At 47.2% G+C, this 60948-nt stretch overlaps 1 protein-coding gene across 1 annotated transcript; it reads right to left on the bottom strand.

Moving 5' to 3' along the window:
* Positions 1-213: 213 nt before the first annotated feature.
* On the bottom strand, positions 214-53555 carry BCO1 (beta-carotene oxygenase 1). The gene is made up of 11 exons (XM_050773206.1): positions 53107-53555; positions 46336-46464; positions 31552-31681; positions 29368-29515; positions 26843-26990; positions 23376-23599; positions 21091-21348; positions 10744-10849; positions 6221-6315; positions 4164-4275; positions 214-1000 (listed from the first exon to the last, which is right to left on the bottom strand). The coding sequence occupies exons 1-11, from the start codon at positions 53168-53170 to the stop codon at positions 771-773; spliced, it is 1644 nt and encodes a 547-aa protein (XP_050629163.1). The 5' UTR covers positions 53171-53555; the 3' UTR covers positions 214-770.
* Between the last annotated feature and the right edge of the window lie 7393 nt (positions 53556-60948).

Genomic DNA, 60948 nt, shown 5'->3' with positions numbered 1-60948 from the left:
ATCTTGGGTTCGAGCCCCTTGGCTGTGGCTAGTCAGGTCAATGTCCAGTACCTATTAATCCCCTCCTGCAAAGAGGAGTCCCACACCAAACTGTTAGTCCCATTGCCTGTACAATGAGGCATCGTGCTAGCTGTGAACCACCAAGCTCTGCAACTATTTTATTGCCTTAGAAGACCTTCAGGGGGAGAAGCCATGAAAAAATAAAAGTCTGAGTAAAGTTTTTATTATTTTCTATTATGCCATGACTTGCATGGAATGACCACAAAGTGGCATGCCTTCCTGGTCACATAACTTAACTCATCAGGCCTGGCTAGAAAGCAAGAACTCCCAGATACACAATTTAATCCACTAGAAAGACGGGAGGGAGCAAAGGAAAGAGAAAGAGACAGAGGAAGGCACAATGATAAATAACTATCTGTCTCTTCTCTAACAGGTTAGTGGCTCATTCTAAAAATGATGATAATGTCATTGAATATAATTTCCGATTCATGGTCAAGGTCTTTATGTTAAAGGAAAGGAGCTTTCTTAGAAGAACTGGATCTAATCAATATATATTTGATCTTCAAATATTTGACTTTCAAACAAAATTTTTACGGCCAAAATAAAGTGAAAGAAATGATATTGACAAACTCTCTTGCCATGCCCTTGTGAAAGCACCCACAGAAAGAATAAGTACAAAAGGTAACCAAGGCCCTCCCCTCTATCCAAAGAAATGTATCCATGGAGTTCTGACAGCCAAGCTTCCCTCCCCTGTCCAAACCTCAACACCATCAGGTTGGAGGAGCCCCGTGGCAGTTGGAAGCCCTGTCCCGCTGTTCCTCAGAAGCGGCCTGCTTTTTTGCGTCCCCGTCCATGTCTGCGATGAATAATCCATGGAGATCCATGTGCATATCGACATCAACGGAGGCACGGGCCAATTCTGTAAAGCTTTTGGCATCCAGAATGAGCAGAAAAGGCGGCTTCTGGGGATCAGTAGAGACAATGGCTGATAGGATGACTCCTTTGGGGAAACAGAAAGAAACACTTTGTAAAAGTGCAGGCTTCAGTCGGAGGGATGAGTTTCTCAGCGTGTCTCTCCGCCCTCTTTAGACGTATGTATCTAACCAAAACAGGAGGGAAGTGAATTGGAGACACTGTAATAGAAGGGAAAGGCCTGGAAACTAGGAATCAGAAACTTTGGCTGTAGGCTGGGCGCAGTGGCTCACGCCTGTAATCCCGGCACTTTGGGAGCAGAGGTGGGCAGATCACTTCCGATCAGGAGTTCGAGACCAGCCTGGCCAACATGGTGAAACCCCGTCTCTACTAAAAATACAAAAATTAGCTGGGTGTGGTGGTGGGTGCTTGTAATCTCAGCTACTCAGGAGACTGAAGCAGGAGAATCATGAGACTGAAGCAGAAGAATCACTTGAACCTGGGAGTGGAGTTTGCAGTGAGCTGAGATCGCACCATTGCACTCCAGCCTGGGTGACGGAGTGAAACACCATCGCAAAACAAACAAACAAAGAAACCAGAAAACCTGGTTCTAGCCCTGGCTGGGCCAGTCCCTTGACCTCTCGGAGCCTCAGTCTCTTCATCAGTAGAGGTGGGATAATCTCACCTACACTCACAGGGTTGCCGAGAGTATCTCCTGCATGATGGATTTTGAAAGCACACTAAATTATTGCAGGCATTGAAGAATGGCATTTGTTTTGTTTGTTTGTTTTGCTTTTTTGAGATGGGTTCTTACTCTGTTGCCCAGACTAGAGTGCAGTGGCGTGATCATAGCTCACTGCAATCTCGATCTCTTGGGCCCAAGCTATCCTCCCACCTCAGCCCTCCAAGTAGCTGGGACTACAGGCACATGACATGACATCTGGCTTATTTTTGTATTTTTTGTCAGATGCGGTCTCCCTATATTGCCCATGCTGGTCTTGAACCCCTGGGCTCAAGCAATCTGCCCACCTTGACCTCCCAAGTGCTGGGATTACAGGCAGAAACCACTGCACCTGGCTCGAAGAATGGCATTTCAATGGTTAAACGAAATAATGCATATCAACTTCCTGCAAATACTCTCAATGCCCCCAGAGGGTCCCAGGTTGAAGAGCAGTGGAGCATCGTTGAAGTCAGATTGGCCTGGATTTACATCTTACCTCTGAATGTATGGGATGTGTGACCTTGGGCAACAAGGTCACTCTCTGAGCATCCCATTGGTAAAATGAAGATAATGATACTCCCTCCTCACAGAGAATGTAAAGGAAGTGTCCACACCGCTGAGTGGGAGAACGGCCTGAGCAGGAGGCAATGCCAGTGGTCCCCCGCCTCGGAGATGACAGTGACACAGGGTTGCTGGCCTGACGTGCCATGCCGTGATCAGTAGGAAGACAAGACCCAGGTGGAAAACCACTCCCTTGTCACCTGAGGGAAGAAGCTGGCAGGCTCAAGTGGGGCAGCCTGCCCTCCTTGCAGGTGTGGCAGCCCCATTGCCAGCGTGGCCAGGTGACATCCCCACCTATGGTTCTAGTTACCCTCCTTAGCCTCCTGAGGGCTGTGGGCAGGGCATTTCTGAAGCATTTCTGAGAATGAAAGGGGAAGGATCATTCAGTCAAGTGGAAACCTAGAAAATAGAGGTGGGCCACAAATACACATTTCCAGGGGCGCCGTGAAACATTTACGTGCTTATGCATTGTTAAAAATTTGGATCCAGGCCAGGTGCAGTGACTGACACCTGTAATCCCAGCACTTTGGGAGGCTAAGATGGGAGGATTGCTTGAGCCCAGGAGTTAGAGACCAGCCTGGGAAACACAGTGAGACCCTTTCTCTATAACAAATACAAAGAATGAGCTAGGCATGGTGGCGTGCCCCTGTAGCTCCAGCTACTTGGTAGGCTGAGGCAGGAGAATCACTTGAACCCAGGAGTTTGAGGCTGCAGTTAGCTACGATTATGCCACTACACTCCAGCCTGGGCAACAGAGCAAGACTCCATTTCTTAAAAACATTTCTTTTGGATCTAGCCACTGTAATCAATTTTAAAACCAAGATTCTGCATTCTGAGAGAGCTTAGTGTCACTGACTGGAAAGGAGATGGACTTTGTGCAGTAAAAAACTTAAACTTGTCTAAAAAGGAGACTGGCTTTTGTCCTCAGTTTCTGGGAGGTCACCTCTATACTGGTGAAATGTCCTGCTTGGTACAAGTATCTTTGTATACATGGGGGCCTTGGGCCACACCAGGCAGTCTACCCTTACAGTGGGATTTATGGTGGGGCCTTGGGCCACATGGTATGAGCTTGATCTCCAGGAGGACTGAAGACTAAATAAAGGTCAGACACACAGGCGGGCAACCATGTTTACATGACTGAGCCCCAGTATAAACACTCCATACAGAGTCGCGGGGAGCTTCCTGGCTGGCAATAATATTCTGTGAGCACTATCACACAGCATTGTCAGGAGAAGTCAGTGCTATCTGTGACTCTTCTGGGAGAGTGCAGCTGGAAGCTCCTGTGGGTCCCTGCTGGGCTCTGTCTTTTTTTTTTTTTTTTTTTTTTTTTGAGAGGGAGTCTGGCTCTGTCGCCCAGGCTGGAGTGCAGTGGCCGGATCTCAGCTCACTGCAAGCTCCGCCTCCCGGGTTTACGCCATTCTCCTGCCTCAGCCTCCTGAGTAGCTGGGACTACAGGCGCCCGCCACCTCGCCCGGCTAGTTTTTTTTTTGTATTTTTTAGTAGAGATGGGGTTTTTCACCGTGTTAGCCAGGATGGTCTTGATCTCCTGACCTCGTGATCCGCCCGTCTCGGCCTCCCAAAGTGCTGGGATTACAGGCTTGAGCCACCGCGCCCGGCCTGGGCTCTGTCTTGTGCACCTCTTCCCTTTGCTAATTTTAGTCTGTATCTTTTCACTGCTGCAAACCAGAACTGTGAGCATAAGCGCTTGCAGTGAGGTTGGTGATTCTAATGAATTATTGAAGCCGAAGGGTATCTTGGGGACCCTCAAACTTTGCAATTGGTATAAGAAGTAAAGGTAGCCTTGGGGACTCCCTAACCTTTTAGCTTTGACCCAGACAGATGTAGACTTCAAAGCACCAGTCCACCCCCTTTATGAGCTGGGGGGTCAGCTGCCCCTAGATGGTGTCTCTGTGGGAAGGGGGATCATCAGCAGCATGCAGCAACTAGGCTTGGCTTCTTAGAGTCTTACCGTCATCCTCATCCTTGGCACCTGGTGCGGGCACAAACAGGGGTTCCGCTGGCCAGCAGTCGTCCTCTCTCCATTTCAAGGATGACTTTGTGAGAATGTCATATTTTATTATCTGTACATCCAACGAGGAGAAACACAGAAATGAAGCCCATCAGATATAGACTTTTGACATAATCACCCAATGACAGCTACCTCTGGTGAGCACAGCCAAGAAAGGACAGGAGCTAACTCTCCTCCCCAAGGTTTTTTTGTTGTTGTTTTTTGGGTTTTGGTTTTTTTTGAGATAGAGTTTCACTCTTGTCACCCAGGCTGGAGTGCAATGGCGTGATCTTGTCTCACTGCAACCTCCACCTCCTGGGTTCAAGCAATTCTCCTGCCTCGGCCTCTCGAGTACCTGGGGTTACAGGCATGTACCACCACACCTGGCAAATTTTTTGTATTTTTAGTAGAGACGGGGTTTCACCATGGCCAGGTTGGTCTTGAACTCTTGACCTCAGGTGATCTGCCTGCCTCAGCCTCCCAGAATGCTGGAATTACATGCATGAGCCACCGCACCCAGCCTCCTCCCCCAGTTTTAAACATGGGTCCTCCGGCCACCATGTAGCTGATACTGCATAAGGAATTCTTTTAAAAATTAAAATATTTGGGCCGGGCGCGGTGGCTCAAGCCTGTAATCCCAGCACTTTGGGAGGCCGAGACGGGCGGATCACGAGGCCAGGAGATCGAGAGACGATCCCGGCTAACACGGTGAAACCCCGTCTCTACTAAAAAATACAAAAAAACTAGCCGGGCGAGGTGGCGGGCGCCTGTAGTCCCAGCTACTCGGGAGGCTGAGGCAGGAGAACGGCGTAAACCCGGGAGGCGGAGCTTGCAGTGAGCTGAGATCCGGCCACTGCACTCCAGCCTGGGTGACAGAGCAAGACTCCGTCTCAAAAAAAAAAAAAAAAAAAAAAAAAAAAAAAAAAATTAAAATATTTTTAAATTTATTATTATTTTTTAATATAGAGACAGGGTCTTGCTATTGTTTACCAAGCTGGTCTCGAACTCCTGGCCTCAAGCAATCCTCAGCTCCCCAAAGTGCTAGGATTATAGGTGTGAGCCATCACACCCCGTCTAAAAATTAAAATATTGACTATATCTTATATTTGGCATTGCACTGCAATATTATATGAGTTAAATAAATGAATACATTCAATGCAAACATTTAAAGTATAATACAACCCCTTTGTTGCTTTAAGAGTGCAATTCCCTGAATCTCTCTTAATCTCCCAACAGGCCTATTTCCCTCTAGGTTTGGTATTAGTGGAGAGTGGCTTGGGGTATGGAGGGGTGGAGGCTTAATTTTTGGCTGTGGACATTTCTGCTCTGTTTGCAATAAAAAAAAGATTTTCCATTTTGTTATGAAAAACGAAGATGTTTTTAAAAAGTGATCCCTGCACAGCACTTAGCACAGTAACCAGCACACAGTAAGTGTTTCACAAATGGTAGCTTAAGAAGCACAATGGGCCAGGCATCGTGGCTCATGGCTGTAATCCAGCACTTTTGGTGGCTGACGCAGGAGGATCCCTCGAACCTAGGAGTTCAAGACCAGCATGGACAACACAATGAGACCCTGTCTCTTCTGTATATTTTTTTAAATGAAAAGGAAAAAACAAATCAAAACAAAAAAAAAGAAGCAAAATAAATCCTCTAAGTTTCAGCTGCACCCTCTCTGCTGGAGAGGGTGAGTTCCTTAGGTCAGGGATTGGGCATCCCCCTGCTGACTTCCTTACCCTCAGTGCCTACCACATTGTAGCCCATAGTTGGTGCTCAATAAATAAGTATTGAATAAAGAAATCAGTGAATAAACTCCAGCCATAACCTCTTACCCAAACCTTAGCCCATTAGGTGCCACTCCCTCTCCCAGCTTTCCATCCTTACTTCAAATTTATCTTATCCTACACTTACCTCCCTCTGACCTCCTCTTTTGTAATCAATGTCTCAGAACCTTAGAATTCAGCGTTGCATATAGACGCAATCACTGTAGGAAAAGCCTGTGAACACACAGAGACCAGTACCTTGGTTGGGATTGGACTCCATTGAACTCCTGCAGCAAAGACATACCGGTATCGCTTTCCATTGTAAGCATAGTTGACCCGTGGAAGCTCTAAGCCTACAAGGAAATTAGAAGGTGGATGAAGCCCCCATCACTGGGGGCTGGGAGCATCCACCTTTCCTGTCAGACTGGGTAGCCTTTCCTCAGAATTCGTTCCCACACCAAGATCCCTGAGCTTGATTTAGAGCCTGGATTGGATCAAAGGTGGTCAAAGACAGGGGACGGAGCCTCTGATAATTACCCCAGCTCTATCAGAAAGGCCTGGAGCAACATACCACAGACCTAGGTTTTAAGTGTATAAACATCTTTAATTATCCAAGATAGAAATCAAAGAGAATTGCATGATTAAAATCAGAGGCTACTGCAATTTCTTAAAGCTCTTTTCAAAAAAGTGCTGATGTGTGTATGTGTGCATGCATGTGCATATGTGTGATGAGAAATGGGAAGCTGGCTGGGTGCAGTGGCTCATGCTTATAATCGCAGCACTTTGGGAGGCTGAGGCGGGCAGATCATTTGAGGTCAGGAGTTTGAGACCAGGCTGGCCAACATGGCAAAACCCTCCCTCTACTGAAAGTACAAAGAAAATTAGCCAGGCATGGTGATGCATGCCTGTAATTCCAGCAACTCGGGAGGCTGAGGCAGGAGAATCACGTGAACCCAGGAGGCAGAGGTTGCAGTGAGCCGAGATCGTGCCACTGCACTCCAGCCTGGGCCACAGAGTAAAACTCTGTCTAAAAAAAAAAAAAAAAAGAAAGAAATAGGAAGCTGTGCCAGGCATAGTGGCTCATACCTGTAATCCCAGCTCTTTGGGAAGCTGAGATGGGAGGATCGCTTGACGCCAGGAGTTCAAGACCAACCTGCTCAACATGGCAAGAACCCCATCTCTAAAATTAAAAACTAAAAACTAAAACAGAATGGGAAGCTGTGGAAAATGGTGCCAACGGAGAATAGTTAATTAAATCTGGTGAATTATATAATAACATTATGGAAAAATAACATTTAATAATGATTTTAATAACATGGGCAAGTGTCCATACCATAAGGTTAAGTGTAAAATGCTGACTATAGAATTACTGTATCTCCACTAGGTTACAAATGAAGAGAAAAAATTTGGAAGCATTGCTGGGGTTATAACTGCCTTATAGTTTACACTTTCTACGATAGAATCTAAGTTTCTCATTATGAGAAATTTTCATCATCTTATTTTTACATAATCAAAAATCTTATTTTTTTCTCTGTGTGTGTGTGTATATATATATATATATGGTTTTTTTTTTTGTCGTTGTTGTTTTTTGAGATGGAGTCTCGCTGTGTTGCCTGGACTAGAGTGCAGTGGCGCCATCTCAGCTCACTGCAACCGCCCTCTCCTGGGTTCAAGCAATTCTCCTGCCTCAGCCTCCTGAGTAGCTAGGACTACAGGTGCCTGCCACCACATCCGGCAAATTTTTTTTTTTTTTTTTGTATTTTTTGTATTTTTAGCAGAGACAGGGTTTCACCATGTTAGCCAGGATGGTCTCGGTCTCCTGACCTCATGATCCACCCCCTTGGCTTGCCAAAGTGCTGGGATTACAGACATGAGCCACCGCGCTTGGCCGTACATGTGTATATATGTATATATGCCTGCTGCATCAAATTGAATTTCTAAGTCTGAATACTGAAATGGATGTTCAACTCTTAGGAAATATTCCTGGTAGTTGCCACCAGCTGCTGGTGAAGATACAATGTCCAAGAGAAGAGGAAGTAGAGATACATCCACGGATAAATGCTGATTAGGTTCAGTGGGGCAGGAAGGGGAAAGAACTATTGAGGTGGGAAGGAGATGTCCAATCCCACATATGAGGAAGCGTGAAACTTCCAAGGGGACAGGCCCAGATGAAGGTGAGGCAGATGGAACACTCCCATACTTAAATAAGAAGAAGTTGTGTGCCCTTGACCTCAAAGTAGGCCTGAGATTTCCAAGATGTTCCTGGGCCCCTCTCAAACCAGCGATTCTCCTGCCTCAGCCTCCCAAATAGCTAGGACTACAGGTGTGCCCCACTACCCCCTGCTAATTTTTGTATTTTTTAAAAAGTAGAAATGGGGTTTTGCCATGTTATCCAGGCTGGTCTCAAACTCTTGACCTCAGGTGCTCCACCCGCCTCAGCTTCCCAAAGTGCTGGCATTACAGGAATGAGTAATGCCTGTAATTGCCATTGTGCCTGGCACATAGTTCCATGAAATTAAGGCTCGGCCTCCCAAAGTGCTGGGATTATAGGTGTGAGCCACCGTGCCTGGTCCTTAATAGCCATGTCCTTTGAAGAATCCTCAGGATGTGGGAAAATACTCAGGTTACATTCATTAAGTGCAAAAGGCAGCTTCAGAACATTCTAGATGATATGGAATGTATTTTGCAAAAGTACAAATACAGAGGCAATGGGCTTTGGTATAAGAGAAGGCTGGGGTCACAACCTGGCTCTGCTGCCTGCCTTTTGGCAAATTTTGCAATTGTCTGAACCTGCTTCTTAGGGCTGTTCTAATATTGCTGCCATTGGCCAGACTCTCCCTGTAGGCCAGACCCCACACTAAGGCCTTGATGTGCATGAACAAATCTAATGTCAACAATAACAGAATGACACTGCTGGGATGAAATGAGAGCAGTCTGAGAATTCGCCGGAAGGGACCCGGCCTATGTCACACAATCCACGCATGATGGGAGGACTGGATGGGTATCCCAAAGGGCTGTCACAGGTGCAGGGATTATGGGTAGTTTGTTTATTGTTACACTTTTTAGTGTGCACAATATTGCAACAATAAATAAGCATGATCTTCTCAGGAAAGAAAAAAAATGTGGTGTGGTGGGTGAGCAAGGATGGGGGTGGATGCCTTCAGACCTGGCATCACCTATTGATTCATTTCTAAAGACTCCAAGCGTATGAGTTCCCTCACAGAACTGGTTATGGGATGTATGGGATGCCTTTTACAGAAGTGGATTCTTAGGTCAAATCCAAGGGTCATCCTAAAAGAGTCCCCAAGTCGATGTGCTCTTCCAGATACCCAAACTTCCTGGCATGGGGCAGCTGATGGAACAAGGCTCTCAGTCTTTTTTTTTTAGGCAAAGTCTCTGTTGCCCAGGCTGGAGTGCAGTGGCGAAATCTCAGCTTACTGCTCTGCCTTCAGGGTTCAAGCAATTCTCCTGCCTCAGCCTCCCGAGTAGCTGGGATTATGGATTACAGGCATGCACCACCACACCGGTTAATTTTTGTATTTGCGGTAGAGATGTGGTTTCGCCAACTTGGCCAGGCTGGTCTCAAACTCCTGGCCTCAAGTGATCCGGCCACCTTGACCTCCCAAAGTGCTGGGATTACAGGCGCGAGCTACCGCACCCAGCCAATGCGCTCAGTTTAAATGCACACCGCGCCACTCTCTAGCTGAGTCTCCTTGGACAAGTCCATTCATTCTGTACTTTGACGTATTGAACACAGACCTCTGTATGCCAGCCTTTGTGTCATGTGCTGCTGATACCCTGTGAGCACAGCAACACAATCCTCACCTCATGGGTTTATATTCTGGGGCAGTGGTTCTCCATCATGGCAATGGTGCCCCCATGGGATGCTGGCAATGTCTGGAGACATGTTTGGCTGCTCCAATTCAGGATAGGGGTCCTCCGGGCTTCTAGTGGGTAGAAGCCAGGAATGTTGCTAAACATCTTACAATTCCCTGGACAGCACCCACTGCAAAGAATGACCCAGCCCCAGATGGCGACGGTGCCCAGACTGGGGAGCCCTGCTCCATGGGTGTGACTCCTGTTCTAGAGGGTCTGCGTTCTGTGTGTAGCTCCAGGTCTCTCAGGCCTAGTTTTCTCCTTCATATTATGCAGCTGATAACAGCTATTTTGCAGGATATTGTGGATGTTGAGAGGTAGAAATGGAAAGGTATTGTGCCTGTTCAATAAGCCCGTGTTCAGTAAGGGACAGCATTTGCAGAAGTCATCTGGCCCAGCAACCACCCACTGCCTTCCTATTTTTATTTTTATTTTTTTGAGACAGTGTCTTGCTCTGCTGCCCAGGCTGGAGTGCAATAGCACAATCTCAGCTTACTGCAATCTCTGCCTCCTGGGCTCAAGCGATTCTCATGCCTCAGCCTCTTGAGTAGCTGGGACTACAGGCATGTGCCACTATACCCAGCTCATTTTTGTATTTTTAGTAGAGATGGGGTTTCACCATGTTGCTCAGGCTGGTCTCGAACTCCTGGCCTCAAGTGATCTGCCTGCCTCAGCTTCCCAAAGTGCTGAGACTACAGGTATGAGCCACCATGGCTGGCCTTACCCATTGCTGAAGATAGAGGAAAGAGAAATGTCCCCAGATGCTTCTCATCGGGGCATCCCAGGAGCCTTTCCTTTTTGGCCCTTGTACGTGCACAGGAGGGAAGTATTATGTAAAGAGGCCTCTGGGGTCCCCACGAAAATCTGCCCCTTTCCTAATCTCAGGACCAGAGGATGCATTTTACCTTCATAAAGAAATTCCGGCTGGCAGTAGACTTGGCCATCTTCTTCCTTCAGGGCCGTGGCTGTTGTAGATGCCACTTTGATTAAATTTGAGCCCACTTCTGCATTCTGAAAAAATTCAGTTTTCAAAGAGTAAAACAAAAACGTGTCATCCAGAGCAAACATTTGCTTTAGTGTATATATTTTTTAAAAATGCTTGAATACATGTCATCTTGGTTTAGCCTCACATTAATCATAGGAAGCAGCTCTTTTTCTGTTGTTATTCTTAGTCTCAGTTTAAAAAATGAGGATTGGCCATTTAAGGTGACTCCTCCAAGGTCACATACCTGGAAGGTGATAGGACTCCTTTCTCTTACTCTGAGCCTGCCTTATTCTTCACAGGGAAAATTAATGTGCTTCTAAGAGTAAGTTCTCACTTTTAAAGTACTAGATGATTCACCTATATAAAGCTGCAGCAGTCATTAAAAGGATGCTTCTGAAGACTTTACAACAACACGGGAAATGCTTATCACACAACACTGAGTAAAAGCAGCATCAGGACAAATTGCATATGCAGTCTGAGCTCAACTGCATTAAAAAAGTTACATTGAGAAGAGGCAGAGAAATATACTAAATATGTGTGTGTGTGTGTCTGTGTGTGTGTGAGTACAATTTTTTTTTTTTTTTTTTTTGAGATAGAGTCTTGCTCTGTTGCCCAGACTGGAGTCTGGAGTGCAGTGGTGTGATCTCGGCTCACTGCAACCTCTGCCTCCTGGGTTCAAGTGATTCACCTGCCTCAGCCTCCCAAGTAGCTGGGATTACAGGCTCATGCCACCATGCCTGGCTAATTTTTGTATTTTTTAGTGGAGACGGGGTTTCATCATGTTGGCCAGGCTGGTCTCAAACTCCTGACCTCAAGTGATCCACCCCCATCAGCCTCCCAAAGTGCTGGGATTTCAGGCATGAGCCACCATGCCCGGCCTGAAATATACCAAATATTAAAAATACAACAGATGATGAGGATTATGGGGGACTTCAGTTCCTTTTTTGTATGCCTCTCTGTATTTTCAGTATTTTCTCCTAGGAAAAGTTACCACTGCAGAAATGAAAACAAACATGCAATAAAAATTATTCGGTGGAAAAACAACCTTCAAGGACATTTCTTGGTTTCAATTTACAATCAGATGTTGCTGTGTTCAGTATCTTGCTGTCATCAGTATAAGCGAGGAGAGGGATTTAGCATGATTAAATATTTATCGAGCATCTACTACTCCCTGTTTCCCTCATGTACTAACCATGGGACCTTGAGCAAGTCACGTGGCCTCTCTATAGTTCTGTTTCCTTATGTGTATATTAATAGCATATGCATCTTTGAGTTATTGTGCAGATTAAATGACATCATCTGTACAAATGATTCACAAGAATGCCTGCTTAACAGTAGGTGCTAGATAAATGTCAGCTGCTTCTGTTGATGACATTGTTGTTGTTATATTATTATTACTATCATTACCATACTACTACTACTATCACTTATTATTATTCTATAGCTGCCACCACTACTGGAGGTGAGTACAGGTTAGGCTCTAGAAGATACTGAGGAACGAGACAACGGAAAATTATTGTTATGGCTGACTTCTCATTTAAACTTTTCTCTACTTTCTGCATTTTCCAAGATGGCTTGTATTTTATTTTGGGACAGGGTCTTGCTCTGTCACCCAGGCTGAGTACAGTAGTGTGATTATAGCTCACTGTAGCCTTAAACTCCCAGGCTCAAGTGATCCTTCCATCTCAGCCTCCTGAGTAGCTGGAGGACTACAGGCATGCGTCACCATCCTTGGTTAATTGTTGTGTTTTTTGTAGAGACAGGGTCTCACTATGTTGCCCAACTTGGTCTGGAACTCCTGGGCTCAAGTGATCCCCCTCTCTTGATCTCCCGAAGTGCTGGGATTACAGGCATGAGCCAGTACACCTGGCTCAAAATGGCTTTTATAATTAAAACCAACCTATTTTAGGGATAGCAGCATTTGTGTTGGAGAGCATGAGAAGTTTACTGCAACTTAGCAGCTGAACCGCAAGGGTCCTCAGAAATTAGTTTAATTCAGTCTCGATTTGTAGAAGTAACTGAGGCCTAGAGAAGGAAAGGAACTGGTCCAAAGTCACAGGGAGAGAAGCAGAGCCTATGCCTGGGGCCTTTGTATTGATTCTTTGGCCCAGAAACAAGAGCATTGCTGGTAGAGGGTGAAGGCAGTGCAAAGGCCCTGAGGCTGACTCTTCCCCATCCCCGAAGGTCTAGGAAGAAACACCCCTTCCCTAACAACTCCATCGGAATCTGCAGTGTCTCCAAGGCACTGGCCCCGAGCTGTAATTATCTTCTTTATGAAACTCTTTTCCTTCTTTTAGCTTGTCTGACCCAAGAAGCCAGGGACCAGATTTTGCTCAGTGCCTGGCACCTAGTGCCCAGGAAGTAATTGCTGAATTAATGAGTGAATGCACAACTCAGTCAGCTTTTCTTTGGGCTGTCAAGGGGCAAGACATGTGTTTTGCAGGGTGACTGTAAGCATCAAATGAGAGGAAATGCAGAGACAAAGGAGCCCAGCACCTGGCCCATTGGTGGCATCTTAGAAACATTTGGTTGAGCGCAGTGGCTCATGCCTGTAATCCCAGCACTTTGGGAGGCCGAGGTGGGTGGATCACCTGAGGTCAGGAGTTCGAGACCACCCTGGCTAACATGGTGAAACCCCGTCTCTACTAAAAATATAAAAATTACCTGGGCGTGGTGGCACGTGCCTATAGTCTCAGCTACTCGGGAGACTGAGGCAGGAGAATCGCTTGAACTTGGGAGGCCGAGGTTGCAGTGAGCCGAGAACGCGTCACTGCACTCCAGCCTGGGCGACAGAGTGAGACTCTGTCTCAAACAAAACAAAACAAACCAAACAACAACAACAAAAACCAAACATTCAATGCCTCTACCTGCATGGCTCTGCAAGCTGGTGGGAGGCCCTTTCTGGTACCTTGCTAAGCATGTGACGGCAACAGGCCTCTGGGCACGTTCCAGCCTTAATTCTTAGGGAGTTGGTCTGCACAGACATCTTATAACTCCAGCCCCAAACTGGTCGGACTGGTTGAGGAATAAACCGTGAATTTTTCCATCCACAGCAATAACAAACATGACTTGGCTGCTTTCGGTGGCCAGCATGCTCGGTTTTAGGAAGACATCACTTTCCAGCCAGAATTCAGCACCATCTTGCAAGCTTGCACTGAAATCCCTACACTTAAGGGAAATCCCACGAGAAGCAGCCATCACCATCATCCCCTAGAATGCTGCCTGCCCTATGAAATTCAGCGCTGTGGTTTTCCATGCAGATTCGAGCAGACCTCTCTTCCTCAGAGCCAGCTTCTCCGTCTGTGTAAACTCGGGGGAGTGGTTCATATTTTAGAGTAGTGCTGGGTATAAGTGAGGTGGCTTCCACCTGCATCTGAGCATGATGTGAGGATTAAATTAAATAATGGTTGTGAAAAACAGGCTGATCCAGGGCCAGACACGTCGTGAGCCAGACGGGCATACATTCCAGTTGCAGCTCAAATCCCAGGAATAATTCTCCAAAGTTGGGCAAGTTACTTTCTCATCCGTAGATGTGGGGGATCATAAATAACTTAGAACGTTGTGATGCAGATTAGCAAAGCGTTTAACAGCCCCTAAATTTCGCAGGAGCCAGAAGGAACGTACAAGTGGAGGCCCACCAACCTTCTGTCTAAATACACCAAGCAAATTAAGTCAAACACCATCTCTGTCCCTGTCTTGACATACAGCCCTTCATGATGGTGTGGAGCTGGCTGTCCCAAATGGCAACCGCTAGCCATATGTAGCGATTTAAATTAAATTTAATTTAATTTTACTTTTTTTTTCTGAGACTGAGTCTCGCTCTGTCATCCAGGCTGGAGTACAGTGGCACGATCTCGGCTCACTGCAACCTCTGCCTCCCGGGTTCAAGCAATTCCCCTGTCTCAGCCTCCTGAGTAGCTGAGATTACAGGCATGCGCTACAATGCCTGGCTAATTTTTGTATTTTTAGTAGAGATAGGGTTTCATCATGTTGGCCAAGCCGGTCTTGAACTCCTGACCTTAAGTGATCCACCGCCTGGCTTAGCCTCCCAAAGTGCTGGGATTATAGGCATGAGCCACTGTGCCAAGCCTTAAATTTAATTTAAAAATAAGCTTAAGTAAAATTAAAAATTCAATTCCTTAGCTGCGCCAGCCACATTTCAAGTGTACAATAACAACTCGTGGTTAGTAGCTACTGTGCTGGATAGACAGAATGTTCCAGCAATGCACCGTGCTGGTCTGAAAGGATGACTGTGAATTGAGAACCCAGGACTCCTTAGAGTTCTGAGCTGGAATGAGGCAGTCTCTGGCCCCTGGCTCCTTCCTGCCTTATCCCAGGCTCCATCCCTCACTGCATGGGTACCCTAGCCAGCACAACCAAGGCAACAGTCAGCCTGGCCACCTCGTGGGCCTGTGGCAGTAACAGCAGACTGGCACAGTCTGCCCTTCGGAAGACGGGTATTGGAAGCAAGGCTAGGACCTTCAGGGGCTTCTGGGATCCCAGGTGTCCAGCGTACGGTTGGGGTGGGGGTGGAGGCACCCCTCTGGGTAGGCAGAATGCCTTGGCCCTGTGTACTCACCCTGTGGAGTAGGGGTCCTGCTGGAGAAAGAAAGGCTGGCCCACAGACCTCCTAAGTGCCAAACCCAGAGCAGGGGCCCCTCTTGCCAGGATCTAAGAGCAGAAAAGGCATTGAACACAGAGCCTGGCACCTAGGGAGTCCTCCATGAATGGTGGCTTCTCTTATTTGAGTGTCTGCATTTGTGCATTTGGAGATAGAAATCAAACCCACTGATCCAGTCGTCAAAGCTACCCCTTCCAGGTCCAAAGTGTTTCCTCGTGTCAATGCCCCTTAGGCGCGGGTGCACACGAACCTAGGGCCTCACACAGTACTCTTCAGGACCAGGGCAGGGCCAAGGTCCAGACGACCCGCCCTGCCCACACCCCTCCCAGCCACTCCCCGTCACTGCTGAGCCCTGCCTCAGGCACCCCCACACCTCCCTGTGTAAACAGGCCCACGGTGCCCACAGGCCTTGCCGGCCCCACCTTCCTTTGACCCCAGCTGGCCCCAAAGCAAGAGAATCTGGGATATTCAGGACCTCCTGGCCTTTTAAATAGAATTTGCTATTGCCTGTTCTATGTGGGAAGTACTTTTCACTTGGGACGGGTTCCAAAGGCTAAAGGAAGATGCTGCGCCCTTTTGGAGACCTTGCTTCCCATTTTTCATGTATTCATCATTCATTCATTCATTTCAAGTATTTAAGAGCATCCTCGGAGTGCAGCGGATGAGCTGCTGATGAGACAGAGTCCCTGTCCTCCCAGAACTTAGGCTTGAACAGGAAGAGGGAAATGAACAAGTTACTTACACTTGACATAAATGTTGACAAAGAGCTACCAGGCGCAGTTAGAGGATACGGACTCACCTGCCGGGTCATGCTGCCGAGCCCTGACCTTGGAGTTTCTCTCCCATGGCTGCATGGCAGAACCGGGGATTTCTGAGACCACACCCAGGCCTGGGCTTCCTTGGTCTGGGCCGAAGCCAAGGCCCAGACATGGGGGTCTCAGGGCTCTCCAGGGGAACCCAATGTGCAGCCAGCCAGGGGGAGCAGGAGTGTCAGCCCAGGAGGACAGAGTTGCAGACAGAGAGGACAGCAATGTCCTGCAAAGGCCTCAGGCCTAGAGGACATCTGAGTAAAGGCAGCATCTTCCTGAAGTTGCTTCTCCAATAAACCTTTGGATGGGATGGAGCCAGAGCCGCTGGATCAGAGCATGTAAGGCTCGGTCCACCTGCCTGACTTTCTGATTTCAATATGCAGGCGGAGCCACTTGAAAGTGCAATAAGAAGACATATTTAAGGGACAATAAGTAGCAATTAAAAAGCGTGGCAGGAGCTACCCATCCCGGGGCTTGCTTTCCTTTGCTAGTTTCAAAGCAGCAGATGGTTCACACCACAGCTTTTTTTTTTTTTTTTTTTTTTTTTTTTTTTTTTTTGAGATGGAGTCTCACTCTGTCGCCCTGGCTGGAGTGCAGTGGTGGGATCTCAGCTCACTGCAGCCTCCACCTCCTGGATTCAAGTGATTCTCCTGCCTCAACCTCCCGAGTAGCTAAGATTATAGGCAGGGGCCACCACGCCGGGCTAATTTTTGCATTTTTAGCAGAGACAGGGTTTCACCTTGTTGGCCAGGCTGGTGTTAAACTCCTGACCTCAGGTGATCACCTGCCCGGGCCTCCCAAAGTGTTGGGATTACAGGCATGAGCCACTGTGCCTGACCACATGATGGCTTTTAAAGATACACAAGCTAACATTCTTAGCTTGGTTCCAAGGAAGCAAAGCACTCTCGAGTGTGATAAAAGGTTATAAAATCTTGCAGGGTGTGGCAGTGGGAGGGAGCGTGTTCCTCTCTGTGTACCATCCCTGGGCTGAGGTCAGCCTTGAGACTTACTAGCTTTGTGCCTTGTTATCCCTCAGTACTTCCTGGAACCAGGAGACAGTCTGAGGGGCTGCATTGTGCTGCTTCCGGGAGCAAGCGGTGCAGGGGTCCAGGGCTCATGTGCTGATTTCATGGGACATGGCTGTTCATCCAATAGCCCTGAGTCACATGGGGGAGAAAATCAATGCCATTTTCTCTTCCAGTCATTCTGACTAGGTCAAGGAGAGTCTCAATGAGGTGCCACGATGTCTTTAATGCCTAATACTTTTAAAACTTTGCTTTTTCACAGAGAGATCAGGTCTTGGCAAGCCACAGCCCTCTGGCTGGAGCTCAAGACCTCTGCTTTATTTCCATTATTTTATTCTCATGCTTGTCTTCTCTGTGCAGCAAGCATTGCCAGCTTTCTACTGGGTAGTGATGTGTTTCTTTTCAAATGAGTTAAGTAGAGAGTGAATTGATTGAAATGAAAAAAAAATGGATTTTTAAATGTTAAGTAGAGGTGATATAAAATATGACAAAAACCATGGTAGAGATACACAAATGGCTATGGGTGGGAAAACACTGGAGAGATGGGGGAGGACCCCAGCTCTGGAGTCAGACAAACCTAGGTTCAAATGCCAGCTCCCCTGCCTGCTGGCTGGGAGGGTGGCTGAATTCCTGCACTGAGAAACTGGGTTGTAAGGGTGGGAGAAGGCTCCCTGGATACTGTAGGACCATCTGCCAGGCCTGCAGAGCCCCAAGTGTGCACCATCTAAGGCTCTTTCCTAGGAGTTAGAGCTACTGGGGAGAAGAGCAGAGTTCCTACTCCTTTGTAGTTACAAACAGGAGTTTAGGGCTGGCCATGGTGGCTCATGCCTGTAATCCCAGCACTTTGGAAGACCGAGGTGGGTGGATCACTTGAGGTCAGGAGTTCAAGACCAGCCTGGCCAACATGGTGAAACCTCATCTCTACTAAAAATACAAACAAACAAAAAATTAGCTGGGTGTGCTGGCACGTGCCTGTAATCCCAACTTCTTGGGAAACTGAGACAGGAGAATCACTTGAACCCGGGAGGCGGAGGTTGCAGTGAGCCAAGATTAAACAACTGCACTCCAGCCTGGGTGACAGAGCGAGACTCCATCTCAAAAAAGAAAAGGGGGTTTAGAGACAGAGGGGGGCAGGTTCCAGTCTTGGCTCTGCCACTCTGGGCTGTGTGACCTTGCCCACATTTCTTAACTTCTCTGAGCCTCAGTTTGTCCATCGCCAAAATGAGGCTTCTACAGGAACGTTTCCCACAGGTTGTTTTGATCATAAGTGAGGTAAGAAAAACAAAATGCTTAGCAAAGTACCTGGCACATAATGTGTATTTAGTCAATGTAAGCCATCAACATTTAATTGAATTGAATTTGGTTTCATTTAAATTAATTAAGTCGTGAAGTCAGTGAGTTCTGGAGCCAGAGACTTTGTAAGTCTCTGTAAGTCAAGCCCAGAGCCTTGGCCACATCACCCTAATTGGGGATAATGTCTGGCCTGGTGGTCATTCTTAGCACGAGAACAGAGCTTTTCAACATCAGGGAATTGTGTAAGCAAATGGTGATGAATCCCTGCCATGAACAATTAGGCAAATGTTTAGAATGATGTTTCAAAGAATATTTAATGTCATGGAGAGATGTTTAGACACATAAATAGGTAGAAAAGCAGTCTGGGCCGGGCACGGTGGCTCACGCCTGTAATCCCAGCACTTTGGGAGGCCGAGGCAGGCGGATCATGAGGTCAGGAGCATCCTGTCTAACACGGTGAATTCCCCCATCTCTACTAAAAATACAAAAAATTGGCCGGGCGCGGTGGCTCAAGCCTGTAATCCCAGCACTTTAGGAGGCCGAGACGGGCGGATCACGAGGTCAGGAGTTCGAGACCATCCTGGCTAACACGGTGAAACCCCGTCTCTACTAAAAAATACAAAAAACTAGCCGGGCGAGGTGGCGGGCGCCTGTAGTCCCGGCTACTCGGGAGGCTGAGGCAGGAGAATGGCGTAAAAACCCGGGAGGCAGAGCTTGCAGTGAGCTGAGATCCGGCCACTGCACTCCAGCCTGGGCGACACAGCGAGACTCCGTCTCAAAAAAAAAAAAAAAAAAAAACAAAAACAAACAAACAAACAAAAAAAAAATTAGCCAGGTGTGGTGGCGGGTGCCTGTAGTCCCAGCTACTCGGGAGGCTGAGGCCAGAGAATGGTGTGAACTCAGGAGGCAGAGCTTGCAGTGAGCCGAGACTGTGCCACTGCACTGCAGCCTGGGCAACAGAGTGAGACTCCATCAGAAAGAAAAGAAAAGAAAAGAAAAGAAAAGAAAAGAAAAGAAAAGAAAAGAAAAGAAAAGAAAAGAAAAGAAAAGAAAAGAAGGAGGGAGGGAGGGAGGGAGGGAGGGAGGGAGGGAGGGAGGGGGAGGGAGGGAGTCTGTAAGATAGTATGTACCTATTCAGCAATAAAAAGAAATGAAGCACTGGACGGGCGCAGTGGCTTACACCTGTAATCCCAGCACTTTGGGAGACGGAGGCAGGCAGATTGCCTGAGCTCAGGAGTTCAAGACCAGCCTGGGCAACATGGCGAAACTTTATCTCTACTAAAAATACAAAAACATAGTCAAGCATGGTGGCAGCCACCTGTAATCCCAGCTACTTGGGAGGCTGAGGCACAAGAATTGCTTGAACCTCGGTGGCAGAGGTTGCAGTGAGCCGAGATTACACCACTGCACTCCAACCTGGGTGGCAGAGTGAGACTCTGTCTCAAAACAAGCAAAAACCACAACAACAACAAAAAGAAATGAAGCATTGATACGGACTCCAACACAGATGAGCCTTGACAACACTGTGCTATGTGAAAGAAGTCAGACACAAAACACCATGTATTCTAAGACTCCATTTATATGTGATGTCTAGAAAGGGCAAGTCCGCAGAGACAGAGAGGAGATGACAGGTTGCCTGGGACGGGGAGGGGAGGACTAGGAGGTGATGGCTAAGGGGTATGGGGTGTGTTTTGGAGGTGATGAAAATGTTCTAAAATTTACTGTGGTGGTGGATGCACAACTGTGAAAATATACCAAAGGCCGTCGAACAGTTTAAATGGGCAAATTAGGCTGGGCACAGTGGCTCACGACTGTAATCTCAGCACTTTGGGAGGCCAAGGTGGGTGGATCACCTGAGGTCAGGAGTTCGAACCCAACCTGACCAACACGGTGAAACTCCATCTCTTCTAAAAATACAAAAATAGCTGGACGTGGTGGCAGGCACCTATGTAATCCCAGCTACTTGGGAGGCTGAGGCAAGAGAATTGCTTGAACCCCGAAGGTGGAGGTTGCAGTGAGCTTAGATCATGCCAGTGCACTGCAGCCTGGGCTACAGAGTGAGACCCTGTCTCAAAAAAAAAAAAAAATAATAATAATAATAATAAATAAATAAAAGGACAAATAGTATGCTGTGTCGATTACATCTCAATAAAGCTGTTAAAAATTATGTACAATATGATTAAAAGGAAGAGTCATACACACACACACACACACACACACACACACACACACACACAAAGACAGAGAGAGAGAGACTGGGAGACAAACATACATATCCACAATGATCATCTCAGGTGGTGGGTTTACAGGGATTTTTTTTCCTTTTTACTTATCTATATTTTTTAAAGTTTTTATTATGAATCGGTACTACTTTGGGAAAAATAAGGAAACCTTTTTTTTTTCTTTTTCAAGAACAGTTCGTTTTCGATTTCAATGTCAATCAAATAAGGGCCAAAGTAACTTCCCACCTGGGCCCACATCTCTCTAGAAAGAAAAGGGACCTCCTTGGAAGCCATTACCTTGTCCGCGTGGAGGGGCACGGCAAACCTCCTGAGGGTGGGGACCGAGGTGAGCCTGGAGTTCTCCTTGAAGTCCTGGTTCAGGTTGGCCAGGTAGAAGAGCTGGTAGAGGCTGTTGTCCTCGTAGGCAATAACGTCAAACACGATGCAGCCGTCCTCTTCATACGCGTTGACGTGATGGAAGACCACCATGGCGTCTGTGTAAAACTTGGTCTGCACAGGCTGCCTGGTCCTTTGGTCGATGATGTGGATATAGGTCTGAAAAAGGACACACACCAAGGGCTCAGCTCACCCTCTCTCAGCCTGGCACTGTGGCATCTGGGGACTGAACAAAACCCAGCTCCACCAGGCACTAGGCTCGGGACTGTGTCCCCATTCTGCGTTCTGTGTCTACTCCACAACACCAGACAGGCAAAAGTGCCCCCCAAAATGAGAGCTGTTTATTGTATTTCCATGAGTGTATCTTTCACATGGAGAGAAGGGACGCTTTGCTGCCAGAGTCTTTGCAGTCACTAGGAGGACAGTGTTTGGAGAGACTCTCCAGTGTGCATGTCCCCTTGTTCCATTGTGCTGACATCCCAGCTCCCTGGCTATGACCAAGTTGGGGAGAATCTGCCAGGTGCCAGGTCCCATCTAAGACTGGAGCCTTGGCAGGGTATAGTGGCTCATGCTGTAATCCCAGCACTTTGGGAGGCTGTGCGGGCAGATCACTTGAGGCCAGGAGTTCGAGACTAGCCTGGCCAACATGGCAAAACCCCATCTCTACTAAAAACACAAAAAATTAGCCAGGCATGATGGCGCATGCCTGTAATCCCAGCTACTCAGGAGGCGGAGGCAGGAGAATCGCTAGAACCCAGGAGGTGGAGGGTGCAGTGAGCCAAGAATGTGCCACTGCACTCCAGCCTAGGCGACAAGAGCAGAACTCTGTCTCAAAAAAAAAAAAAAAAAAAAAAATTGCCAGACATTGTGGCGCATGCCTATAATCCCAACTACTCAGGAGGCTGAGAGAAGAGAAAAGCTTGAACCAGGAGGCGGAGGTTGCAGTGAACTGATACCGCACCATTGCACTCCAGCCTGGGTGACAGAGTGAGACTCTACCTCAAAAAAAAAAAAAAAAAAAAAAAAAAAAAAGAAAAGAAAAGAAAAACTAAAAGTGCACGCGAAGGCAGAGAAGGTGGAGTAACACTATGCCAGTGGGTAGTGGTGGCTCCCTTCAGACATGGGGTGGACGGGAGGCAGGGTAGGGGGAAGTGAATTGGGGAGGATTTTATACATGGCTTTCTATACTTGTATATTCTTCGAATAGGTAACACTGAGAACTACTGGATATTTTACAAAAGTGAAGTGACAACAGCAAAAAAAAAAAAAAAAAAAAAGACCAGGTGCAATGGCTCACACATGTAATCCCAGCACTTTGGGAGGGGAAGGGAGGAGGATCACTTGAGCCCAGAGTTTGAGGCTAACCTGGGCAACATAGCAAGACCCCAATCTCTACAAATCAACAAAAAATTAGCCAGGCATAGAGACATGTGCCTCTGGTTCCAGCTACTTGGGGGACTGAGGTGGGAAGATTGCTTGAGCCCAGGAGGTTGAGGCTGCAGTGAGCTGTGATCGTACCACTGCACTCCAGCCTGGGTGACAGAGCAAGACTCTGTCTGAAAAACAACAACCCCCCCGAAAAAAATACCCAACAAATAAATAAATACTGGTAATACATACATACACACATGCATATATACATATATTCACACACATATGCACATACATGCACATATACATGTACACATATACATGCATACGTGCATATACAAGCATGCAATACATGCATACATACTTTGAGCACTCAGGTATACCTGAATGGAAGGAGAGGTTTCTATTGAACCGTCTGGTGGAACATACTGTCATTACAATGTCTAAACCTCTGGCAGCTACCACCCTAACGCTACAGCGGGGCGGAGGCTGGGAGGAGCCCAGTTCTCCATCAGGACTGAGGACTCACTCCTTTTGCTGCTGGGCATAGGGGGACTGCCACGGCTTCCACGTTTGCCCAAGGTGGCACCCCCTTGCCTGGACAGCCACATCAATGACTCATCACTGTGGGGGTACAAAGGCCTGGGGGTCATTCTGAAGGACCATCCAGAACTCGCTGGAAGGTGGGTAGACGCCTCTGGCAGCCTCCTCCCTTTTCCATGCCACTTCCTCCCCTTAACCTTCACCCTCCTGCAGACCGGCCTCCCTCCACGGGCAGCCAGCACCCACTGGGCTAGAGTCCAGCCAGACCTCACCTTCTCCTCCCTGTGGAAAGCCAGGCAGGAGGCCCAGCTCATTCTCCGGATGTACGCGGTTGCCATCTTGAGAATATCCAACCTGAAAGGCTGCTCAAGGAAGATGACATAGTTCTCGGTGACTCCAAAGCTGTGGTAGTAGCTTGGGGAGAGCAGGGAGCGGGACGGGATGGAGCAGAACACCTCCGTGTGCTTCCAGGGGCTCTTCTCCTGCTTCTTGCCCTCTAGCAAGACAAAAAGCAAGCCTCAGGAATTGTGCAGGATATGGCTGGCCCCCTAAGACCACACCACCATCACCTACAAACTGACTTGATTGCTGAAAAGAACCTTCACATTAAACAGCAACACGTAGACAGATAGTGAGGTTGTTGCTGCGGCTGCTGCAGAGGGCCAGGCTGAGACCTTCCACTCAGCACCCATCCCATATACAATCTGAAAACCACCGAACCAAGAGGGAGCCCTCCAGGTCAGGGGTCTTCAACTATAGCTTGGGGGCTAAATCCTGCCTCCACCTGTTTGTTTGTTTTAGATAGAGTCTCCCTCTGTTGCCCAGACTGGAGTGCAGTGGCACAATCTCAGCTCAATTCGATCTCTGCCTCCCAGGTTCAAGTGATTCTCCTGCCTCAGCCTCCCGAATAGCTGGTATTATAGGCTCACGCCACCATGCTTGGCTAATTTTTGCATTTTTAGTACAGACGGGGTTTCGCCATGTTGGCCAGGCTGGTCTGGAACTCCTGACCTCAGGTGATCTGCCTGCCTTGGGGATTAGTGCTGGGATTACATGTGTGAGCCACTGTGCCCAGCAATGATTAGGGGTTTTATATAAATGCAGATAGTCAAGCTAGGCTGTAGGATGGCCATTTTATAGATGAGAAACTTAGGCTTAGTGGAATGGGCTGTCATTATGGTCAGAGTCACAGGGTTAAGCCAAGAAAACACAGCTCCCTTCGCCTTCCTCCTCTTTTATCAGGGATTATGACTCTCATAGAGTGAAGGTAGAAAACAGAATAAAATAAAGCACTCATCCATGTGCCTCACCCTGCACCCAAACACGGAAGGTGCTCAATACATGTTCAGTTTTCTTATTCCTCTGCAAGCATGAGTCACTCACTGGTCAAAAGGCCTCCCCACCCAGGCCTGCGGCTGGCTTATAATGAGTTATCTGCAAACTTCCCCACCTCTCTTGTGGCCACCTGTGCACCCTGTAAACAGCTGGCTGGTGGGAGGGATGCTGTGGGGTTGTGGGATAGTTATTTTCTTTATAAAACAAATGGAACACAGTGCAAACTGAAACGAAAAGCACTGTGGCCTGGGAGGAGCGGGTTACGGCGAGTCCCAGTGCCACCGCCAGCATGGAGCAGGTGCTCAGAGGATCTCTGCTTGCAGGATGTCAGTGGCTCCTGGGAGCTATGTGACTGGGGTGTCTCACCTGATCCCCTGAGCCTCACAGTCCTTCTCTGTAATACAAGGTGGCAATCGCAAATGCCTAGACAATCCCCAGGTATGGCATTCTAGGATTCTGAGCTTGACCCCTATATCCCTTTACTGGCTTAATTAATGAGAGTTCTATTTAACAAGTACACTCCATGTACCTTCTGACCTCGGAGGCTCACCTCTCCAGGCAGAGCCTGGTAATTTGCTTAGGGGGCTCTACAAGACTATGGGGGATGGGGGAGCAGCAAGGATCACAGGCAGAAACTAGTTTTTCCTAAACTAGAAGGTCAGAGGAAGCACTGTTGTAGTTCTGCACTGTCTCCTGAGTCCTGTCAGCTGTCTTCACAGGCCTAAGTCTCCTGGGTGTGGTTCCCAGGAGGGTCCTGGACAAACATGGGCTAAGAACCTCCGCCTCCTCCCCCTCAGGATCATGCAATCACAGTCAGTCTGGGCTTTGCTCCAAGATCCCAGCCCCATATGGAAGAGGTCCAGAAGGCCTGGAGAATAGGACAGGGATCTGGAGTGGATCCCAGCAGGGCTGAGCTCCCTAAACAGCCCTGGAACCCTGGCTGCAGGGGCTGGGAATGAAAGTAGGTAGCATAACCTTACCATAGAAAGGTTTGTCAGGAGACTGAAAAACTGAATGGATGGATGGATGAATGAATTGATAAGTGGGTAGGTGGGTGCATGAATGGGTGGATAGTAGATAGATGGATGGATGGTGGGTGGATGGATAGATGGTGGATGGAAGGATGGTGAGTGAATAGATGGGTAGATGCAGATGGTAGATGGATGTTGGGTGGGTGGATGGATAGATGGTGGATAGATAGATGGATGGATGGTGGGTGTATAGATAGTGGGTAGATGGATGAATGATGGATGGATGGGCAGGTGGGTGGCTAAATGGATGGATGGTGGGTAAGTGGATGGGTCGATGGATGGGAGAATGGGTAGATGGATAAATGGATTCATGATGGGTGGGTGAATGGGTGGGTAAATGGATGGTGGATGGATGGTGGGTGGATGGATGGATGGGTAGATGGTGTGTGGGTGGATGGATGAATGGATGGAGGGTGAATGGGTGGGTGGATGGATGGATGATGGATTGAAGGGTGGGTGGGTGGGTATCTCGATGGATGATGGATGGAAGGGTGGGTGGGTGGGTATCTCATTGGATGGATGGATGGTGGGTAAGTAGATGGGGGGATGGATTGGAGAATGGGTAGATGGATAAATGGATTCATGATAGGTGGGCGGATGGGTGGGTATATGGATGGTGGATGGCTGGTGGGTAGATGGATGGAGGGAGGGATAGCGTATGGGTGAATGGGTAGGTGGGTGGATGGATGGATGGTGGATGGGTGGGTGGATGGATGGATGATGGACGGAAGGGTGGGTGGGTGGGTAGCTCAATGGATGGATGGATGGTGGGTAAGTAGATGGGGGGATGGATGGGAGAATGGGTAGATGGGTAAATGGATTCATGATGGGTGGGCAGATGGGTGGGTAGATGGATGGTGGGTGGATGGATGGACGGGTGGTGGATGGATGGATGGTGGGTGGCTGGCTAGGTAAGTGGTGAATGGGTGGGGTGGACAGATGGTGGATGGGTGATGGATAGGTGGATGAATGGTGGGTAGATGGGTGGATGGATAGTGAGTAGATGAATGAATGATGGATAGATGGATGGTGAGTAGATGCATGAATGGATGGATGGTAGATGAATGAATGATTAGATGGTAAGTAGGCGATGGATGAATGGATGGAAGGTAGATGGGTGGATAAACTAATAAAATAATAACCTGGAGCCTAAATAAAAGGAAATTAGAATAGTAAAGGGATTTATTTCTTCCAGGAGGAATCCCAGCAACTCCTCTTTTCTTCTAAAGGAAAGTACTGAGATCATGGTCATCTGAATAATCCATGGGAGAAAGTACCACACTGAGTCTTGTGTCATCAACGAAAAACAGAACTCTTCAGAAGGAGCCAGCCTTGGCTGTTTGTGTTTTATTCTATTCCCCAGAGTGGCCTACCTGGTACTGTGGCAGGGATCTTAAAAATCACATATTTTGTCTTCCCCTTTTCCACAATGGATGTGCCCATGTTGAGAACATTTCCAGCCTCATCATAATGGGGATGTGACGTTGCCAGATTTACCGCCACGTATTTATGATAATCGACCTGCAAGATATGACACCTCCTGTTTTTTTTTTAAGTATTTACGATAATCAATCTGCAAGATATGACATCAACTGGTTTTTCAAAGGAGAAAGGTTGAAATCCTGTGAAAACGTGACGATTCTAGCTTCAGAGAGATGAGGGATATTTTTGCACATCTGAAAACGTTACAGAATTTGCTTTTAAAGACTTTCACTCTCGTGACCTGATACGACTTCACATGGGGATTTGAGGGGCTCAGACAGTTAACAGGTTGCAGGGGAGTTAGGGAGCTGGTATGCTTCTGGGGCTATCATTGCAATCCTGCTGCTTGACCTTGCTGGAATCCTCAACATGGAAACAAGATTCCTCACTGCAGAAAGATCTGAGCAATGACCTGGGCAGAGAGGTAGCCTTCGAGCTAATCTTGGCCACAGCTCTGTCATTCTGGCTTAAATTCTGCCGTTTTGCATTGCATAGAAGCATAAATCTCTAGGCCTCTCTTAGAGGATTATTCTGGGAATGGAAAGGTTACAAAAACACTTGGTCAAAGTGAAGCTCGATGAACGAGCTGAATAATCACCCTCACTGTGCAATCCACAGCTGCAGAATGATGGAGCAGCCGCAGACCAACTGTCTGCCCTTCCTTCCCTAGAAATACACAACCTCCAGCCCAGAGTCAGATAACCCCATTCTCTTCCAGCATTTCCTCTCTGTAGCCTTGTGGAAAGTGTCATCAGTTGGACTGATGCCATCTAGCTTAAAAGCAGCTGGACATAATTTCACAGCTAAGAAAAGCCTCATCTCTTCAACAGATCGTTAAAACGTATTGCGGAGACATTGGACTTTTGAACAGCCAGTTGGAGAAAATTGAAAGTGGGTCTATTGATTTTCACCAAAATGTTGACTTGGTTCTTCCCAGGAAACGTATGTGCTTGGGCACTTATTTTTGTGCCCTCGCTTTTTGCCTAATGCCTCCCTCTTCAGGTCAATAGAAGGTAGGATTTCGCTGAGAATCGCAGGTGTTTCAACAGAGTCGTTCATTCAAATTCTCACTGAACTCCCTCAGTACCAAGAATTATGAACACAGTTATGGGTTGAATTGTGTCTTGCAAAAAGACAGATTGAAGTCCTCACCCCAGGTATCTGCGAATGTGACCTTACTTGGAAATAAGGTCTTTATAGATGTCACTAAGTTAAGATGAGGTCATACTGCAGTGGGGTAGGCCCTAATGCAATGACTTGTGTCTCTGTAAAAGGCAGAACATGGTTGGGCACGGTGGCTCACACCTGTAATCCCAGCACTTTGGGAGGCCAAGGCGGGCTGATCATGAGGTAAGGAGATCAAGACCATCCTGGCTAACATGGTGAAACCCCGTGTCTACTAAAAATCCAAAAAATTAGCCGAGTGTGGTGGTGGGTGCCTGTAGTCCCAGCTACTCAGGAGGCTGAGGCAGGAGAATCACTTGAACCCGGGAGAAGGAGGGTGCAGTGAGCTGAGATCATGCCATTGCACTCCAGCCTGGGCAACAGAGCGAGACACTGTCTCAAAAAAAAAAAAAAGAAAAAAAAAGAAAAGGCAGAACATTTGGACACATAGACCTGTAAGGAGAGGCAGTGTGAAGACTGAGGCAGAGGCTGGAGGGATGCATCTACAAGCTGAGGAACACCGGGGGTTGCTGGCAACCACTAGAAACCAGGAAGGGGCCAGGGAGAATCCTCCTCTACAGCCTTCACAGAGAGCATGGCCCTGCTGACACCTTGGTTTCAGACTTTTAGCCTTCAGAATTGTGGCACAGCAAATTTCTGTTTTTTTTTTTTTTTTTTTTTTTTTGGTGGTTGTTTTTTGTTTTTGTTTTGAGACAGTCCCACTAGGTCATGCAGGCTGGAGTGCAGTGGTGCAATCTGGGCTCACTGCATCCTCCGCCTCCCGAGTTCAAGCGATTCTCCTGCCTCAGCCTCAGAGTAGCTGGGATTACAGGCACATGCCACCACGCCTGTCTAATTTTTGTATTTTTGGTAGAGACGGAGTTTCACCATGTTGGCCAGGCTGGTCTTGAACTCCTGATCTCAGGTGATCCGCCCATTTTGGCCTCCCAAAGTGTTGGGATTACAGGTGTAGGTCACCATGCCCGGCCAATCTCTGTTGTTTAAAGCAAACTTTTTTGTAGGACTTGGTTACAGCAGCCCCAGGAAACTGAAACAGACACAAAGATAAAAACAACACAGTCCCTGCCTAGCACCTAGCACTAAGTGTGGCGCTAGGGCACGGGATCCAAACGTGTTAGAGGAGGGACCCCTCTGGTGAGCTCCTTGCAGGCTGAGCAGCTTCACCCTGGCCGTCCCCGACCCTCCCTTTCTTGAGTCAGGAAGTGATGCTGGGTTACTTATGTGTTGATACCTTCTCCAGGGTTTCCAGAGTCTGTGGGTTGATTTTCCTGATGTAATTGGTCTCTGAGGTCGCATAGAAGTCTTCTCCGCACTTCATGATGTTGATCAGGCAGTTGTCTGTGAAATCGGGGATGGTGTGAGACAAGTAGGTGAAAGCTCTGGGGAGAAAAGCAAATCAACAGAGTCAGTGGCTGTGTCCACCCAGCCAGAGGAGTCTGTCCTTGATGGCTTTCGTTTTCCTAAAACGTAAAAATGCTTTACTTCAACTAAGAAAGAAAAAGCAACTGGGTCCCAATGGGTCACTTGAGGAATCCTAAGAACTCAGATATCAAGTTCCCCAAAGACACCCCCAGGTTGAGTCAGCTAAGAAGTGAGTCAGCCAGAATGCCATGGTCACCCGCTGATCCCTCTCGGGTTCCCTAAAACCCAAAGGTCTCCGACATCAGAGCCAGCAAGACATACTGTTCCAAAGTATGTCAAGAAGTGCTACGGAAATCATACATGAACCCATAACGGCTCCCAAAGCCTAACAAGGCAGCTGATAACGGCTTTGCCAGGAACGTGAGTCCACACTGGTTATCTCGAATTTATCCAGGAAATTAGTTTTTAATTTAAAAAGGAAAACAAACTAATTATGAGTTAAGAACACATAGCTCATTTGCTTAGAAGGTACACTCGAAGCAAGAAGAAAGAAAAACCAGAGGGGTTTATCGGTGGTGAAATTGGCAAATCCTGGATCGTTTTACTGGGGAGTGCTCCTTCTACTGGCAAATACTGGAACAACAAGGAGGATTGGTTCCAGGACCTCCAGGTCATGGTTTAAAATTCCTGATTATGGTATCTCCCCTACCAGGTAAGTATGGTTGTTTTAAATTCGTTTACTCCTTCCTCCTCCTTTCCCACTGGCTCCTGCCCCACACTTCCTATTTGCAAATGTGAATTCAGTGCTTGCTCTGAGCCAGCCCTAGAGCTGGATACTGGAATGGGAGAGTTGACTTCAGTTCTCAAAAAAGCAGAAGCAATCTTCCATCTCTGGGCCAGTCTACCCTTCAACTCTTTCATAACTCTTCTATGTCTAGAGCGTTTCAGAAAGAAGATACGGATGGCAGGCCTGATTCCCTGGCCAATAATTTAATTGTCAAATATGTAACACATTCTTATGGATCCTAACCCAGATTATTTAAAATGTATGCAGTGGCCAGGTGCAGTGGCTCATGCCTGTAATCCCAGCACTTTGGGAGGCCAAGGTGGGTGGATCACCTAAGATCAGGAGTTCAAGAGCAGCCTGATCAACATGGTGAAACCCCATCTCTACTGAAAATATAAAAATTAGCCTGGCGTGGTGGTGGGTGCCTATAATCCCAGCTATTTGGAAGGCTGAGGCAGGAGAATCGCTTGAACCTGGGGGGGCGGAGGTGATGGTGAACTGAGATTGCACCATTGCACCCAGCTTGGACAACAAGAGTGAAACTCCATCTTAAATAAATAAATAAATGAATAAAATGAAATAAAATATATACAGCAAAAAATCTCTCCCTCTCCTCACCACCCATCTGCCCCACGTCCCCTACGCATCCTTTCGTAGTTTCTTTATGCATGTACAAGCAAAATTTAATCTAGATTTCTTCCTGCTTTTTCACACAAAATACGTCTTATAACGTGCTCTTTCTACACCTTCCTTTTTTTTTTTTTTCACTTAGTCTATCTTGGAAATGTTTCCGTAGAGCAGAAAGAGAACGTTCCCCTTCCTTTTTACTTCTACATGGCATTTTCTTGTACAGTTTTACTGTTACGGATTTAACCACTCCTCTTTTAATGAACATTTGGGTTGTTTTCAGCTACTTGTTATAACAAAAGATGCAGCCATAAATGACAAATACCTGCTGCATGTGTCATTTTGTATGCAAGCAATAGATCTCTAGGCTGAAGGGAATGTGCCTTTGTAATTTTGACAGATGATTCCAAATTCCTTTCCCACCAGCCATGTGGGAGGGCTTCTAATAATCTGTCAAATGCTCTTAGCCTCTCTGGCAGTCAGTGATCAAGAACTGTGTAGCACCTCTGGTTAAAGGGCAGTCATGTGGCATTTTCGTACACCCTAACGAGAATTGTTAGAGGAGCAAATGCTGGTTATTTCAGCCATCAAGGAGAGCAAAAGGCATGAAATTTGCTCAGATTTAAAACAGGCAGTTACTTGGAAAATATGTTTTTGCAGGGGTCCGGATAGGCCATTGTTCCAAACTCAGACACCACAATCCTGTTTGCCTCAATATTGGCGTTGTAGGTATCGCTTCTCAGGTATTTGCTCCTGTAATAGATTTCACCTGCAAGAGAAGAACCAGCATACTCTCAGGCTGACAGCTTTACAGGGCTTTGAAATCAATGTCAGTTAGGGGTTTTATTGGGGGAAGGAGGTGGTTATTTCACCAGGACAAGCTCACTTAGTACACAGGGCTGATACAATTAGCATTTGAAATATAATTTTATTTAATTTAATTATTATTTTTTTTTTTTTGAGTTTCGCTCTTGTCGTCCAGGCTGGAGTACAATAGTGCAATCTCGGCTCACTGCAACTTCCGCCTCCTGGGTTCAAGTGATTCTCCTGACTCAGCCTCCCAAGTAGTTGGGATTATAGGCACGTGCCACCACACCCAGCAAATTTTTGTATTTTTAGTAGAGATGGGGTTTCACCATGTTGGCCAGGTTAGTCTCGAACTCGTGACCTCAGGTGATCCGCCCACCTCAGCCTCCCAAAGTGCTGAGATTACAAGCATGAGCCACCGTGCCTGGCCTGGAATATAATTTTAGACATACATTTTCTCACTCCTGACTCACAACAGTATGGCCTGATAGGTAAGCGTTACGGTTTCGATGTTTTGTTCCTTCCAAATCTCATGTTGAAGCCTCTGATGTTGGAGGTGGGCCTAGGGGGAGGTGTTTGGGTGATGGGGTGGGTCCCTCATGAATGGCTTAGTGCTGTCGTGGTGATGAGTGAGTTCTCACTCTGTTAGTTCATGGAAGATCTGGTTGTTTAAAAGATCCCTCCCTCCGGCCGGGCGCGGTGGCTCACGCCTGTAATCCCAGCACTTTGGGAGGCCGAGACGGGCGGATCACGAGATCAGGAGATCGAGACCATCCTGGCTAACACGGTGAAACCCCGTCTCTACTAAAAAATACAAAAAACTAGCCGAGCGAGGTGGCGGGCGCCTATAGTCCCAGCTACTCGGGAGGCTGAGGCAGGAGAATGGCGTGAACCCGGGAGGCGGAGCTTGCAGTGAGCTGAGATCCGGCCACCGCACTCCAGCCTGGGTGACAGAGGGAGACTCCGTCTCAAAAAAAAAAAAAAAAAAAAAAAAAGATCCCTCCCTCCTCTCTCTCTTTCTCTTTCACCATGTGATGTGCCTGCTCCCCCTTTGCCTTCCGCCATGAACCAAAGCTTCTTGAGGCCCTTGAGACCCTTGCCGGAAGCCAAACAGATGCTGGTGCCTTACTTCCTGTACAACCTGCAGAACTGCGAGCCAAATAAACCTCTTTCCTTTATAAATTACCCAGTCTCAGGTATTCCTTTATAGCAATGCAAAATGTGCTAATGCAAAATATACCTGTTCTTAGTTCCATTTTCCATAGGAGGGAACTGAGGCTCGGAAACATTCTATCGCCTTGCCCAGGGTCACCCGTCAGAGAGTGCTGACCAGGAATCATTCATCCCTTCCACCCTGTTTGTGTCCCTCCAGGGAAGGGGCAGAGCTGGAGGACTAATCTAGAAGGCTGCATATGTGGGGTGGGTTTCCTCAGGGCCCCATTCAGTCCTGGGAGCCCTGCCTCCAGAAGCCTAGTTGATCACTTCAGTCTCTCTGGAGTAACGTTTGATAGTGAAGGCAACCAGGAGGCGACCTAATGCCCAATCCTGCATACCAATAGAGGGTCAGACCTGTGTTCAATGTGTAATTCATCCAGATTCTTCAGAGAGTCTAACTCATGGCATAAATCTCTTGACCAGTCCATTGAGACCAATCTGAAAATATACCAGATGGTTCTAGACCTGTGTTAGTTTTCTGTTGCTACTGTAATGACTTACCCCTCACTTGGTGGCTTTACACAACACATATTCGTTATCTCAGAGTTTGGAAGAAAGTCTGAAATGAAAATTACAGAGCTAAAATCAAGATGTCCACAGGGCTAGTTCCTTCTCGAGGCTCCAGGAGAGGTCTGTTCCTCGCTTTTTCTAGCTTTGAGAAGCTGCTGCCTTCCCTGGCTCATGGCTGCATCACTGTGACCCTGTCCCCTGTCCCAGTATCACATCTCCTCTGAGGCTGACCCTCCTGCTTCTCTCTTGGGATTACATTGGGTCCATCCCTAATGTCAGATCCCCTCCCCCATCTCAAGATGCTTCACCTAATCACATCTGCAAAGTATCTCTCTCTCTTTTTTTTTTTTTTTTTTTTTGAGATGGAGTCTCACTCTGTTACCCAGGCTGGAGTGCAATGGTGGAATCTCGGCTCACTGCAAGCTCAGCTTCTCTGATTCAAGTGATTCTCCTGCCTCAGCCTCCCCGATTTGCTGCTGTTATAGGCATGTGCCACCACGCCCAGCCAATTTAAAAAATATTTTTAGTAGAGACAGGGTTTTGCCATGTTGGTCAGGCTGGTCTCAAACTCCTGACCTCAGGTGACCCACCTGCCCGGCCTCCCAAAGTGCTGGGATTACAGGCGTTTGCCTGGCCTGCAAAGTTTCTTTTGCTATGTAAAATAACACATCTAGGCCGGGTGCGGTGGCTCACGCCTGTAATCCCACCACTGTAGGAGGCCGAGGCAGGTGGATCACCTGAGGCCAGGAGCTTGAGACCAGCCTGGCTAACATGGTGAAACCCCATCTCTACTATAAACGCAAAAATTAGCTGGGCATGGTGGCACACCCTTGTAATCCCAGCTACTCAGGAGGCTGAGGCAGGAGAATTACCTGAACCCAAGAGGCGGGGGCTGCAGTGAGCCGAGATTGCACCACTGCACTACAGCCTGGACAACAGAGAGAGACCCCGTCTCAACAACAACAACAACAACAAACCCACATCCATGGATTCCTCCTGGGGCAGGGGTGAGAGGAGGTCCTTCCCGGCTGGGAATCAGTCAGGAGAAGTTTCAGGGAGGAGGTGGTGCATTAAATAGCTCTTAAAGGATGAGAATTTGACTGCAGTATGCTGGGGAGAGAGGGCAGAGCTGTCCCGTTCACCCGCTAAGAGGTCCGTAAGCAAAGGCCCAGAGTTGGGAAAACGCAGACCCTTCTTGCAGGCACTGAGTCCAGCTGGGCTGGAACATTCGAGAGGGATTTGAAGGACACGAGTGAAATGAAATTGGGAAATGGGTTTGGGGGTCCTACTGGATTTGCAGGCCTGGTAACTTTTTTTTTTTCTTTTTTGAGATGAGTCACTCTGTTGCCCAGGCTGGAGTACAGTGGTATGATCTTGGCTCACCGTAACCTTCACCTCTCAGGTTCGAGCGATTCTGCTGCCTCAGCCTCCCGAGCAGCTGGGACGACAGGCGCGCGCCACCACGCCCGACTAATTGTTATATGTTTAGTAGAGACAGGGTTTCACCCTGTTGGCCGGGCTGGTCTCGAACTCCTGAGCTCAGGTGAACTGCCCCCCTCGGCCTCCCAAAGTGCTGGGATTACAGGCATGAACCACCGCACCAGCCCTGAGAACTTTATTTGGTGGGCAGTTTGAAACCTCAGGGTGGGGTCTAAAGGAGGCAGTGTTTTATTGTCTTTTGCTGTTAATTAGCAAATGACATTATGATTTTTTCCTTTTACAGAACACATTTCTTTCTCGTGGTACAATATGTGCTTCCAGTGCTGGTACAATTACAACACACGGAAAAGCCAAGCCTGGGACATAGTGACATTGCATTCCAATAAGCAAAAAGTTGACCTCAGAAATGCGCATCATATATGGACTGCCACGGGATGGGTCTAGACGAAACAACATGTTTCCAAGAAATTCTCGCTCAGTGCCTTTTGATATTTTAGGAAAAGGAAACTAGTACTAAGAGCCACCATTGGTTGAGCACCGGTATGCTAAACACTGCTGGGCACTCTATGTGTGTTACCTGGTTTCATACTCAACACTGGAGGCAAGTAGAATACTCCAAATAGAAATGCATTCACTGGGAAAAAAAAAAATCGACCATGCGCAGTGCCTTATGCCCGTAATCCTAGCAATTTGGGAGGTAGAGGCAGGTGGATCACTTGAAGTCAGGAGTTCAAGACCAGCCTGGCCAACATGGGGAAACTCCGTCTCTACTGAAAATACAAAAAAAATTAGCTGGGGCAGTGGGCACCTGTGGTCCCAGCTACTCAGGAGGCTGAGGCAGGACAATGGCTTGAACCTGGGAGATGGAGTTTACAGTGAGCCAAGATCGTGCCACTGAACACCAGCCTGGGCAACAGAGTGAGACTCAATCTCAAAGATAAATAAATAAATAAATAAATAAATAAATAAATAAAGGCATGGTGGCTCAGCCTTTATTCATTTATTTAATAAATCCTGTAATCCTAGCACTCTGGGAGTCTGAGGCAGGCAGATCACAGGGTCAGGAGTTCGAGACCAGCCTGGCCTATATGGTGAAACCCTGTCTCTACTAAAAATACAAAAATTAGCTGGGCATGGTGGCGGGCACCTGTAGTCCCAGCTACCAGCTACTTGGGAAGCTGAGGCAGGAGAATCGCTCAAACCCAGGAGGCAGAGGTTGCAGTGAGCTGAGATCACGCCACTGCACTCCAGCCTGGGCGACAGTGAGACTCCATCTCAAAAAAATAAATAAATAAATAAATAAAAATAAAATTAAATAAATAAATAACATAAAGTCATTTGTTAATTAGCAGCAAAATAAAGCAAGATCTAAACAGTGCTTACAGGTTCCAACTTTTTTACCAAATGAAGTACAAAGGGCTTGGGTACTCACAGCCCTGCAGACTCATTTCCCAGCTAATAAAATTGAGGCACAGAGAGGTTAAGCAGCTTGTCTTAAGCCACACAGCTAGCAAATGGTAATCTGGATTCGAAGGCCAGAAATGAGCATCTAAAGCTGGCCCTCTTAACCAAGATCCTAACACAGCAAGAACAATCAGTTTGACTATTCTGTGGGCACCTTGCAATTGAAATCACTCCTGCAGAAACGTGCAGCTCGATGAGGTCCAGCCTGCTTCTGTTTCACAAAAGGGACCTACCCACCCAAACTACATCCTGATCAAGAAACAGGACCTGGGGCCGGGTGCAGTGGCTCATGCCTGTAATCCCAGCAGTCTGAGAGGCCCGGGGGAAGGATCACTTGAGCCCAGGAGTTCAAGACTAACTTGGGCAGCATGGCGAGACCTCATCTCTACAAACAATACAAAAATCAGCTGGGCGTGGTAGTCCCAGCTGCTCAGGAGGCTGGGGCGGGAGGATCACTTAGCCTGGGAGGTCAAGGCTACAGTAAGCCAAGATTGCACCACTGTACTTCAGCCTGGGCAACAGGGCAAGACCCTGCCTCAAGAAAAGAAACAGGACCACAGCAGGCCCCTGAACGCTAGCCTCATATATCCACCTGGTCACTAACCTCTTCCCTCTCCAGGGTAACCGCTATCTTGACTTTAAAGAGTTTCAATTTGTTTTGTTCTTGGGGTTGTGTTTCCATGTCCACTGCCAAAGGATTTGAATGTACATTCCAGTGGCAATGACTCCCACCTGTGCACTCGGATGGACACAATGACAATAATAGTAACACTAATTATAAGAAAATTGAGGGGAGGCAGTGGTGGCTCAGGCCTGTTGTCCTGGCACATAAGAAGGTGAGGTTAGGTGTTCGAGACCAGCCTGGGCAATGTAGGAAGCCTTCATCTATTAAAAAAAAAAATGCTGGGTGTAGTGGCTCATGCCTGTAATCCCAGCACTTTGGGAGGCAGAGACGGGCGGATTACCTGAAGTCAGGGGTTCGAGACCAGCCTGGTCAACATGGCGAAACCCTGTCTCTACTAAAAATACAAAAAAAAAGAAAAAATTAGCCGGACGTGGTGGCACGCACCTGTAGTCCCAGCTACTTGGGAGGCTGAGACAGGAGAATTGCTTGAACCCTGGAGGCAGAGGCTGCAGTGAGCCAAGATTGCACCATTGCACTACTGCCGGGGTGGCAGAGGGAGACTCCATCTCAAAGAAGGAAAAAAAAATACAATAAAATAAATTGAGGGACATCATGAAAGACCTGCTAGTTCCTCCTCCAGTCTTCAGGAGGTTATCTGTGTTCCTAAGAGACAGACAATCATCTACCCTTTACGCAAACATCTTTCCAGGGATAGTTACTGTGTGAATAATTGTTACTAAGATATTTCTTTCTTCTTTCTTTGTGAGACAGGGTCTTGCTCTGTCACCAGGCTAAGTGCAGTGGTGCAATGACAGATCACTGTAGCCTCAATCTCCCAGGCTCGAGTGATCCTTCCACCTCAGTTTCCCAAGTAACTGGGACTGCAGGCACGTGCTACCATGCCTGGCTAATTTTTAATTTTTTGTAGAGATGGGATCTTGCTATATTGCCCAGGCTGGTCTTGAACTCCTGGACTCAAGTGATCCTCTTGCCTTGGCATCCCGAAGTGCTGGGATTACAAGCGTAAGTCACCGTGCCCATCCTCTCTGCGATATTTCTGTAGGGGGAGATTTATTCCTGGGCAGCAGAAAGAAATATGGAGGAACGGTTAGGAGCCTGAGCTTTGCGGCTGACTAGACCCTGAGTTCATGTTTTCAGCCATTACTTACTAAGTGCCCTGATGGGCCAGGAGTGAAAATATAACAATGAGCAGAACGGCCAGGATTCCTGCTGCTAAGGAGGCTCAGTCTCCACATGGATATGAATCCTGGCTTCATCAGGTACCAACCATGTACTTGACCTTGGTCAGAGTCAAGAATCTGTCCCCTCCACTGTGACATGAGGATCGTGACACATTCCTTGCAGAGTCATGTGACATTTGAGGCTTGCAAAGCACTGTGCACAGAGTAGGTGCTCAAGAAAAGCTGTGTAGGGTATTGAGATGCAGTAGACAGAGTGATCAAGGCTTCGGCTCTACATTTCATCTCATCCAGGTTGGGTGACCTTGGACAAGTCTCTTAATCTCATTGAGCCTCAGTCTCCTTGGCTGGAAGTTGGGAATCACATAGTCCTCCCCTTCTAGATGGGCAGTTTTATCATTTTTATTTTTAATTTTTTAATTTTAATTTTTATTTTTATTTTTATTTTATTTATTTTTTTTTGAGACGGAGTCTCGCTCTGTCGCCCGGGCTGGAGTGCAGTGGCCGGATCTCAGCTCACTGCAAGCTCCGCCTCCTGGGTTCCCGCCATTCTCCTGCCTCAGCCTCCCGAGTAGCTGAGACTACAGGCGCCCGCCACCTCGCCCGGCTAGTTTTTTGTATTTCTGAGTAGAGACAGGGTTTCACCGTGTTAGCCAGGATGGTCTCGATCTCCTGACCTCGTGATCCGCCCGTCTCGGCCTCCCAAAGTGCTGGGATCACAGGCTTGAGCCACCGCGCCCGGCCTATTTTTTATTTTTGAGACGACATCTTGCTCCGTCACCCAGGCTGGAGTGCAGTAGTGCAATCTTGGCTCACTGCAACCTCTGCCTCCTGGGTTCAAGCAATTCTCCTGCTTCAGTATCCTGAGTAGCTGGGATTACAGGTGCCTGCTGCCACGCCTGCCTAATATTCGTATGTTTAGTAGAGACGGAGTTCCACCATGTTGGGCAGGAGGGTCTTGAACTCCTGACCTCAAGTGGTGAGGTGGGCAGTTTTAAATGAGATGAGGTGATGTAAGGTGTTCTGCGCATTGACTCACAGCATGCACTTGGTAAACAAAGGCTGTTGAAACTGCATTGTCCAAGAAAACCCGGGTGGCAGGCGGACTCACCTGCGGGTGAGCAAGGCCACACATACTCACTGGTCCTCAGCTACATGCTGCACGGAGACACAGGCCCACTTAAGGACACCCTAATCTTCCCCTTGAGCCAGCCTGCCTTTCACTGGTTACTCTTGCTGGGCGTCACCACCCACAAGGCATTGGCTAAGGTGCTTCACCCGAAATGTTGAATTCTGTTCACTTGAAATATTGACTGGGTGCTGTGGCTCACGCCTATAATCCCAGCACTTTAGGAGGCCGAGGCAGGTGGATCACCTGAGGTCAGGAGTTCAAGACCAGACTGACCAACATGGTGAAACCCCGTCTCTACTGAAAATATAAAAATTAGCTGGGCATGGTGGCGAACGTCTGCAATCCCAGCCGCTTGGGAGGCTGAGGCAGGAGAATTGAGCCTGGGAGGTAGAGGATGCAGTGAGCTGAGATCACACCACTGCAATCCAGCCTGGGTGACAGAGCGAGACTCCATCTCAAGAAAAAAAAAAGAAAGAAAGAAGGAAGGAAGGAGGGAGAGAAGGAAGGAAGGAAGGAAGGAAGGAAGGAGAAGAAAGAAGAAAGAAGAAGAAAGAGAAAAGCAAAGCAAAGCAAAGCAAAGCACCCAGGCTGGTTGGTGGACAGGCTGCCCATTTCCTATCAACATCCAGCCCCAGGGCATGGAGTGCCTGGTGACCACAGGAAAATGTGTGTCTGGAATTACTCAAGGCTGACCCTGGACTTTGAGGCTGAGATTAAAGAAGGAGCCTGCATGCATTCCCCAGCAGCCTGCTTTCGGGAGAGCCCAATTAGCCACATTCCTTCTGAAGGGACATACGCAAACAGACGTGTTCCTGCCTGGGATCTCTAGAACTAGGTCAAGTTTGATATTTTGGGGAAGAAGGGAAGATATATATATACATACACACGCACACACACATGTGTGTATATATATAAAAGCAAACTTTCCAATGTTCCAATCCTGATGGGACAATTACTTTGCCCATTAATTTTATTGGAAAATTAACAAATATCATAAATGAGGGAGACTTGAAATCACTCTATGCCTGCTTTATAAATCTCTATGCCTGCTTTATAAGAACTTTTTTCTTTGAAATAATTTTAGATGTACAGAAAGCAGTGTTCTTGTACCCTTCACCCAGCTTCTCCCTCTGTACTCTGCTTTTTTGGTTCACATCTTTGATATTTTTAAAATGTTTTTATTTAAAATTTTTTTTTGGATAAGGTCTCACTCTGTCACCCAGGATGGAGTGCAGTGGTGTGATCTCAGCTCACTGCAGCCTCTGCCTCCAAGGCTTAAATGATCCTCCTGTCTCAGTCTCCTGAGATGCTGGGACTATAGGTGTGCACCGCCATGCCTGGCCAATTTTTTGATTTTTTGGTAGAGACCATGTCTCTATGTTACCCAGGCTTGTCTTGACCTCCTGGGCTCAAGGGATCCTCCCACCTCAGCCTCCCAAAGTGCTTGGATTATAGGCGTGAACCACAATCTCTGGTCCCCTCTTTGTTTTTAGAGCATTAACTTCTGGTGGCCTCTGCTGAAGGCCACAAGCGATTTTCTGTCTTTTTGTTTCTTGCTCCAAAGTCTTTTCTCTAAGTTAGAGGTTTGGTCTTAAGCACCTAAACCGCATCTACACTGGAATCACCTGGGTGCTTTAAAAAAATTACCGAAGGCTGTTCACTACCCATGGTTCTTCTGATTATGAGTATTAATAACATGGTCTTGGTTAGACCTGGGCAGCCAGGCTGGAGGCCCATTGTGGAGGGATTGTCAAACCTCAGAGGGCTTGGGGTCACCTGGGAAGAGTGTTACAAACACCAACACTGTCTCTATCTTTTAGGACTATGACGCACTCAAGCCCTGTGCAGCTTTCAGGATTCAAAGCTTTACTGAACGGTCCGGCGCGGTGGTTCACACTTGTCATCCCAGCACTTCGGAAGGCCCAGGCGAGTGGATCATCTGAGGTCAGGAGTTTGAGACCAACCTGGCCAACATGGCAAGACCCTATCTCTACTAAAAACACAAAAATTAGCCAGGCATGGTGGCTCATGCCTGTAATCCCAGCTACTCGGGAGGCTGAGGCATGAGAATCGCTTGAACCTGGGAGGCAGAGGCTGCAGTGAGCTGAGATTGCGCCACTGTACTCCAGCCTAGGCAACAGAGTGAGACTCCATCTCAAAACAAAAAACAAAACAAAACAAAAGAAAAAAAAAGCTTCATTGAGAAAGGAGGCACACAAACCAACTTCTCAGATTTATTGGCTTTGTGATTTCAGCATATCAGGGACCCCAGCTTCCCCATGTGTTCTCTTCTGAACCCTCTAGAATGGAACTGAACATTTCTGATGTATCTTCCCACTGTTAGATAATGGGGTGCCACGGACAGTCCTAGAGGAGAGGACAGATGAGGCCAGGCTGTGCCACACCAGCATTGGCAAGCTGGCAGCACTGAGAGGATTGGGCTGGAGAGACGGGGAGGCAGGAGCTGGTGGGAAGGGGGAACAGGGCTGAATTGCACAAGGGTTAGGACTTGGGATTCTGAAGTTAGAGAGTATTGCGTTTATATCTGACCTTTACCAACTCTTAGCTGTGTGTTTCTGGGTAAGTGACTTGGCCTCTCTGGGACTTAGTTCCTCATCTGTAAAACTGTGGTAGTCCCCAGGCTGTCCTCCTCAGGAGTGATAGGGAGGGCTGAGTTGTGGATGGGCATGAAACACTTGGGGCAGGGCCCAGCAAACCCTCTTTGTAGTAAATATTGAAGAGTTTTATTGGGAAAGTATTGCCTCTGTCTACAGAAACAACGACTGCCTCGCTGTACCATCTCAGCTCCATATACAGTTTCTAAGTGCCCCTCTGGGCCAGGCCCCATGCTAGACGATGAAGATACAACAATTCAGGCAGGCTCCCCAGACTCTGGGCCTTCCCACCCTATGCCAGAGATTGGTAAAGTGATGCCTGCCAAGCAGAACGGGGCATGAACCCCCAGACGCCGGCCTAGGTCTAAGAGAAAGATGGAGGGAAAGCAAATCATTGGGCATAATTCCTGGGTTTCCTATTTTCCCAGCTAATTCCAGATTATTAATAAAACTGACTCGGCCTGGTACAGTGGTGACTCACGCCTGTAATTCCAGCACTTTGGGAGGCCCAGGCTGATGAATCACCTGAGGTTAGGAGTTCAAGACCAGCCTGGCCAACATGATGAAACTTCGTCTCTAGTAAAAATACAAAAAAACCTCGCCGGGGCCTGGTGCAGTGGCTCACGCCTGTAATCCCAGCACTTTGGGAGGCCAAGGCTGGCGGATCACAAGGTCAGGAGATCGAGACCATCTTGGCTAACGTGGTGAAAACCCATTTCTACTAAAAATACAAAAAAATTAGCTGGGTGTGGTGGTGGGTGCCTATAGTCCCAGCTACTCAGGAGGCTGAGGCAGGAGAATGGTGTGAACCTGGGAGGTGGAGGTTGCGGTGAGCCAAGATTGCGCCACTGCACTCCAGCCTGGGCGACAGAGCAAGACTCTGTCTCAAAAAAAAAAAAAGAAAGAAAGAAAGAAAGAAAGAGACCATGGAGGAGCTGGCAGCCTGGAGAAGCAATGCCTCATGGAAGGAAAGCCACTGGCGCTTTTTTTTTTGAGACGGAGTCTCATTGTGTCACCCGGTCTGGAGTGCAGTGGCGTGAACTCAGCTCATTGCAGCCTCTGCCTCCCAAGTTCAAACAATTATCCTGTCTCAGCCTCCCGAGCAGCTGGGATTACAGGTGCCTGCCACCACATCTGGCTAATTTTTATATTTTTAGTAGAGATAAGGTTTCACCATGTTGGCCAGGCCGGTCTTGAACTCCTGACTTCAGGTGATCTGCCCACCTCGGCCTCCCAAAGTGCTGGGATTCCAGGCGTGAGCCACCGCGCCCGGCCACCACTGGTGCATTTACCTTCTGTGTTCCTCATCCAGAACAGTATTTATTTCCAAGAATCATTGGGAACTTCTGTTTCGAAAAGAAAGGAATCGTTAAGGTTTAGTGCTGTCAGCAAAATATGGACCCACCCATTCTGTAGCTGAGTCACAGTAAAATCTGCAAGGTATTGCAAACTTGGAGCGCGCGCCTTTCATCCATGGTGTCTCTATTCATGTGTAAATGTTAGAGCAACTCACTGGCATAGAATACACATTCAAAAAATAATTGCTGACTAGCTCAAAAGAAATTAATAGTTATAACTTTTTTTTTTTTTTTTGAGAGGAAGCCTCACTCTTGTTGCCCAGGCTGGAGTGCAATGGCGCGATCTCAGCTCACTGCAACCTCTGCCTCCCGGGTTCAAGTGATTCTGCTGTCTCAGCCTCCCGAGTAGCTGGGATTACAGGCACTCACCACCACACTCAGCTAATTTTTTGTATTTTTAGTAGAGACGGGGTTTCACCATGTTGGCCAGGCTGGTCTCGAACTCCTGACCTCAGGTGATCCACCCGCCTCAGCCTCCCAAAGTGCTGGGAGTACAGGTATGAGCCATCGTGCCTGGCCAGTAGTTACATGAAATTAAGAGCAAATGCTTATTGAGCAGGTACTGTGTGCAAGACATAATACAGAGCTCTTTACACATTCATTTGGATCTCATAGCGACTCTATGAGGTATGCTACTGATATGTCCATTTTACAGAGGAGGAGACTGAGACACAGACAGGGTCAGTACCTTGGCCAAAGTTATACAGTTTAGATCCATGTTAGCTACGATGGTGGAGCTAGGATTCAAACCCGGAGATGGTGATGGTAGATTTTATTTTTATGTTTAATCGATTATTCTTTTTTTTATAAATTAAAATAGAAATGGGATCGGACGGGTGCAGTGGCTCATGCCTGTAACCCCAGCACTTTGGGAGGCCAAGGTAGGCGGATCACCTGAGGTTGGAAGTTCGAGAACAGCCTGACCAACATGGAGAAACCCTGTCTACTAAAAATACAAAATTAGCTGGGTGTGGTGGCGCATCCCTGTAATCCTAGCTACTTGGGAGGCTTAGGCAGCAGAATTGCTTGAATCCAGGAGGTGGAGGCTGTGGTGAGCGGAGATTGCACCATTGCACACCAGCCTGGGCAACAAGAACAAAACTCTTGTCTCAAAAACATAAATAAAAATAAAAATAAAAAATTAAATAAAATAGAAATGGGGTCTCACTAGGTTGCGCAGATTGGCCTGGAACTCCTGGACTCAAGTGACACTCCTGCCTCCGCCTCTCAAGGTGTTGGTATTACAGGCATGAGCCACTGTGCCTGTTCAATGGTGGTGTTTAATCTATTAAGCATCTACCAGGTGTCAGGCCCTTGCTAGAATGTCCAGTACTTCCAGTGATCCCAACAGTTCTCCAGGGAAGGATGAACAAGCTCATTTTACTGACGAAGAAACTGAGGCTGAGAGACTTAACATGATCACAGTTTGCCCACATTAGAACACAGAAATTAAAGAAAAATTTTGCAAAGTCTGGACCGTTTGGACACAAATCTGTCCACTGTGTGACCCAGAGCCCTCTAAATCCATCCTGGACCTCTGTAAGAACTCAGTTCATGATTTTATGGCATAAACTGGCTCAATGGTCAACAGCAAAGAATTTACATTCCACCCATGAGCCAGACACCTGAACTCAGAATTTGCCTTATGTGATGCCCTATATTTAGCCATTTCCCTTTCCACTCAGGGAGACCCCTTGGCTTGTTGTATAAGTGGTCTGGCTCTCTCTTGCTTAATGGGCAGTATATGAAGCTTTGCTCTTTCCAGCTCTGTACTCTTCTTTTTTTTTTTTGAGACAAAGTCTGACTCTGTTTCCCAGGCTGGAGTGCAGTGGCACAATTTCAGCTCACTGCAACCTCTGCTTCCTGGGTTCAAGCGATTCTCGTGCCTCAGCCTCCCTAGTAGCTGGGATTACAGATGTGTGCCACTATGACCAGCTAATTTTTGTATTTTTAGTAGAGATGGGATTTCGCTATGTTGGCCTGGTTGGTCTCAAACTCCTGACCTTGAGTGATCTGGCTGCCTCAGCCTCCCAAAGTGCTGGAATTATAGGCATGAGCCACCGCGCTGGGCCACCAGCTCTGTCCATTTCCTGTTTCGACTTTAGGCATGTCTGATTCCTGTACTCTTCCACCTGCTCTTGCCTACCTGATTGAGGATGTATATTATTTTGCAAGATTAACTATTTGAAAAAGAACCTTGGCCTTCTTTTTAGGAAAGTCTGTGCTTGTGGTTGGCTGAATAATGTACCCACCACAAAGATCTCCACATCCAAATCCCTAGAACCTGTTGAATATGTGACTTGACATAGCAAAATGGACTCTGTAGATGTGATTAAGGATTTTGAGATGGGAGATTATCCTGGGATTATCTGAGTGGATTCAGTGTAATCACAAGGGTCCTTATAAGAGGGAGGAAGGAAAGTCAGTCAGAGGAGGAGGTGTGAGGGTGGAAGGAGTGAGAGAAATTGCAAGACAAGATGCTCTGCTGCTACTTGAAAGATAGAGATGGAGGCCGGGCGCAGTGGCTCACGCCTGTAATCCCAGCACTTTGGGAGGCCGAGGTGAGTGGATCATCGGATGTCAGGAGTTCGAGACCAGCCTGGCCAACATGGTGAAATCCCATCTCTACTAAAAATACAAAAATTAGCTGGGTGTGGTGGCACATGCCTGTAATCCCAGCTATTCAGGAGGCTGAGGCAGGAGAATCACTTGAACCCAGGAAACGGAGGTTGCAGTGAGTCGAGATTGTACCATTGCATTCCAGCTTGGGCAGCAAGAGGAAAACACCATCCCAGGAAGGAAAAAAAAAAAAAAGAGAGATGGAGCCACAAGCCAAGGAATGCAGCTTCTAGAAGGTAGAAAAGGGAAGAACATGGATTTTTTTCCTAGAGCCTCCAGGACTGAATGTGGACCAGTGAACACCTTGATTTCAGTTCAGCGAGACCCGATTTAGACTTCTGACCTCCAATCCCTAAAAGAATAAATGTGTGCTGTTTTAAGGCACTGCATTTGCGGTCCTTTGCTGCAGCAGTGGCAGCACACTCCTGGGTATTCTCACCGTCTCTGATTGTGAAGCTGTGGAGGAGGGCAAGGCCGTCGAACCAATGGTTGTATCTGGACTCCCCCACCGTGTGCATCCCAGGCCCGTTGCGGAGCAGGGTTCCCTGCAGCCATGCTGGAATCTTGCCTGTGAAAAGAGAGAATGTTTAGTTTCCTATTTCCACCTGCAAACCAAAATGCTGGAAGAAATGTTCAAGGAAAGGAATTGGAGACTTGTAGTCCCAGTACCACTCCTTGCATCTGTTCATTTACTCTACAATCGTTTCCAGAAAATGTATAATATGTCGGGCAGATGGAGACACTGTCCCTGTCCTCAAATTGCCCACTGATCATTAAGGAGACAGATGAATAAACAGACACCCAAGATCCACTGTGGTCAAGGCAATGCTGGTTGTGCGTTGGCTCACACCTGTAATCCCTGCACCTTGGGAGGCTGAGATAGGAGTATCACTTGAAGCCAGGAGCTCAAGACTAGCCTGGGCAACAAAGTGAGACACTGTCTCTGCAAAAAATAAAAAATGTAGCTCAGGGTTGGATGCAGTGGCTCACGCCTGTAATCCCAGCACTTTGTGAGGCCTAGGTGGGTGGATCACCTGAGGTCAGGAGTTCAAGACCAGCCTGGCCAACATGATGAAATCCCACCTGTACTAAAAATACAAAAAATTAGCTAGTGGTCATGGTGGGTGCCTGTAATCCCAGCTACTCAGGAGGCTGAAGCAGGAGAATCACTTGAACCCGGGAGGCAGAGGTTGCAGCGAGATTGCGCCACTGTACTCCAACCTGGGCAACAAGAGTGAAACTCTATCTCAAAAAAAAAAAACAAAATATGCCCCCCTCCCCACACCAAAAAAAAAAATGAAAAATAAAAAAAAACAACAAAAAAACATAGCTCATTGTGGTGGCATACGCCTGTAGTCCCAGCTGCTTGGGAGGTTGAGGTGGGAGGATCACTTGAGCCTGGGAGCTCGAGGCTGCAGTGATCACACCACTCCACTCCAGCCTGGACAACAGAGCAAGACCTCGTCTCAAAAAATTAAAAAAAAAAAAAAAAAAAAAAGAGCGGCAATGCTACAGACATAGCAAAAGGTTCTGTGTGAAACAGAATCCCACCCTGGGGTGGGCTAAGAGCAGGAGGGTGAGGTCAGCTTCCTGAAGGAGGCAACCTGGTTAAGTCTTGAGGGAGAGTAGGTATTTGCCTCACAAAGGCAAAAGGAAAGAACATTCTAGAGCTGTTCTGTCCAATATGGTATCTATCAGCACTTGAAATGTGGTTGGTCTGAAATGACATGTGCTATAAGAATGAAATATACACCAGATTTCTAAGACTTAGTATGAACAAAAGTGAACCATCTCATTAGCAATTTTTATTTTTATTTTTATTTTTTATTTTTTTTATTTTTGAGACGGAGTCTCGCTCTGTCGCCCAGGCTGGAGTGCAGTGGCGCGATCTCCACTCATTGCAATCTCCGCCTCCCGGGTTCACGTCATTCTCCTGCCTCAGCCTCCCGAGTAGCTGGGACTACAGGCGCCCACCACCGCACCCAGCTAATTTTTTGTATTTTTAGTAGAGACGGGGTTTCACCATGTTAGCCAGGATGGTCTCGATCTCCTGACCTCGTGATCCGCCCGTCTCGACCTCCCAAAGTGCTGGGATTACAAGCATGAGCCACCGCGCCTGGCCAGCAATTTTTAAAATACTGATTTCATGTTGAACTGATAATATCTTGGATTTGTTGTGTTAAATAAAATATACCATTGAAATAATTTCACCTGTTTCTTTTGACTTTTTCCAATGTTTCTACTAGAAAATTTTAAAGTGCGGGTGTGGCATGGGTTCTCTTTCTAGGGTACAGCCCTGCTCTAGAGACAGGGTGCTGCAGCTGAAGCTGTTGGTGCCTCCACCCAAGTCTCAGAATTCATCTCTTCCTGCGGGCGGCTTTCTGCCAATGCCTGCAGCTCCCTGCCTGCGTTCTTGGTTCTGACTGCGGGTGGGGCAGGCTGTGCTTACAGGCAGGAACAGTGGGAAGCACCTCGGAGAGGTAATGCCCCTGGAAGCTGCTCTCACCCGGTGATGGATGCAGAATTCGGCGACAAATCCCACCGTTGCCTTGCCCTCAGTTGGGAACACAAGAGGCGTGTTTTACACCACGCCCAGGGGATTTAGCTCCAATGGCCTCAGCAGCCAATGGCTCAACAATGCCCCATTTATTGGTTTCCTTCTCTCTTTTTCCCTGAGTTCCTCCTGATGTTTCTTGGGATCACGTGCCAAATAAACCACTTAGCCTTGAATTCTTGCCTCTGGAGGAACCCCGAACAAGAAGATGAAAACCAGGAGGCCGGACACTCTGAGGCATGCCTGTAATCCCAGTACTTTGGGAGGTGAGGCTGAGGTCAGGAACCCCGCCTACACCAAAAATACAAAAATTAGCCAGGTGTGATGACAGGTGCCTGTAATCCCAACCACTCTGGAGGCTGAGGCAGGAGAATCGCTTAAACGCGGAAGTGGAAGGTTGCAGTGAGCTGAGATCACGCCACTGCACTCCAGTCTGGGTGACAGAGCAAGCCTCCGTCTCATAAATAAACGAATGAATGAATGAATGAATGAATGATCAAGACCAGGAGACGGGCAAGCTGTTTAGTAAGACTGGACCATCATTTTCAAGCAAGAAAATTGTGAGCAATGAAACTGCAGAAGTAACAGGGTCCAGAGGATGAAGGTCAACAGGATCACACTAAGGGTCCTGATCTAATCCTCAGAAGAATGGGGCACATTTGATGGTTATAATAGGCAAGGACAGGACCAGATTTTTTTCTGCAATTAAAAAAAAAATTGAGATAAAACTCATCATTTTAAAGTGTACAGCTCTGGGGGTTCTAGTGAATTCACAATGTTGTGCAACCATCACCTAATTCCAGAACATTCCATCACTCCAAAAAGACATCCCCCTTATGCATTAGCCTCTTCTCCCCTTACCCCCAGCCCCTGGCAGGCACCATCTATTTTCCTATGGATTTGTCTGTTCTGGATTCCATATAGATCAGTGGTCCCCAAACTTTTTGGCACCAGGGACTGGTTTTGTGGAAGGTAATTTTTCCATGGACAGTGGGGTTTAGGGGTCAATTCTCATATGGAGCGCACAACCTAGATCCCTCACATGCGCGTTCACAACCAGGTTCACGCTCACAGTAGGGTTTGCACTCCTATGAGCATCTAATGCCACCGATCTGAGAGGAGGCAGAACTCAGGCGGTAATGCTGTGCGGCCCGGTTCCTAACAGGCTACAGACTGATACTGGTCCATGGCTCAAGGGTCCGGGACCCCTGATATAAATGGAATAGGATCCTGGAGCTTCCAAAGTTCTCTCTGCACGTGGTGTGGACTGGGAAATCCTCTGAGAAAGGCAGGAAGACCAGAAAGAGGACCCGGGGATTCCACAGGGATGGAGAGAAATGGATGAACAAAGATACATGGAAGACACAGAACTGATGGGCCTCTATTTGATTAAATATGGGGGGATGTGGAGTGGAACACTGAAAAATGACAGCCGAGGCCAGCGCCGTGGCTCACGCCTGTAATCCCAGCATGAGGAGAGGCCAAGGCGGGTGTATCACTTGAGGTCAGGAGTTTGAGACTAGCCTGGCCAACATGACGAAACCCCGTCTCTACTAAAAATACGAAAATTAGCTGGGCGTGGTGGCGGGCACCTGTAATCCCAACTACTTGGGAGGCTGAGGCAGAAGAATCGCTTGAACCCAAGAGGTGGAGATTGCAGTGAGCCGAGATTGCGCCATTGCACTCCAGCCTGGGTGACAAGAGTGAAACTCCGTCTCAAAAAAAAAAAAAAGACAGTCAAGTCTCTTGCCTTGGGCACCTACATAATCGTGGCGCCAGGCACAGGCACCCAGGGCACAGGAGAGGGGGCAGGCTTGAGACAGAGCAGGGAGAGAGGCATCTGAGAATATAATTAAAACCCTAGATAGGACAAGAAAATTTATGCACATTCACACACCAGCCACTGTGTTCTAGGCGGATTAAACCACTTAATCATTGCAGCAACGCTGTGTGGGAGGTGCCAGGCTACGTTCATCAGACAGAAAAGAACACTGAGGCAGGAAATGCTTAAGTTGCCAAAGAGGTCTCAGAACACACGTGTGCTGGCACAGCCAGTTACAAAGCCAGAACCTTTGCATGTGTTCCCTGCATGGATGCGTCAACCCAGGCACAGGTTTTAGCTAGCTGCCTGCCCATGGATGTTACCAACTGATTAGGCTCAACCCAGGCCTGGACGGAGGGTGAGGAGGTCCGTTCTCTGCAGGCTGTCTGGCCTTGGCAAGTCACTGCTCTTCTGCCTCAGTTTCCCATCTGTCAATAGGGAGGCTTGATGTAGAGGAATGGTTCTCACCCTTGGAATCACCAGAGGGCTTGTGAACACACAGCTTGCTGAGCTCCACCCCCAGAGTGTCTGATGCCATGGGTCTGGGTGGGGCCCAAGGATGTTTATTTCTACCCAGTACCCAGGTGGTGCTTACGCCGCAGGTCCGGGGACACACCTTTGAGAACCGCTGCCGATCTCTGGGGTTCATTCAGCCTCTCATGTTCTAGAATTCGTGTTTTCTAACATTTCCAATGATTTCATGCAGTCATTAAACATGAGGTGTAAAGGGCACAAAATATTCATAACATTCCAGGGCAGGGAAAGGTAGGTATTATAGGTGCCTTTTTTTTTTTTTTTTTTTTTTTTTTTTTTTTTTTTGAGACAGAGTCTCACTCTCTCACCCAGGCTAGAGTGCAGTGGCGTGATCTTGGCTCACTGCAAACTCCGCCTCCTGGGTTCAAGCGATTCTTATGCCCAGTCTCCTGAGGAGCTGGGTTTATAGATATGCACCACCATGCCTGGCTAATTTTTGTGCTTTTATTTAAAACAAAATTTCAAATAAAATACATTGAAAGTAATGGCAAAAACCATGATTATTTTTGCATCAACCAAATAGTAGAGACAGGGTTTCACCCGCTGGGGTGCCTGTTATTTACTTATTTATTTATTTTTATTTTTATTTTTTTTTTGAGACAGGGTCTCACTCTGTTGCCAAGACCCTAGTGCTGTGGCACTATCTCAGCTCACTGCAACCTCTGCCTCTGGGGTTCAAGCAATTCTCCTGCCTCAGCCTCCTGAGTAGCTGGGACTACAGGTGCGTGCCACTATGCCTGGCTAATTTGTGTATTTTTAGTAGAGAGGGGTTTCGCCATATTAGCCAGGCTGGTCTCAAACTCCTGGTTTCAAGTGATCCACCCTCCTTGGCCTCCCAAAGTACTGGGACTACAGGCATGAGCCACTGCGCCTGGCCTTGGGTGTCCTTTTAAAAAATAAAAAATGCACAGATGAACAGTCAGATTGAGAAAAATAAATTTAACGGTATATATTTGCTTTTCCAAAAACTATTTACAAATATAGTAAAGTTATCTATTGATTCATCTACCTATGTTTTAAAAAGTTAAAGGAAATATACCCAAATATTAAGTGTTTAAGAGATTTGGAAATACAGCTGATTTTATTTCCTTCCATGTTTTCAATTGCACTCCTAATTAATTTATATATAATATACATACAGCTATATATGTATATACAGATTGATAGCTATAGATTGTGCCTTACCTTTGTAACCAGGAAAAAATATACATAAAAGCTATTTTTTTTTCTTTCAAAAGACTCCCAAGGCAATTGCTCAGTTGAAAAGCTTCAATCTGATGTTCTCACAAAAATCACTCACAGTTGTCCTCTCCTTATGAACAACTGAAGTCCATCTAGCAGATGAAAATGTCTGCGGGCCTGAGCTGACTCAGCTGTTCTTAAAACTGAGCGAGTACCACTCCGGGAGTCCAGAACCAGGAACTGCCCTTTGGAGACCAAACAAGATGGTTCGAGGAAAGTGGCAACCCAAAAGAGGAGGAAAAAGCAACAGATATAAAAGATGAAGTGAGCCACAGGGCCTCTAAAGGATAGAAAGTCCTACTCCTATAGGCTCTACAGGTGCTGACACCTGTGAGTTCTGACAGACAATCACATCAGACTGCAATCCCCTGCAAGTGTGCGTGGTGGATGTGCACGCGTGGGAGCTCATGCACGCCCTCTAAGCATTTTGAAACTAATTTAGAATGCATACGTTTGCACAAATACATCATGCATCTGAGACAGGCAGCAGTATGCAGATTAATCCCATTGTACGTGTACCCACTGGGGCATTCCGACACTTTTTTCCTGGGAACAGTGAGACTGACTCTCCTCCCTTTGGAAACGGAGTTATAATGTGTAAAAGCACACCATTTTCACAGAAAATGTGTCCCCTCTCTGTACTGTTCTCTGGACTTTCCAAAAGTAATTTACAATTAGTATTACTTATATAATCAGGAAAAAAAGTGTCCATCTAAACATAAGGAAGAAGCCAGGTGCAGTGGCTCACCCCTGTAATCCTAGCACTTTTGGAGGCGGAGGGAGGCGGATCACTTGAGGCTAGGAGCCAACATGCTGAAACCCCATCGCTACTAAAAATACACAGATTAGCCGGGCTTGGTGGTGGGCACTTGTGATCTCAGCTACTCGGGAGGCTGAGGTGGGAGGATGGTTTGAACCCAGGAGGCAGAGGTTGCAGTGCACCGAGACCACCCCACTGGACTCCAGCCTGGGCGACAGAGTGAGACTCCGCCTCAAAAAAATAATAAACAAAATAAAATAAACAGAAGAAAGAGCCCAGTGTTTATCAGAATGCTCACCTGTCACTTTGGCCCTCACAGGCTCCAGCTGTTCTTTCCTATTCCTGCCAAATATTATATCCATCGTTCAAGGTGCCGAGGGAGACTGATTTTAACAGCAAACAGATGCTCCTCTGTGTTCAAAGGAGCTGCTGCTCCCTCCTCCTGCGTTTCCTTCCTGCTCTCCTGCTCCTCACTTCCTTCACATCTCTGTCTCTCCTGAAGCCGTTTCTGCCTTTGTTTTTTCCTTTTTGGCTGGCTGTGACTTCTCCCTCTCCGAGAGCCCAGGATCTCTTTACATTCACAGGAGAAGCTGCGCTGGCGTTATTTATAAGATGTTTGGTTAAAGGTTAATTTCCAAGGCATGTGTCATAGCTAATCTTTAATCCTCTTATTGTACCCTCAGCTTTCCCTCTCCAGTTTCACTTTTGGCTTAACCAAAAAAAAAATCTTGCTTTGGAGGCCGGGCGCGGTGGCTCACGCCTGTAATCCCAGCACTTTGGGAGGCCGAGGCGGGCGGATCACAAGGTCAGAAGATCGAGACCACGGTGAAACCCCGTCTCTACTAAAAATACAAAAAATTAGCCGGGCGCGGTTGTGGGCGCCTGTAGTCCCAGCTACTCGGGAGGCTGAGGCAGGAGAATGGCGTGAACCCGGGAGGCGGAGCTTGCAGTGAGCCGAGATCGCGCCACTGCACTCCAGCCTGGGCTGGGCGACAGAGCGAGACTCCGTCTCAAAAAAAAAAAAAAAAAAAAAAAAAAAAAATCTTGCTTTGGGCTAGGTTCTAAAAAGCAGAGAGAATTCAGTGCCTCCTGTTATGTTGCCCGACGTAATCCAAGAGCTGGAGATGTTTATGATCAGAAGAAGAAGAGAGGCAGTCGGGGCCATAAGAGATGCTGGGAATTAGGAGAGCTTTGAGGTGAGCTCTGTGATCATGCGAATGTCTGGTGCACAGCAGGGAACCCCTTCAGCAGAGACAGGTAAGGTTTTATGTTTTGTTTTGTTTTTAGTAAAGACCCTGATGCTCCCCTCTAATAATCATAAAGAGGAACTTAATTCATTATTTTCTTTTTGGAAGAAGGAGACATAAAATGTTTCATGTACCCATTTAAAAAATAATGAACGGGAACCAGAGACTTTTCTCAGAAACTATAAAGAATAGTAAAAAAGACGGGCCAGGAGCAGTGGCTCATGCCTGTAATCCCAGCACTTTGGGAGGCCATGGTGGGTGGATCACTTGAGGTCAGGAGTTCGAGACCAGCCTGGCCAACATGGCGAAATCCTGTCTCTACTAAAAATACAAAAATTATCCTGGCATGGTGGTGGACGCCTGCAATCCCAGATGTTCAGGAGGCTGAGGCAGGAGAATCTCTTGAACCCATGAGGCAGACATTGCAGTAGGCTGAGATGGCACCACTGCACTCCATCCGGGCCACACAGTGAGACTCTGTCTCAAAAAATAAATAAGTAAACAGAATAAAAAAGAAACTTCATTTCAACTTCCTGGTCTATCAAGAGGGCAAAACGATGCCTGAATTTGATCTGAGCTTCCCTATTATTGGTGTATCTTGGCGTGTTGCCATTGCCTGAAATTCATATTCAACTTGCTATATGCACTGATTGAAGTTAATGAACTCATCTTAATGTATTTTGCTTAAAGAAAGAACCAGTCATTTGCTCTGTGGGTAGAGTAAGAAAAGGCAGTGGCATTGGCTTTTATGCAACCCAGCTGAGAATAATGATGTCTGGTCTGGGCTGAGACCACATGCCAGCACCTTGGGCCATTCATTCCGGACAGCTGTGTGTTCTGGTTGTGCTTCTGCCCTGGCACACATTGGAATCACCTGGTTGGCGGCACTAACTGTACCGGTGCTGGGCCTCACTCCAGACCCACTGACGCACAATCTCTGAAGGTGGATCTCAGCCATCAGTTTTTTTATATTGGCTGGGCATAGTGACTCACACCTGTAATCCTAGCACTTTCAGAGGCCAAGGCGGGAGGATCACTTGAACCCAGGAATTTAAGACCAGCCTAGGCAACATAATGAGGCTCTGTCTCTACCAAAAAAAAAAAAATAATAATAATTAGCTGGGCATGGTGGTGCACGCCTGTAGTCCCAACTACTTGGGAGGCTGAGGTGGAAGGATCACTTGAATCTGGGAGGTTGAGGCTGCAGTGAACTGTGATAGAAGCACTGAACTCTAGCCTGGGCAACAAAGCAAGCCCTTATCTCAAAAATAAAAAATAGGGAGGTTGAGGCGGGTGGATCACGAGGTCAGGAGATCGAGACCATCCTGGCTAACACCGTAAAATCCCGTCTCTACTAAAAATATAAAAAATTAGCCGGGCGTGGTGGCCGGAGCCTATAGTCCCAGCTACTCGGGAGGCTGAGGCAGGAGAATGGCGTGAACCCAGGAGGCAGAGCTTGCAGTGAGCTGAGATCTCGCCACTGCACTCCAGCCTGGGCGACAGAGCGAGACTCTGTCTCAAAAATAATAATAATAATAATAATAATAATAATAATAATAAGTGCCTACATGTGTGCAGCAGGAGTTGCAAAGACCTGACCCTGAGGAAAGATGCTACATGCCTGAGTTGAAACTAAATTCAAATTACAGCTCATTGGCTGGGCATGGTGGCTCATGCCTGTAATCCCAGCACTTTGGGAGGCCAAGGTGGGCAGATCACCTGAGGTCAGGAGTTCAAGACTAGCCTGGTCAACATGGTGAAACCTCGTTTCTACTAAAAATACAATACAAAAATTAGCCGGGCATGGTGATGAGCACCTGTAATTGCAGCTACTCGGGAGGCTGAGGCAGGAGAATCACTTGAACCTAGGAGGTGGAGGTTTCAGTAAGCCGAGATGGTGCCACTGCACTCCAGCCTGGGTGACAGAGTGAGACTCCATCCCCCCCCCAAAAAAAAATTACAGTTCATCCTTTTTTCTTTTCTTTTCTTTTTTTTTTTTTTTGAGATGGAGTCTCACTCTGTCGCTCAGGCTGGAGTGCAGTGGTGTGATCTTGGCTCACTGCAGCCTCTGCCTTCCGGGTTCAAGCGATTCTTCTGCCTTATCCTCCCGAGTAGCTGGGGTTACAGGTGCCCGCCACTACCCCCGGCTAATTTTTGTATTTTTAGTAGAGATGGGGTTTAACCATATTGGCCAGGCTGGTCTGAAACCCCTGACCTCAAGTGATCTGCCCCACTTGGCCTCCCAAAGTGCTGGGATTACAGGCGTGAGCCACCGTGCCTGGCCAGCTCGTCCATTTTCTGTGTGCCTGGGCCATTCTACCCTCTTTGAGCCTCTCTTTTTTCAACTATAAAGTGAGGCATAATGATATTAGCACCTCAAGCCTACTGTAAAGGGTCTAACGAAAGCACTTTGTCTCAGACAGTTACCAATCAATGCCTTTACCTTTTCCTCCCATTCTCTTACAGGGCATTTCCCTTTGATCCACCTTTCCAGTAAGACCTCCAATAACTTGCCAGTTTATCCCACTGTGTGGTCTAAACATGTGTATCCATGTCAGAGTTCTTTACTCCTAGCTTGTGAAAGCTGCGTTCTTGTGAGGATTACATGAGAATGTCTGGCATACACTAAAGTCTCAGGGAAAAAAACGACACCACCAGGGTGCAAGAAAGTGCTCAGGGCTTAGAGGTCAGAAGACCAGGGTAGGGACCTCAGCTCTGAGATTCAGCAACTCTGCAGCTATTGTCACGTGACCTCTCTGAACTTCGTTCAGCAAAATGGGGATGGCAGTATTTATGTCACAGGGCTTGTTAGAAGGGTTACAATAAAACCATATGAGTGAAAACATGCCAGGTGCGGTGGCTCAAGTCTGTAATCCCAGCACTTTGGGAGGCTGAGACGGGCAGATCACTTGAGGTCAGGAGTTTGAAACCAGCCTGGCAAATATGGTAAAACCCCTGTCTCTACTAAAAATACAAAAATTAGCCTGGTATGGTGGTGTGCACCTATAATCCCAGCCACTTGGAGGCTGAGGCAGGTGAATCGCTTGAACCCAGCAGGTGAAGGTTGCAGTGAGCTGAGATCCCACCACTGCACTCCAGCCTGGGCAACAGAGCAAGAATCTGTCTCCAAAAAAAAAAAAAAAAAAAAAATTATATGAGTCAAAACATGACTGTGCTCTCCCTTCTTGTCAATCTTTGCATATTCAGAAAAGCAACTGAGCAGTTTCCTGCACCGGTTCGCCCTGGCCTTACACAGTCCTATGAGATGTGTGTTCCTACAACCATTCTCAAGGTCAGAGAGCACAGGGAAGATAACCGGCTTGCCCTCAATCTCACAGTGAGGAGCCAGTCAAATTAGGAGCACAGCCAGGCAGCCCGACTTCAAAGTACTTACCCTGACAATTCTACACAGCTCCAATGCACGATGGCTGTTTGCTGGATTTTTACTGAATGAAGTAAAGGGTGGATGTGTCAATGGGTGGATGGGCCCTGAGAGGGCCAGTCTTGGGTCTTGAGTTAGTGTCACTGCATTCTTATATAAGAGCAAGGGCAAGTTCTTTGATCCAGGTCCCAACTGCACCCAAGGGACAGATAATGAGATAAAGGTTTTTTAATTACGAATGGAGTCCACGCGCGGTGGCTCATGACTGTAATTCCAGCACTTTGGGAGGCTGAGGCTGGTGGATCACTTGAGGTCAGAAGTCTGAGACCAGCCTGGGCAACATGGCAAGACCTTGGCTCTATAAAAAATAGAAAAATTAGCTGGTCGTGGTGATGGTGGCAAACACCTGTGGTCCCAGCTATTTGGGAGGCTGAAGTGGGAGGGTCGCCTGAGCCCGGGGAGTTTGACCTTGCAGTGAGCCATGATTGCACCACTGCACTCTAGCCTGGACGACAGAGACCCTGTCTCAAAAACAAACAAAGAAACAACAACAAAAAAACCCACAAAAAACCTAATGGTGGTAATAAATTAAGCATAACAACAGATATCTGTATAAGTTTCCTAGGGCTACCATAACAAATGCCACAGACTAGATGACTTAAACAACAGAAATTTTTTTTTCTCACAGTTCTAGGGACTAGAAGTCTGAGATTAAGGTATCAGGTTTTCGCTGGGCACAGTGGCTCACACATGTAATCCCAGCACTTTGGGAGGCCTAGACGGAGGATCGCCTGAGGTCAGGAGTTCAAGACCAGCCTGGCCAACATGGTGAAACCCCATCTTTACTAAACATACAAAATTAGCCAGGCATGGTGGCATTAAAAAAAAAAAGGGGATCAGGTTCTTTGGACGATCAAGGTAGCGGGTTTGATTTCTTGCTGTGTCTTCATATAATCTTTCTCTGTGTGCACACATCCTTGCTGTCTCTTGGTGTGTCTAAATTTCCTCTTCTTTTATTTTTAAATTTTATTTATTTATTTAAGAGACAGGGTCTCACTCTGTTGCCCAGGCTGGAGTTCTGTGGTGCAATCATAGCTCACTGTAGTCTAACACTTGGGCTCAAGTGATGCTCCTGCCTCAGCCTCCTGAGTACCTAGGACTGCAGGCACAAGCCACTGTAACCAATCAAATTTCCTCTTATAAGGAGACCAGTTAAATTGGATCAGGGGTCAACCTAATGGCCTCATTTTAATGTAATCACCTTTTTAACGACCCTATTTCCAAATACAGTCACATTCTGCCATATGGGGTGTTAGGGCTTCAATGTATGAATTTTACAGAACACAATTCAACTCGTAACAATATCATTAAGTCACAATGAGTAAGGGAAGACACTTTGGCTGCAGGTAACAGAACATCTGCTGAAACTCTAAAGATGCTCATTTATTGCAGACATCAAGCCATCAAGAGGTGGCGTGCTGGGTGACTCAGAAGCTCGCCTGGTGAGGGCTTCCACACTTCCAGACTCAGAAGGTTGGCTTCTCATTCTTGGCTTGTTCAGTTCTGGTTATGAATGATTGCCATCACCCTGCAAATTATGGCCTCACATAGAGATATGCAAAAGCAGGAAGATAAGGTAGGGACAGAGGAAGCATTTTCTTTGTAGACCTCTCATTTTATGCTGGAGGGAAACCTTTCCCAGAATCCTCTGAGCAGATTTTCTCTTGTGCCTCATTGGCTGAATCAAACTGTGTCACATGACCACCCCTAACCAATCCCTGGCAAAGAGGAACAGGAACTCTTTAATTGCCTTCAACGAACCTTAATTTAATTTCCTCTGATGAACTTTAATTGCCTCCAATGAACTTTAATTTCCTCTGAGTCACCCCTGGAGTGGCATCAATGCCACCTGCATCTTGTCAAAATTCCATTAGCAAGGAAAATGGAGGGAATGGCCTGGGGTAGGCAACTGACAGTGTCCGCTGCAGGCAGTGCATGCAACACTTTTTTTTGAGACAGGGTCTCTATTGGTTAGAGCCAATCACAGGGCCAGCAAAAATTCCATGAGGAGGAACCACTCAAGGTTGTGACTATAGGGTCTGGGCTATGTGGTCCCTTTGAGGCCATCTTTGGAAACTAGCTACCCCGACAATCACATTTGCATTTGGGTTTCAGTTCTTCCACTTACAAACTAAATGTCTGAACCACGTACTTAAATCTCAGACCCTCAGTTTCCTGATCTCTGAAATGGAAATGATAACATCTGCCTCACTGAGTGGCTACAAAGTTTAAATTAAACAATGTAAAACTGTGTATGTCACACAGTGCTTAAAATACAGTAGACACTTAGAGCATTCTTTCCCCCTTTCTTTTCTTGGGAAAGACAGAAAAACTGGAATGGCCGGTCAATATAATACTCAAACATACTAATTTTGAGTTACTTGCATGCAGTTGAAAAATAGACACCAGTACATAGGAACGTTGGAATTTAAGTCTCCTTTAGCCTGGCTGTGAAGTCATGTACACACACAGTAAGTAATAATTAGTTGCCTAGAATAGCTGTTCAACAAGAGGCACAGATAGGAAGTATCATAGGAGTTCTGAGGAAGGAAAGCTTGGTGATGCTGGGGAGGATTAGGAAAGAAGGCTTCCTGGAGGAGGGGGTGCATAGCTGAGCCCTTGAGAGTGGGAAGTATTTGGATGGGGACGGAGGAGGGTGTGGCCTCTCCAGGCAGGAGGACCATTGACCATTTATTGAGAGCTTTGTATATGCCAGACCCTCTTCTAACTCTTTTACACATATGAATCCATGTCCTCCTCACAATAATCCTGAGTTTAGGTGATTTTGCCCCATTTTAAAAATAAGGAAAGTGAGGCACAGAGAAGCTAAGAAACTTGCTCAGTATCCCCGAGCTGGGCTTTGAATCACGGTAGCCTGGCTCTAGAATCTGTACTTGCAGCTATGTTCATCTCCACTACCTGGGGCTGGTAGGTGGTTTAAGGATTGCACTGTGCAGCGTTTCTAAGAATATGACCTTTATACTGCAGGCAATAGCATCCTAGGAGAAGATGTTCAATGAAGCTATTCATGTGACAGTTTAGCTGTGCTGTTCAACACAGTAGCTGCTAAGCACACTCGGCTATTTGCATTTAAATATACGTTAATTGCAATGAAGTTAAATGAAAAAGTGAGTTCCTCATTCACAGTAGCCACATTTCAAGGGCTCTGTGACCCTGTATGGTTGGTGGCTGTTATATTGGACAGTGCCATCACAGAACATTTCCATAATCACAGAAAGTTCTTTTGGCAGTGCTGAGTTACCAGAACTGCTAAGATGGCACTTATAGGTGACCAAGGGAGGCCGAGGCAGTTATGGCTGGATGGAAAGCTAGTTGAGAGGGTGCAATGTCAGGGAAGCCCATGGCTGACTATGGTAAAAATGTAAATTAGTCCATGCATCTTCATTCATCTGTTCCACAAATATGGAACACAGCATGCTTGGCAACAGAG

Source organism: Macaca thibetana, chromosome 20 (assembly GCF_024542745.1).
Source record: "Macaca thibetana thibetana isolate TM-01 chromosome 20, ASM2454274v1, whole genome shotgun sequence".
Taxonomy (NCBI): domain Eukaryota; kingdom Metazoa; phylum Chordata; class Mammalia; order Primates; family Cercopithecidae; genus Macaca; species Macaca thibetana.
Note: the sequence above shows the minus strand (reverse complement) of the source record. Positions and strands in the feature narration are given on the sequence as shown.

Coding starts and splice junctions, on each gene's coding strand:
- BCO1 (XM_050773206.1), bottom strand. CDS start 53,170: ATGGATATAATATTTGGCAGGAATAGGAAAGAACAGCTGGAGCCTGTG. Junction 26,991..29,367: donor CTCTGGAAACCCTGGAGAAG/GTATCAACACAT, acceptor CATATCTTGCAG/GTCGATTATCATAAATACGT. Junction 1,001..4,163: donor TGCCAAGGATGAGGATGACG/GTAAGACTCTAA, acceptor GTTTCCCCAAAG/GAGTCATCCTATCAGCCATT.